Source organism: Lissotriton helveticus, chromosome 6, assembly GCF_964261635.1.
Source record: "Lissotriton helveticus chromosome 6, aLisHel1.1, whole genome shotgun sequence".
Taxonomy (NCBI): Eukaryota; Metazoa; Chordata; class Amphibia; order Caudata; family Salamandridae; genus Lissotriton; species Lissotriton helveticus.
Genome location: NC_136067.1, coordinates 1508757674 through 1508829762, shown reverse-complemented (window position 1 = coordinate 1508829762; position 72089 = coordinate 1508757674).

Below are 72089 nucleotides of genomic sequence, written 5' to 3'. Positions count from 1 at the left end.
CCGAACACACATACACAACACTTGATGCGGTTCACATGAAGAGAGAGCTGGTGTATGCTGATGTGATTCCTTCAAATCTAAGACACTAAAGTATGGGCACGCCCTAAACCAACACAAAGAGACCTTCTTAGCAAATAATATAATATGTGTATTAGGGAGTGTGAGATATAAGCAGCCGCGGGCCGTGGAGGGAGTTACGGTGGGGCAGGGAGGCGGGGAGGGGGAGGGGCAGGGTGGAGCCCTCTCCACCCTGCCCCTCCCCCTCCCCGCCTCCCTGCCCCACCGTAACTCCCTCCACGGCCCGCGGCTGCTTATAAGTGTTGCTAACTCTTATTCATTTACAGCATGTTAACATACTGTCACCATTCGCTTTTTATGTACTAGTAACTATGCTGGTAATTTTGCTACTGATAATATGTGTACTTGTATTATCTAAGATACTACGCCTGAGAAGACGGCATTAGTAAATAAACATTTCAAATACACATGTGTTCTTCTTAACTCCATGTTCTGGTTTCTAAGAAATATATAACGACCGACTGTTCATGAGTTCCATGTATCCTGAGGTACTATAAGTTCATATTCTGGATTGTCTAAACATTGAGAGTTTGTTATATCCAATGTGACACTGTACCTAGCTTGCTAAGGGGTTTTTGATTACTAAGGTGAGTTTTGGGGCACCCTAATTCGCCGAGGTTCCAATCCTCTGTCCACAGTTCTGTGTGAGAACAGAAACCCTGCGACAGGGGCACCCCTGAGCCTTGCTGGAGCTTCATCACACTTGCGATACAACTCCAGCAATGCGCCACCTTTACGGCACAGATACGTCACGCATCTGTGCAGTTTTTGCCCCATGATGCGCCGCATTGTAAATGCAGCACACCATAGGTGACGGAACAGCGGCACAGAATGACTAACACATCCCTGGTGATGCGCCAGTCATCATAAATCTATCCCTATGCTTCTTATCTTGTTAGAGATGAACCGCCATATGTATCATCAAAGTTTTTTGCATTTCCTAAATAGCGAACTTTAAGGAATAAATAGCGATTCTTTACCATTCCTAGTTTGCGATGAGCTATTTGCTAATTACAAATTACCCATTCATTTCCATGCAGCAGGAGGCCCATAGGAATGAAGGTGCAATTTGCGATTAGCAATTACCTCATCGCAAATTACGAATTTTTCCGAGGGTGCAGGGGTGTCTCAAGAACACCCTGCTGCACCCCTGAAAAAGAAATTTGGGGGCATATGGCGCACATAAATTTTGAAAACATTCCTTTACCTCAAAAACGATTTTCAACTCATAATTTGAAAACACTGCACATGGGGAAATGACTTAAAATGTCCTTAAGACACATAAAAGCGTTTTTTGATTGCCTTTGCAGCATGTTTCAGTCACCTTTAACATGCCTATGTAACGCAAACATTCAAAATCTAAATTTGCCATGCACAGGTGGGAGCATATTTACAAGCAATTTGCTCCACAGACAAACTTCTTACATTGAAATGGGAAAAATAACATCAGAGACTCTCAATTACCTTATAAAGAAGCAGACACCATTATGTCCTTGTCATCAATATTAAAACCATTGCTTTTTCTCAAAAACGATTTACAAGTCATAATTTGAAAACACTCCACAGCTCCTATGCACATAAAAACCCTGTCAGTACTAATACTTCACATTTTCTCCAATTACAATTTCTCAAAGAAACAAAATCTATTTGTAAAACACTTGAGACAAAGCAACATTTGAAAAACACAACTTTCTTCATAATTTTCTCCTTAAAGCACACTATTTTCTATCTAAATTAAAGAATTCTTTGCTCACCTTAGCAAATACTTTGAGTTTCAAAACAGTCTCAGAAACACACCAATTTGTCTTCAGCAGAGCAAAAGGTATGCACTCCAGAGTCTGCAGCTATCAAAAGCACAGAAATGCTGTAATTCTTCACACATATCTCTCATGTCACCCAATCAAAACTCTTCCCTCACTTTTTTTCAAATCAAAACCCTTCCCCCCTCTGCCCCCTCTCTGCTTTTTCTGCATAGCAACCACCTCTTGCAAGACCTCTGGTGTTTCCAAGTTCACACAACACTGTTGCAATTGAACTCTGAACTCTCAGTGCACCTGCATATCCAGTGCAATCTTTCATTTAATGATTTTTTCTTCGCCACTCAAAATACATCTTTCAAACAACTCATCCATGCACCCTAACTTTCTGTTTTCAGCAATCAAAATCCACCAATCACTCTTACTGCTTCATTAACACAGAAACTCCTCAGTTTTTTTCATTTTACACTCTAATTTTTTCAACTGCCATTTCATTGCCACACTTCATCTGACTGCAGGAGAACCTTCTCTCGCCATGTTTTCTGTCTGGATTGTTGGACATAGTTACATCTATTGGGCTCAGAGGTACGCTGAAAACAGGAATTTACCTAACCTCAATTTACAAGATGTGGAAATTAAGTGGTTTGGCCACAGAGGATTAAAATGTCACCAATTGATACCATTGGTGAAAACCTTTATGCATTTGCCAAAACCTGACCTGTTAATTGTGCACTGTGGAGGTAATGATTTGGGCACTTTGACTGGGGTAGGTCTGGAAATGCTTTTAATGGACACCTTTGAGCAATTGATGGCACTTTTTCCTCAGACTGCCTTGGTATATTCAAATATATGCCAAAGACAAAAATGGAGGTGGTCGAACCAATTTTGTCCACAAATTGAGAAATCGAGGAAGCATGTAAACAAATCTGTCTCAGCTTACATGAGAGACCATGGAATGGGCTCCCTGTACAACAATAACTTGCGTTACTACATGCAAGATATCTACAGAGGAGATGGAGTTCACTTCTCAGATGAGGGCAACAGAATTTTCATTCTGAATTTAAGAATGTGCATTGGTACCTACTTATAAGTACCTAAATGTACCATAAACCCAAAAGCTCTTCTCAGAGCTACCCTACATCTGATCACTCACAATTAATATTTTACTCTAACTTTTTTCACTAATTTTCAAAAAAGTACGCTCCCCAGAACGCTTCCTGGTTCGCGAACCGGGCGCACTCCACGCAAAAAAACTAAAAAAACGATATATTTTTTTTTTGCCCTGCGAGACCCTTTTAAAGCCTCCACATCAAACCTAGGGGGTCAGGGAGGATCTACTATGCCCCCTTATGGTCATTTGCCCCTTCGCTTTGGCCTCCTCTTGTCTCTCGATCCTACCGAGAGACAAGATGGCGGCCGCTACGGACTGTTTGGAATGTTTACAGACGCCGAAGAACCAATCAGCTTCGCAAAGCTCCGTAACGCGAAAAGTACGCGAAGCGGAGCGCTGTTACAAATATATATCTTTTTTTGAACGTTAATTTCTCAAAATCCACTGGAGCACATATATTAAGACCTAGCAAAGGCACATCGGGCTACCAGTCCCTACAATTTTGCCAAGTTTCGTGCAAATCCATTCAGCCGTTCGATTATTATTATTTATTTTTTTTTTGCCCCGCGGGGCCCTTTTAAAACCTCCACATCAAACCTAGGGGGTCAGCGAGAATCTACTATGCCCCCTTATGGTCATTTGCCCCTTCGCTTTGGCCTCCTCTTGTCTCTCGATCCTACCGAGAGACAAGATGGCGGCCGCTACGGACTGTTTGGAATGTTTACAGACGCCGGAGAACCAATCAGCTTCGCTTCACAAAGCTCCGTTGCGCGAAAAGTACGCGAACCGGAGCGCTGCCCGGTCCGCTGTTACAGATATATATCTTTTTTTAAACGTTAATTTCTCAAAATCCACTGGAGCACATATATTGAGACCTACAAAAGGCACATCGGGCTACCAGTCCCTACAATTTTGCCAAGTTTGATGTGGAGGCTTTAAAAGGGCCCCGCGGGGCAAAATTTTTTTTTTAAAAAAAATCGTTTTTTATCGTGGGGTGTGCCCGGTACGCGTAACGGAAAGCGGACTGGGGAGCGTACTACAAGGAAACAAGAATGATTGACTTTTAACTTATTGTATGTTTATAGACTTTTTTTTTTTTTTTTTGCTGAGTGACGTCTCGGCCTATCTCCACGGGATGCAGTCCCTACCATCTTGGCGTTTAAGCCCAGGGGGACCGGTAGTGTGGGAGAGATAACGTCTGTTAACGTTCAATTCGAAGGAAATCAGGAAGTGTTGAAAAACATTGTCTGCCCCATCTTGCCTTTTTTCAAATGCCACACTTTTGTCGTGCACGGCAGCCATTTTAGATGCCTTGACCAGACCCACTCTCTGCACGCTGTCGATCCTTAGCATGGCTCCCCACCCTCGCAAGCATCTCCCCCAGGCACTGGTCACCCCCGCTCTCTGTCTTATGCATGGGCAATAAACCTCCCCCCATCTGCGCTGCTCTTCCTTGAGAATCACACCCTGTGCCCGCCCGACACCTCCCTTTCGCCCTATTCACTACCGCACCCTCTGACACTCCTCTTCCTCTGTGTCCGATTGTCCAGGCCGGTCCCAGGCTATCACCTAGCCATGCAGATGTAGTTTATGGCCCCAGCTGTAAAGAATCACCCCTCTTCAAAGGAGTTACAGTAGATCAAGGCCCCCACCCGATGAGATCCGTCACACCACACGCATTCCTACTATCTGAAAACCATCCTGTATTGTGATTGGGGAGGGGACCGAGCCTGAAGTGGAAGATTCCAGGGATGCCTCTTTGTACATCAAAGTTTTTACAATTATGTGTCACATTAAAAATATATAGCACTCCAACAAAGTAGTAGGATTATAAAACTTTAATAACTTATAAATATATACAACGCAACAAAAACAGTAAATACATTTAAACATTTTTTTAAAAAAAGAAGCAACAATGGTCAGTAGCTGTGTTTTGTGCGAATAGTCCCAAGGCAGCACAACGTGCTGAGTTATGGACGGCACCCAGGTGATGTTACCTGGGTGCCGCACTGGTTTTTGGTATCCTCCGAAAAACGGCGTGGGGCGTCCCGGGGGGTGCAGGGGGAGGCCTCGTCAGTAGCGGTCTGTTGTGCGAATAGTCCCAAGGCAGCAGAACGCGCTGAGATGTGGATGGCACCCAGGTGATGTCCAGTAAGTTGCCGCACTGGTTTTGGTATCCTACAATGCTGCTCCGAATAACGGCGTGGGGCGCCCTGGGTGGGGGGGTGAGGCGGCGTGAACGGGCCTCCCCAGGTGGAGGCTCGTCTGCTGTAGTGGGGCGCCCCTTTACCGTTTCAGTTGCCATTCCGTGGGGTGTCCCGGGGGGTGCGGTGGGAGGCCTCGTCAGTAACGGTCTGTTGTGCGAATAGTCCCAAGGCAGCAGAACGCGCTGAGATGTGGATGGCACCCAGGTGATGTCCAGTAAGTTGCCGCACTGGTTTTGGTATCCTACAATGCTGCTCCGAATAACGGCGTGGGGCGCCCCGGGGGGGGGCGTGAGGCGGCGTGACGGGCCTCCCCAGGTGGAGGCTCGTCTGCTGTAGTGGGGCGCCCCTTTACCGTTTCAGTTGCCATTCCGCCCGCTTTTGGTACACTGTGCCAAAATCCGCCATTCAGCTGAGTTGCGCCCACTCTTGCGGTGCAGCGATAGGCGGCTGCCACAGGACTCTCAAAATGGCGGCAGGCTCTTTCCTTTTTGGGCCTGGTCCACTGAAATGGCCCTGGGACACTTTGGAACTCGGACGCTTGTCTAGTAGGTCTTGGACCCCATTCTCGAAAGCGTCCCCTCAGCCTTGAAGATTCTACAAAAGTCATGGGGGCCACCGACTCCTGCAGGCTTCCGGTGGGGAGCGGCTGCCATGATTGCTCGCGGAATGACCACGACGGAGCCACGAGATGGTGGTGCTTTCATGCTGACGCCAGCTTCAGTCTGAAACATCCAGAAACAAGGTGGGGCTTTCTTCGTTTGGGAAAAAAAAATGTTTTAATCCAATGAAAAGTGTATTTTTAGGTCATATGATCAAGCCTTCCATCATTAGGAAACCAAAAGTAAAATGAACCAATGAAAAGTTTTATAAACAAGTCACATGACCTGTTATGCGGCATAGGGCTATAAAAAGCGTAGAAAATCCGTTGGCACGTGAGGCGGCGTCAGTAGCGGACCGATGTGCGAATAGGCCGAAGGCAGCACAACGCGCCAAGATCTGGATGGCACCGAGGTGGTGTCCAGCAAGTTGCCGCACTGGTGTGGCCATCCTACAATGCTGCGCCGAAAGTCGGCGTGGGGCGCCCCGTTGGCCTGTGAGTTCGCGTCAGTCAGTGGGGGCTGTTTGAGGATCTGACTGCATTGGAAAGCAATGTGATGCTGTGCGTCGCCCCCAAGATAAAGCGGCGTCAGTAGCGGACCGATGTGCGAATAGGCCGAAGGCAGCACAACACGCCAAGATCCGGATGGCACCGAGGTGGTGTCCAGCAAGTTGCCGCACTGGTGTGGCCATCCTACATGGCTGCGCCGAAAGTCGACGTGGGGCGCCCCGTTGGCCTGTGAGTTCGCGTCAGTCAGTGGGGGCTGTTTGAGGATCTGACTGCATTGGAAAGCAATGTGATGCTGTGCGTCGCCCCCAAGATGAGGCGGCGTCAGTAGCGGACCGATGTGCGAATAGGCGGAAGGCAGCACAACGCGCAAAGATCCGGATGGCACCGAGGTGGTGTCCAGCAAGTTGCCGCACTGGTGTGGCCATCCTACAATGCTGCGCCGAAAGTCGGCGTGGGGCGCCCCGTTGGCCTGTGAGTTTGCGTCAGTCAGTGGGGGCTGTTTGAGGATCTGACTGCATTGGAAAGCAATGTGATGCTGTGCGTCGCCCCCAAGATGAGGCGGCGTCAGTAGCGGACCGATGTGCGAATAGGCCGAAGGCAGCACAGTGCGCCAAGATCCGGATGGCACCGAGGTGGTGTCCAGCAAGTTGCCGCACTGGTGTGGCCATCCTACAATGCTGTGCCGAAAGTCGGCGTGGTGCGCCCCGTTGGCCTGTGAGGTGGCGTCAGTAGCGGACCGATGTGTGAATAGGCCGGAACCAGCACAAGGCGCCAAGATCCGGATGGCACCGAGGTGGTGTCATAGTTCAGAGTTCTGAGAAGCGGGGGGGAGGCGGCGCAAACGAGTCTCTCCCTCCATGTGGAGGCACTTCATCTGCAGTGGGGTGCCGAGATCAGGATGGCACCGAGGTGGTGTCTAGCAAGTTGCCGCACTGGTGTGTGTTGAAAATATGAAAGATCCTCAGCAAGTCTATGTTACTTCAATGGAGTGCCGTCTAGCTGAGTTTAGCCCGCTCTTGCTGCTACAGCGACAGGCGGCTGCAACAGGACTCTCAAAATGGCGGCCTGTTCTTTGGATTTGGGCCTGGTCCACTAAAATGGCCCTGGGACACCTTAGAACTCGGACGCTCGAATTTTTTTTCCTTTCCTCTACATGCAAAAAAGGTAAATGCCTGGTACGTTACCTGCCTCATCTGCCACGATGTACTCTCCAGAGGAACCGAAAAAAAATATAGTTATGGTAATTGTGGCAAATACATTTCATGTGGACAGATGAGTGTTACTCTAATAAATACAGCATATGAACATCATCATAGTCGATGGTTGGTGGAGACATTTTGACTATATCCTGGACCTGCCCGTCCTCGCCCAAAATGGCGCCGGAATAAATGGGACTCGTAACTCCTTGTTGTGTACTGGTTGCACAACCTTGATATCACGAGATACGTATGCAGTTTTGAAGCACATGGCGGGCGGGGACGAGAATTGATTGAATATTTCGACATCCCTATTGATATTAAGTTCTGATGTGTTATTGATTACTGTACTATTGAAAGTTCGAATTAACGTCACCCATGGTACTTGCCCGCAAATGTATATCTAGATAATTTTATTGTAACTGGCCCTGTCGTTTTTTAATTATAAAATGTACGTCCACCGATTCCGCAACTGTTAGACACCTTAGTTCTTGCAACCTAATGGCCCGCCCGTTACGTTCCTCTACAGTGTAAATGTCTCCTCATCATATACGATTACAGTTTGCTCCGTGGCCGGCCCACGTGGTTATAGGCCCGTATTTGTATACTGACATTTTCACAAAAAAGGGTTTTAAAAGAAAACATGGTAGTAGTATTTACATTGGTAAAGTTTTTAATAATAGTCACTGTTTTCGAATCAGTAAAAGGCAAGTGAAATAAAGCAGTCCAATTACATGAAGGGTAAAAGGTATAATACGCAGGTACGCAGTAAAGATAAATGGTCAAGGGCTGTTGTGTTTTCTACTCCTGCAACATAAAGTGATCGATAAGAATCTGATATTCAGGCGCATCGGCGACTAAGACAGCAGGCCGAGCCTCTTTTGCTCAACGGCTCCGTCATGGGACGAAGAAACGCCCTTTTTCTCGAAAAAGGAATATATTTTACTTGCAGGACAGTTGTAAATTTTCCGGGAAAGTACATTAGCCTGGAACATTATAACATATATGTTTAAGAAAAAATAATGTTCGAAAGTAATAAAAAGTGTAATTTTTAGGTCATATGACCAAGCCTTTCATCATTAGAATAAGAAAAGTAAAATGAACCAATGAAAAGTTTTATTAACAAGTCACATGACCTGTTATGCTTACGTTACGCGCTGCGCGCCGCGCCCCGGATCGCTTCCGGGAAGCTGTGCTTCGCGCATCGGAGCACTTCCGGATGCGCTAACGCGGCACGTCATATGATGCATTACGCGACAACGCAGGTCCAGAATATAGTCAAAATGTCTCCACCAACCAGCGGTCGGAACACAACCCCTTTCAGCAGGCTAAATAGTTCTGTTAAATGACAACAGAAGGGACAGGCAACAAGAACCATCAGTCAAAGAGGGGAGGGCAAGTTCTTCTCTACCGGATCACGTTGGGGCGCTACCGGAACTGATCAAATTGGTAGTGTACAGTGTTTCTGGATGTTTCAGACTGAAGCTGGCGTCAGCATGAGAGCACCACCATCTCGTAGCTCCGTCGTGGCCATTCCACGAGCAATCATGGCAGCCGCTCCCCACCAGAAGCCTGCGGGAGTCGGGGGCCCCCAAGACTTTTGTAGAATCTTCAAGGATGAGGGGACGCTTTCGAGAATGGAGCCCAAGCCCTAGCAGACAAGCGTCCGAGTTCCAAGGTGTCGCAGGGCCATTTTAGTGGACCACGACCAAATCTGAAGAGCCGGCCGCCATTTTGAGAGTCCTGTGGCAGCCGCCTATCGCTGCACCGCAAGAGCGGGAGCAACTCAACTACATGGTGAGCGAAACGCTGTAGTCGCAAGAGTGGGCGGTAAACAGCTGAATAGCGGAAGAGGCACAGTGTAGCAAAAGCGGGCGGAATGGCAACTGAAACGGTAAAGGGGCGCCCCACTACAGCGTGTCTTCAGGTCAAACGGATTGTGGGACAAGGTCCAGAATGGAAGAGTCACCAAAAGGCAAAAAGTTCCGCTTAACCCCGGGAGCCGGCCACCTATGTCGGGGGCGATCTCAGGCCACACCAGGGCAACACGACTTGGGGAGGGGGCCGGAGCCAAGCGCCCCCTCCGAGTCCGCGCCATCACACCGTCCCTCGGGGGCCTCCGTCAAGCGTTTCAGGGAGGCACCGCATCACATTGTTTTCAAATGCAGTCACGTCCTCAAACAGCCCCCACTTACATTGAGAATAGTGAAGCTGTAGCAGGTGCAAATAAGCTTCGGACAGTCTAACAAGCACTCCTCAAAACTTTGAACCATCAGAGTGCATGAGTTTCATGCTCGATCGATTGAGCTAGCCGGATCGGGCAACAAAAAGTATAAAATAGTTATGTAAATAGTTATTTAATAAAATGTTTTACCCTGTTACTTTGCTGGTGTGTTGTATATATTTGTAATATTTGCATAGAGTTTATCGTTATTTTGGGCGGGGTGGGTGGCGGAGCCGAGCTGTCTTGCAGCCATCATGGTGTGGAGTTCAGTTCATCTCACTAGTTTCGTATTTCTCATGAGGGGTTGTTCCTAATGTTTCTATTTTAGCGAGGTCAAAAAGAGATCCCATTAGTGGCCTACTGATTTTGCTCGATCCCTTTTGTTTTTTTACACGATTTTTCACTATCTGCAAAGACTAAACAGAGTATTGCGACTCTGTGCTTGTTTGTAAATAGAGAATGAACCAAAGAGAACCAATTCTAAAACAGTAAATGCTTGGATAACAATCAATCAAATGGAGAGAGAAGCAGGCACGACGGATTACAACGGGGGAAAAGGCCTGCGTTAACTACCCTTCACTATCTGCAAAGAGAGAGTACTCCTAATAGAAATGAGGGGGGGGCAGCATTCAAAGCAGATCAGTGTGCATAAACACGAAAATGTTTTTACTTACCACGTACTTGACATTCGACAGCTTATGATATTTGCTGTTAAAAAACCATTGAAATTCACTGAAAAAACCATAGGTTAGAGACCATATATAGTTAGGAATTAGCATTTAAAAAACCTTGAAAATTCACTGAAAAAACCATAGGTTATAGACCATATATAGTTAGGAATTAGCATTTAAAAAACCTTATTTTACTCACACAAAACCATTGAAATTCCATATATAGTTAGTTGCACTAACTATATATCGCGCACCCGCAATCCACTGCTGATGATGTCACATATTACATCATTCATGACATGGTCAGTAACATCACTGATGACATCACTGATGACATCTCAAATGACATCACTGATGACATCACTGATGACATCTCATTTGACATTACTGATCACATCACTGATGACATCATTCATGTGATGATACGATGAACCTCTTCAGACTCTAATATAACCTTAGATACACTCAGTGTAAACAGACATTCACAGACTGTCACTCATCCATGGAGTTACTCACACACCTAGTCAGTCTTGCAAAGAATCAATCACACCTCCATTTCCTCAACTATATAGTTATACACACCTTACTTATTAAAACATATACTAACACATATTTACTCTGTTATACAATCCCTGATACAAGTTCACAATGATCCATACAGCCACTCACACATTCACTGGCTCTTATGCACAGTTATTTATATATGTCAACTCTCACATGTACTGTGTTTTACATATGTACTTACTTTGACATGTAGCACTGAGATATCCATTCACTCACCAATACACTCATGCACACAGTCAACCGCCCATACAGCTGTTTCCACATGCACTTTTGAACCCATACATCTAGTGAATCAACTGCTCACACATCTATGCACAGAGTCATACACCTCCCAGACACCCACACACACACTCAGTCTCCCATACAAATACTTGGGCAAGCAATCAATAACCCATAGAGTTAGTCATATAGCTAATGATCAACACATGCATCAGATTACAGAACAACAGACACAATGATGCACAATTTAAAACAGTTTAGTCACTAACCCATGCACTCAGTGAGACACATTTAATCACTCACTTATACAGTCAGTCATGCACCTACTAAATCCTTCATCCAGACACTTATACATCCACTCATTCTTCAATATGTAAGACATATTTTAACTTTACAGAAACATACAGTCACTGGATGTTGTCATCAGTGATGTCATTTGAGATGTCATCAGTGATGTCACTGACCATGTCATGAATGATGTAATATGTGACATCATCAGCAGTGGATTGCGGGTGCGCGATATATAGTTAGTGCAACTAACTATATATGGAATTTCAATGGTTTTGTGTGAGTAAAATAAGGTTTTTTAAATGCTTATTCCTAACTATATATGGTCTATAACCTATGGTTTTTTCAGTGAATATATATATATATATATCTATGCTTCAACATCATACCTCCATGTGGTATGAGAAAAGGAAGGCACACACGAAGGCTTCAAAGCTTAATGCTTTATTAGTGCAAGAACCCCCCCTGGTTGACAGACGCGTTCCGCCTCACGGCTTCGTCAGTGTCAAAAAAAATAATATCTATATATATATAGATATCTATATATATATATAAATATATCCTACTGTCGGTCGCCAGTAGGTAGTTATAGTTAGAACCTAGTTTCCATAGGAAAAGCATTTTTAGATTTGCTAATAACTTTGGCGCCATTGATGAATCTTCGCAAAATTCGCCAAAAAAAAGTCTATCCAGGTCAGTACCTATCCTGAGGAAGAGACCTTGGCCTATCGAAACATGTTTGGCATCTTGTTTTTGAATGACACTGGTGCTGGAAGCCTGCTGGCAAGCTGTTGAAAAAAAAGGAGTTTTGGATCCATTTCGTGTGTGGCTTCTCTCCAAAGGGGTTCCTGCGCTGATTAATGGATGTTTAACGGCCGTCCCGGTCGTGGGGAAGAAGCCTGCTGCTGTAGCAGAACCAGTGTTGATACCTACCGAGGGCAACAGGGACATGAACGTTCTGGGGCTCTGCAGGGGTAGCCCCAGTGACACTTTATCGACAGCTGAGAAGCGGGGCAGGCTGACAGCACATGCGTGTTTTTCGCATCCACTGTGATTTTATTTGCTTTGATTCAATTGAGAATGCTCCACTGAATATTTTCAGGACTACAGATCCCACAACTCCGCTGTGATCTTACCCGGCCAGGGGGCGGGGACTGATTACATATGGGGCGCTCTCAAGTGACTAGCCATCCATTGCCACTGAGGAAGAGAGCTTGGCCTCTCGAAACATGTTTGGCATCTTATTTTTTAATGACACCGGTGCTGGAAGCCTGCTGGCAAGCTGTTGAAAATAAAGGAGTTTTGGATCTATTTCGTGTGTGGCTTCTCTCCAAAGGGGTTCCTGCGCTGATTGATGGATATATATATAGTGGAAATGTTGCCTATGTGTCACTTTTTGTCTAAATTGAACAATGTAAAGTGGGAAAACGATTATGTTTTGATTGCCTTGGACATTTGCGCCTTATATACTAGCATTAACCATAAAGATGGTATGGTGGCAACTAAATATTTTCTGGATCAACGTAACATCGAATATCGCCAACATAATGCAATGCTGTTGAGAACAACTGTGTTTAGAGCATAACTATTTTTTATTTGACAAATCTTTGTATCAACAGCTGAGGGGAGTGGCCATGGGGGCGTGCTTCTCGCCAACCTATGCATGTTTACATGTAGGGTAGTGGGAGGAGCACGTCCTTATGGGCACCTTTAAGGATGTGTATAAAGCTAATATTGTAAGGATTTGGCGTTTTATAGATGGCATTTGTATGATCTGGAAAGGCACTATAGAGTCATCTGAGGAGTTTGTTAAAATTATCAATGTCAATGAACTCTACCTACAGTTTACTGCTGATATCAGTAAGAGTAGAATCCAATTTTTGGATGTAGAAATCTATATTGAGAAACAAAAAATTGAGACCAGATTGCATCGCAAATCCACGGCCGGTAATTCTATACTGCATGCTGCCAGCGCACATCCTGGGCACTTGATTAAAAGCATTCCCTACGGGGAGTTTTTAAGGATGTGCAGGATATGTAGCTCACCTATAGATTTAGAAATCTGTCAAACAGAAGCTTTTGAGAGGTTTCTGGCTAGGAGCTACAGTAGGGCAACACTTATGGCAGCTAAAGATAAAGCCAATTGCCAATCAAGAGAGGAATTTCTTAACAATGTGAATTTTGGTAGTTTGAAGAGAGCCTACAGGCGTGGAACCCACTAGACTTATAACAACTTACAATACAGAGGAAAGAAAGGTAAGGGGTATAATTAAAAAGCATTGGCCAATCCTAAAGACAGATATTACTTTAGCGGCAATGCTCCCTGCACAACCTTGTATTACGTTTAGACGAGGACCATCCATGAGAGATACACTAGTTAAATCCAGTCAAGAAGTAGCAATTAAAAAGAACTGGTTATTGAACAGAACAGGATTTCACAAGTGCATTTCATGCAGAGCTAGTAAGTTCGTTGTTAATACAACCGAATATCAATCTATTGTGCAGTCAATTCCCACTAAAATTCAGGGCTTATACACATGTCGTACTGACTATGTGGTATATATTTTAGAGTGTACCTGCAAACTAAAATATGTGGGAAGCACAAAGTTACAAGCATATGTTCGCATCTTGCAGCATCTGAGAGCTATAGTTAATTCCGACGACAATTACCCAGTTGCTCGACATTTCTAAAAACTTGAATGATTTGAGCTACTATGTTATAGATTCTGTACCAAAAAACATTAGGGGAGGAAACAGAGAGAAACAACTCAGACAACTCGAATCTAAATATATTTTAATGCTAGATACCAGAATCCCCAATGGACTTAATATGGGGAAGGTTCTAAGGAATTTTCTGTAAACTGTGAATGTTTTAGTAATAACTATGCTGCTAATCTTCTGGTTACCTCATCTTTACCCCAGTAACCTTGTTTTAAATATCATCATTACTTGTTTTATTGACGATTGTTATACTGTAAGGAAACTGTTCCACCTTCTGCACAGGCACTGCATGAATTTAATTTCTTGTATGAAGTCATATTTTAGGCAACAGCGATATCTCTTACTCTGAACTGTAACTTTTAAGGTTTCTTCCTGGAACCAATTTTGATATGAAACTCAATATCATGTTTTTTCTAGATATCTTGCACTATTTTTGCACATTGGTATTTATATATTTTTTTGCACTAGCACTTTATTCAGGAGTTGATTGTATGTACAAGTGACACAACAACAGAAACTATTAACAAGGTTCTTAAAATTACCCAAGGGTTTCATTTGGCCACTAGGCCTTCATTTGTATTAAGGAGTATTAGAATACTGATTGACTCTGAGATTTTTCATAGGGTTTTATCTATATTTATTCCTTGTATTCTATCATTATTTTTATCGTAATACATATTATCTGGTTTTAAAACATATTTATGTTATTATTGCTATTGTTTACGATTTACCTTGCATTGTATATCTGGATCCAGGATATGAATTGAATCATTAATAGTATTTTTTCTGTGTCTATATGCCAAGCAATCTAGCCTGACCAGGAAGTGTTTCTATTTAAGTTGAGCACTATGACCGGGGAGTGATGTAATCAAGGCTGCTGCCCTGCAGCCGAAACGCGTCATGCTGGCTAACTGAAATAAAGATTATGCACTGAATTACTCGATGGTTGGAGCATGTTCTTTGGAGTCTGTACCGTAGAAGGATTTCCTACGTTTCAGGATTCTGCTAAATATATATATATATATATATATATATATATATATAAATATATATATATATATATATATATATATATATATATATATATATATATATATATATATATATATATATATATATATATATATATATATTATTTTTTTATATATATATATATATATCCTACTGTCGGTCGCCAGTAGGTAGTTATAGTTAGAGCCTAGTTTCCATTGGAAAAGCATTTTTAGATTTGCTAATAACTTTGGCGCCATTGATGAATCTTCGCAAAATTCACCCAAAAAAAGTTTATCCAGGTCATTTCCTATCCTGATAGTTTGGGGGTGATTCATCAAGCGGGGGCTGAGGAAAAAGAGGGGTCTCAAAACGCTTTTCCCCCTATGTTAATTTCCATAGGAAATTTTGAGATGGGCTACAGCCCAAACAGCTGAACAGAATTACCCCAAATTTGGCAAAAAGGTAGAGCTTGGTTCAGAAAGTGACCTTTTTTTTTGCAAATGGTGTAAATCGTTCAGTAGTTGCTGAGAAATTAAAAAAAATAAGAGTAAAAAAATCAATTTCCCATAGGAAACTTTGGGCAAGGCTACAGCCACAACTACTCAACGGAATTACCCCAAATTTGGCAAAAAAGAAGTGCTTGGATCAGAAATTAGATTTAAAAAAGTTTCGATATCTGGGGCAGCGGTGGAGTCGCGACCCCTCCCGACCACAAGCTTCATTCTAATTGGCTACCGCTACCACGAGCTTCATTCTAATTGGCTTTCAGCACTCCAAACCAGGAAGTGTTGGCAGCCATCTTGTGACTCGGTGGAACCAAGTCATCAGAAAACAGAGAAACAAAGATATAAAACAAGAGAAGGGGGCAGGGTAGAAACCCCTGACCCCCTAGGCCTGCTCAGGTATTCCCAGAAGGACCCCAGGGCCAAAAAAGCATTTTCTTTTTTTTTTAATTCGGCACAATTTGTGCTGGGGTCCCAAATTCCACCAAAATTGTTAAAAAAACAATGAAGCGCAGGTTCCTGCGTTTTATTTTAATGAGGCCCCTGGGCGGGCTAGGTCCCGGGGGCATGTCGTAAAAAATAATAGCAAGGGCCTGCAGGTGCACCCGCAGCTCCGGCGACCACCACATCCCGAGGCTTCACTCATGTCGGGAGTGGGGCCATGCGGCCCCCCTCCTGGAGCCAGTGATGGCCCTGGGGACCACCACCCCCCAAGGCCGGCTCCTGCAGTGTCCCGGGGTGCCCACCCCCAGGACACTGCTGTTTGCTATGACAGGGCGGGAGCCATGCGGCTTCTGCCCTGTCATAATAATCTTGCCCTGGATTTTGGAAGCAATAGCTGGGGAACCTACTCTCGCTTCCAAAATCCAAAGCTGATTGCTTTTCCACACGGGGAGGTGCATGTCAGCAGCTCCCCATGTGGAAAAGCAATGCCAGCCTCCGCAGGACGCGGGGAGCCGGCAGGACCATGGGGGCATTGGGGCTCCCCCCACGGTCCCCAATGGTGAGGCCCCGTGGATGGGGTCCTTGGGGCCAGATTTGGCCACGGGAGGGGGGCCCAAGGCGACATTTTTTTTTTCTCGCAACTGTAGCACGGATCTCAGCACGGCCCCCGTGTGGAAGCAATGGGTGCGTGGCGCTCAGCACGGCACTCGATTACTTCTTAAGTCTGGTATATTCTCAAGGACACATCGCATAGTTAACGGCACTTTATCGCAACCAAAATGGTGATAAATTTAACGCACCATTCACAAACTGGAGCAAACAGCCCATATCACCAGTTTACCAGTGACAGCAGCCTCGAAAAGTATTGTCACGGGTTACCCCAGTAAATATTGCTAATGAGTTGTAGAGTAGGCGTTCCCATGCAAAGAGCAGCAAGCACATCACTCCGCAAGTTTCTCAGCCACCACCAAGATCATCAAAGAGAGTACAAAACAGGTGATATGGTGTGTTAGAAGCAAGAAGTTTACAACTGCTCTGAGCTGCTGTAAAGTTGGACTATAACCTAAAAGATGAAAGGGAGCCTAGCCCAGAGCCACACCTGAACGACAACAGATGCAATGGAGCCAACGATCATGCAGCTCGGACACCCAAAACTGCTCCGACACCCCCCGCCACCAGCCCCTTCTCCACCATCACCCCTTCACCCCCCACACAAACAAATGTGACAGCAACCTTAGGAAATCTAGAACGTAACAAATTGGCTGATGTCGCACAATTATAATTAAGAAGATGCATGTGAGGCTGGACAAATAAGAATCACATTCATGTATGGATTTACATATAAAACATTTTATTTAAACAAAACAACAACAAATAAAACTAGGTACAGCCATGGGGTGTCATCCCTGGACAATTTATGAATCACAGCCTGCAAGACAAAAAGCAAAATAAGATTGTCTGTCATGCATCCACCAAAGGAGAGTAAGACAGAGAAAGAGAGAACGAGTGAGAGAGAGAGAGGAAGAGAGAGAGAACAAGAGAAAGAGTGAGATACAAGGAAGAGAGATAGAAAGAGAGAAACAATGTGAGAGAGAGGAAGAGAGAGAGAAAGAGTGAGACAGAGAGGAAGAGAGAGAGGAAGAGAAAGAATGAGAGAGAGAGGAAGCGACAGAGAAAGAGAGAAAGAGTGTGAGAGAGAAAGAAAGGAAGAGATAGGGAGTGAGAGAGAGAGAAAGAGTGTGAGTGACAGAAAGGAAGAGATAAAGGTGGCATAAAGTTCACCTTTATGCCACTGGTGTGTCTCCAACCACGTGCCGGGACATAGTACAGCCCTCAAGTTTAGTCATCTGAAATGTAGCATAGAATCAGTAATAGCAGAGTACATACAACTGCACACGCCTAATTCTCTGTTTCGCCCCTGCACACCCAGGCTGCTGCACCCCATCGACTCCCGCCGCCAAGAGGTGTCTGTCCACCTCTGCGCACCCAGGTTGCTGTACCCCATCCACTCCCACTGCCCAGAGGTGTCTGCCCACTGCTGTGCAACCAAGCTGCTGCACCCCCTCCACTCCTACTGCCTGTAGGTGACTGCCCGTTCCTGCACACCCAGACTGCTGCACCCCATCCACTCCCACTGCCTAGAGGTGTCTGCCCTCTCCTGTGCACCGAGGCTGAGAGGAAGAGAGAGCGAAAGAAAGAAAGAGTGAGAGAGAGAGGAAGACAGAGAGAGAAAGAGTGAGATACAAGGAAGAGAGAGAAAGAGAGAAACTGTGAGAGAGAGAAGAGAGAGAGAGAAAGAGTGAGACAGAGAGGAAGAGAGAGAGAAAGAGAAAGAATGAGAAAGAGATGAAGAGACAGAGAAAGAGAGAAAGGGTGTGAGAGAGAGAAAGGAAGATATAGAGAGTGAGAGAGAGAGAAAGCGTGTAAATGTGAGTGACAGAAAGGAAGAGATGGAGAGGGAGAGTGAGTGTTGACACTGTGGAGAAAATCCTCACAGCTCACCTTTCTGCCACCGTTGTGTCTCCAACCACTTGCCGGGATATAGTGCAGCCCTCAAGCTTAGTCATCTGAAACATAGTATTGGTTCAGTAATGGCAGAGTACATAGAACTGCGCACACCTAAATCACTGTCCCGCCTTTGTGTATCCAGGCTACTGCACTCCATCCACTTCCACTGCCGAGACGTGTCTGCCCACCGCTGCCCCCCCAGGCTGCTGCATCCCATCCACTTCCACTGCCCAGAGGTGTCTGCCTGCTGATGTGCACCCAGGCTGCTGCACCCGTCCACTCCCACTGCCATAGGTGTCTGCCTGCCGCTGCACACCCAGGCTGCTGCACCCCATCCACTCCCACTTCCCAGAGGTGTCTGCCCGCCGCTGCGCACCCAGGCTGCTACACTCCATCAACTCCTACCGCCTGGAGGTGACTGCCCGCCGCTGCGCACCCAGGCTGCTGCACCCCATCCACTCTGACTGCCCAGAGGTGACTGCCTGCCTCTGCGCAAACAAGCCTCTCTGCTCACCCTCCACCGAAGACGGTCCACCACGTGCCAAAGCAATCTCCTCACCCGTTGTATACACGCGGTCAAGCAGAGCTCACAATTGAAAATAGATGTTGATTTCCAGGATGGCCACGCATCATCGTAGGCTGCACACGGGCTCTGCTCAGTAGAACTGAAGTCATCGCCTCACCACTCATCCATACAGCCACTCTCATAATCACTGACTCTCATGTATAGTCCTTTATATACCTCAAGTCTCAAATACACTGCATTTTACATACGTAGTCACTTGGACGTGTACCACTGAGACAACCAATCTCTCACCAAAACACCCATACACACACTCACCTGCACATACAGCTGTTTCCACATGCACTCTTGATCCCATACACCCAGGGAATCAACCACTCGCACATCTATGCACAGAGACACACATCTCCCACCCACCCACCCACACACACAATCAATCTCCCAAGCAAATACTCAGGCAATCAATCAATAACCCATTTAGACACTCACGTAGCTACTGACCAACACATGCAGCAGCTTACACAACAACAGACATACTGTTACACACATTCAGACTGTTTAGTCACCAACCCATGCATTCAGTAAGACACATGTAATCACTCACTTATAGAGTCAGTCACGCACCTACTAAATCCTCCATCCAGACACTTATACACCCACTCATTCTTCAATACACCTTGGCATATATATAAAACATATTTAAACTTTAGATAAATACACAGTCACTGGATTATGTCATCATGATATCATCAGTGATGTCATTTGAGATGTCATCAGTGATGTCACTGACCATGTCATGAATGATGTAATATGTGACGTCATCAGCAGTAAATTGCGGGGGCGCGAGTTATAGTTAGCTGAATTAACTACAACGGGGGAATGCCACTGGTTTTGTACGAGTGAAATGTCTAAATAACTATAACGTCCCTGAAACCTGCACCTGCACCATGACAAATTTTGATTATGCCCAAACGAGAATAGATTTATTTCAGTTCATACGGAAATTAAAATTACAGAAACATTTTTTGAATTGTACCACTAAAAAGGCTACTGGGAAAGAGTCCGGACTAGAAATTGAGAATTTGTTATCTATCCCAGATATGGCAACCCTAAGGGATATGAACGCTCTGGAATATGAGGAATCATTAAGTCAATTGACGCCAGGTGAGATAGCTAGTCAAGCAAATTTGAACACATACCAGACAGTAGTTACACACTTTAAACGAAAATCCGTGTTTATGCCTATTTTGTTGAAAGATGGTCTAGATCTCTTTTCGGAAAATGTAATAAAAGAATTGAAGCAATTGTCCCTTCTAAGCACTAGAAATTTTTGTACTAACAATCATAACCAAAGACAAGAATATAATGCTCTTATATCCAAAATTCAAGCCAGATCTGACATTGTAGTGAGATGGTCTGATAAAGGTGGGAACATTGTGTTATGGCCGCTCAAAATGTACAATGAGGAAGCAATGGTACAACTACAGGATCATGAATGTTACTGTAGAGTGAGCTTAGATTGGGGATTAGTGCACAGCTTACTGTAGAGTGAGCCCCACGTTGATTGTTGGAATCCAAGAACGGTATCACGCTGAACTATACAGGTGGAGAAATATGGGCTTAATCAATAAGCAAGAATTCAACTTTTTGAAAAATGATTATCCCACCATGCCCCAATTATACTTGATACCTAAGATACACAAAAACCCAACCCGACCACCAGGCAGAACAATTATCTCTGCCATTGGCGGATTGTTCGAGAATACCAGTACTTATGTGGACCATTTCTTACAGCAGTTTGTAAAAGACTTACCAGCCTACATACAAGACAGTGGGGATTTTCTGAAAAAATTGTATGATCTAGATTGGAATGATGAATATGTATTTATGACCTTAGATGTTCAGTCATTATATACAAGTATTCGACATACAGATGGTTTGAAAGCTTTACAATATTACCTAAACAAAAGACCTATATCATTGTATCAACACTCCCCTATGATATTGCAAATGGTAGAGTGGTGTTTAAATAATAATACATTCTTGTTTGACAAATTGCACTACAAACAACTACAAGGTTCAGCTATGGGTACTTGCTTCTCCCCCAGTTATGCTAATTTGCATATGGGCTGGTGGGAGGAGCAAGTACTAGCAACCACCCAGGCAACGAACATGTCAGAACACGGTATACTCTACAAGCGCTACATAGATGATATCTTCATTCTATGGAAAGGGTCAATAGGTAGTGCTAAAGCGTTTCCACAGAACTAAATGAGAATACTCTCAACTTGAGATTTACATGCTCTACAAGCATAGAGAAGATCCAATTCCTTGACCTGGAACTGTATGTAGAACAGAATAAAATACAAACTAGAACATACAGAAAACCCACGGCGGGCAATGCAGTGCTTCATGCACAAAGCTTTCACCCTGTTAGACTTAAGGAATCCATCCCCTATGCGGAATGTCTATGCATTACCCGCAACTGCAGTACAGAAGCAGGCGCAGAGAAGGCAAAAGCCGATCTTTTTGTAAGACTGGAAAGGAGAGGATATAAACCCCAAACTTTGGCGAAGGCAGAACAGAAATGTAAAACTAAGAACAGAAAGGATCTCTTATTTGCAACTGAAGAAGCAAATAAGGATAAACAATCTAAGTCCACATCTAACATCATTAGGATGATAACGGGGTATAACGCATACCATAACCATGTTAGGAGAATCCTGCAGAAACATTGGCCACTAGTACGGAATGATCCAGTGATAGGACACTTGAATGGCAACAAACCTTCAATTACATTCCGGAAGGCGAAGTCAATGCGAAGCCAACTAGTCTGCAATGCACCAGTATTTTTTAAACCTGTCACATGGCCGCCCAGCCAGAAAGGCTTTCGAAAGTGCACCAAATGCAAAGCGTGTAAACAAGGTGTAAATACTAAAGAGGTAACAGTGCCTTTCAGAAACAAACCTTACACTATAAGGGGCGGTTACTCTTGTAAGACCGAGTACGCCGTCTATGTACTTGTTTGTAGCTGTGGCAAACGGTATGTAGGTAGCACAATTCACCAAGCTCATATCAGGATCCTACAGCATTTGCGTGCTATAACTAACGATGACCAAACGTACCCAGTGGCCCGACATATAAACACAATGCATGAAGGGAATATCAAACACCTCTCCTATTTTGTCATTGACAGTGTCCCCAAGAATCCTAGAGGGGGGAATCGCAGATTGGCCCTAAGACGCCTGGAATCTAGGTACATCATCTTGCTAGATTCCAAGATCCCCAATGGTTTAAACTCGGACGAAGCGCTAACTGTACACTTATAATCCAGGATTAGCCTCTTCCTTATCTGAGACCCGCTCCTGTAAACATATCTGCAACTGTATATATGTAAATACTTTAGTTTTTTTGCTGTTTTATTAGTTAAGCTAAGTTTCTGACTTATTATCCATTATATATACCTATGAGTATGTTTTCACCAAACATGTATATAAAGAGTCAAATCACCTAAAACCAACCAGTGCAGTAGATATTCACAGGTTCATCCAGTAACAATTGAGCCAAAATGTGTCAATGTATAGAACAATCTACCTTACTCCACTTGGAGACGAGGCTCGTGCAAGGTGCTTTTATACCGAAGGATTATAGTCCAGGTCCTGTTTATCTGAAAATTACTATAATTTAACAGATGGCATTTGCAATTCACTACTATAGATTGTCATGGTGTAGTGAATTAAGGTTATAGGCACCAGTAAACCGTATAGTATGTCCTTACAAAGGTACATCTATGAACCTAATTTGAGAATTAAGATATAATTCTTCTATCTGCACCGTTTATTGATTATATTGTAATTTTTAGGTAATGTAACTCTTTAAACAAGTATTATTAATATGACTCAGAATCCAGGGATGAACTAACCACTTATTTTTTCAGAACGATTATTCCGTTTGTGTAAGGATGTAAATTGCACAGATCGGGTGTCTGACTAATTTGCGTTTACTCTCGCCTTGAAAGTTATTATTGTTTTAAGTATCACTGAATCTGTTTATGCAAAGATTAGCTTATATTGTTTAAGTGGTTAAATTAGACATATTGTTAGAAGTACGTTCACATTTCTAAAACTCTTCTATGTCTATCTCTGGAAAAATCATGACTCATGGTTACTATGGCAACAAACAACCAGTCAAGCCATAGCGTTGTTGGGATGTGTCAGTATGCTTATATATGCCAGCATCACTTTTTGCAGAGTGAGTGAGCAAGGCGGAGGCTTCCGCCGAAACGCGTCTTGTGCAGCATGTTGGGATAAATACCTTCCTTGAGTAGAATTCACGGTGTCAGTGCCTTCCTTCAATCGTTTGGGATCTGGACTGGTAAACAATATATATATATATATATATATATATATATATATATATATATTACCTACTGGCGGTCGCCAGTAGGTAGTTATAGTTAGAAATGATTTCCATAGGGAAATCATAACATTCTATTTGGAATAACTTTGGCGCCGGTGGAGGAATCAGCACCTTTGCCTCGCGGCGCTGTGGTCCTTCCCTAAAAGTTTGGGGCGGATTCGTCAAGCGGGGGCCGAGATAAAAGGGGGGTCCCAAAACGTGTTTTCCCCATGTTAATTTCCATAGGGCGGTCGGTCGCACTTTTATCTCGAACGGCTGAATGGATTTTCACCAAACTTGGCAAAATTGTAGGGACTGGTAGCCCGATGTGCCTTTGCTATGTCTCAAGATATGTGCTCCAGAGGATTTTGAGTAATTTAGGTTCAAAAAAATGTATATATCTATAGCCGCGCCCTGGTACGCGCACCGGGGAGCGCTCCGGGCACGCCACGCGACTTGCGCACGGAAAGCTGATTGGCTCTCGAGTGTCTGTAAACATTCGAAACAGTCCGGAGCGGCCCCAATCTTGTGTCTCGGTAGGATCGAGACACAAGAGGTGGTAAAAACAAAGAGAGAAATAATCAAAAGGGGGCAGACCCCCCTGACCCCCTAGGTTTGATGTGGGGGCCATAAAAGGGTCCCTTGGGTAAAAAAAATAAAATAAAAAAATTTCGGTTTTCGCGGGTGGAGCGCCCGGTACGCGCACCGGGGAGCGTACCGGGGAGCGTACTTTGGTGAAAAATAATGAAAATAATATTTTAATATATTAATAAATATATTATTTAATAATATAATATATAAAAAAATAATTGAAATCAATCCCTCTGTGGTCATCCTGTAGCTCTCTTTCTCTTAACATTACTCTCTTTGTGTACTTCCCTCATGGTAACTCCTTCATTAAATTTTTTTTTTCTATTTTTTTGGGGGGCGCTCCCCGGTACGCATACCCTAAGAAAAAAAATTGACAGTGATTCATTAAAAATATAGGTTTATTTTTATAAATGAAAGGTAGTTCTAAAAAGAACTGTTTTTTTCTTCTTTTTGTTTTATATTTTTTTTAATGTTTTTTTGAACATTTTGTAATTTTTTTGGCTTTTCAAAACAGTTTTATATTTTTGTTGTATTTTGTATGGGGAGAAACAAAAAACAGGGAATTGTAAATGGCTCAACAGGAGCAAAAAACAAGAAACGGAAAAAATTACTGTTTTTTGGGGCATTTGTGATTGTCACCAGCAAGGACGACGAGCTTCATGCTCTGTTCACCATAGGCGATGAGCTTGCCACATGCAATACATGTGATTCTAAAATCTGCAAATTGTGGCTGAATACAAGGCATTGTCTCCGTTGTATCTGGTCCCGATGGAGTGGGCTGCTTTCTTTTGGAGCTGGTCCTTGAACACTGGGGGAGGTGACTGGCCAGTTCCCTGATCTCTGCTTGAGAATAGTTATTAGGATGCTTCCGGGTCATATGTCGAATCATGGTATTATTACCAAATGAATATTTTTTGTCTGGATTGCCCCTTGAGAGTTGTTCGCCACAGATTAGGCAAGTTACCTTGGCCGCATTCACTTTTTTCTTGCCCTCTGGGAGTGAAAAAAACTCCCATACAATGTGTTCTTTTGGCTTGTATGGGGTATTTTGTCCAGGCAGCCATCTTCTCCCCTCCTCCTCCTCCTCTTCCTCCTCCTCCTCTTCTTCACCACCAATGTATTGTTGTGGTGGTCCTCTTGGTGATGGTGGTGGTGGTGGTGCAGATGCTCCAGCTGTTGCTGCTACAGTAGCCATTTCAAAGTACAAAAAATTGTCTCTATAAATGAAACAGGTCATCCTCAGTCAAAGGACAAAGTCAGAATAAGGAAGAAAGGTGGGGTTTTTCATCATTTGGGAAAAAAACTGTCCTGAACCAATCAGAAGTGTTATTTTCAGGTCACAAGACCTAGGCTTTACTCATTTGGGAAAAACAACTGTCCTGAACCAATCAGAAGTGTTATTTTCAGATCACAAGACCCAGGCTTTACTCATTTGGAAACCAAAACTGTTCTGCACCAATAGAAAGTGTTATTTTCTGATCACATGACCCGACGCGCTTACGCTACGCGCCCCGGGGCGCGCCCCTGGTCGCGCTTTAGTTTCTATTTTTGAATATGTGTTTCAAGGGTTACATTACAGTGAAAGGAGGTCTCTCACTCTGTCACAAGGATGGTGTCATGAGTGATGTCATGAGTGATGTCACTGACCACGTCATGAGTGATGTAATATGTGACGTCATCAGCAGTGCATTGCACGCGCAAGTTATAGTGAGTCCAACTAACTATAAAGTGGGAATTTCAATGGTTTTATGCGAGTAAAACTTTCAGCTAACTATAACTGGTGTAAAACCTATGGTTTTTTCAGTGAATTTAATAGGTTTTTTAAATGCTAATTCCTAACTATAACTGGTGTGAAACCTATGTTTTTTTCAGTGAATATATATATATATATATTCACTGAAAAAACCATAGGTTTTACACCAGTTATAGTTAGCTGGAAGTTTTACTCGCATAAAACCATTGAAATTCCCACGTTATAGTTAGTTGGACTCACTATATCTTGTGCGTGCAATGCACTGCTGATGACGTCACATATTACATCACTCATGACATGGTCAGTGACATCACTCATGACATCACTGATGACACCATCCAGTGAATGTGTGTCTTTCTGAAAAATAAATATGTGTTATATATGTATATGTAAAAGTTGATGGAAGAATAAATGTTTAAATAAATGTTTACATGGATGTTTTAAAAAAAAAATTGATTGGTTAACTGGTTTATTAAGTGTATCTTAGTGAATACATATATTAGAGAGTAATGTTTAAATATTCAAATATATGTATTAGTGTTTCACTTTGTGTGTAAGTGGCTGCATGGGTTGGTGAGTAGCTACATTTGTGTGTATATGGGTTATTAGATGTTTTTCTTAGTATCAGTATGAGTGTTTGTATGGTTTGGTGGGGGTATTACTTAGCACATACATGCATGAATGACGGACTCTCTCTTTGTATGTGTTTTGAAGACAGCATATGTGCAGGACTGTATGGGTGGATGAGTGTGTATATGTGTGTGTTAGTGAGTGAATGACTGTCTCACTAGTGTCTTTATCAGTAACTACATATGTTTTAATCTAGTATATGTGAGTATAGATGTATATAAGTGAGTATATGTGAGAGTGAGGGATTGTAAGAGTTCCTGTTTAAATTAGTATGTATTTCTATAAGTGATTGTTTAAGAGAGTAAGTATGTGTAAGTTTCCTTAGAAGTAAAGTGGTAGTGTGTGTATAGCTGTATATGCAAATAAATGGATGTTCAAAAGTTTATTTACATGTGTGAGTATGTGTGAGAGTATCTATTGGATGACTGTCGGTGTGTAAGAGGATGTATAGGTGTATCACTACATATGATGAGTGAGTATATGTATGAGTGACTATATAGAACTGTTGGTGAATGAGTGGATGTGTATATAGATGTTGGAATTATTGAATTGGTTGTTGTAACTGGTATGGGTATCTCCATTTTTTTGAAAATTTTAGTTTCTATTTTTGAATATGTGTTTCAAGGGTTACATCACAGTGAAAGGAGGTCTGTCACTCTGTCACAAGGATGGTGTCATCAGTGATGTAATGAGTGATGTCACTGACCATGTCATGAGTGATGTAATATGTGACGTCATCAGCAGTGCATTGCACGCGCAAGTTATAGTGAGTCCAACTAACTATAACGTGGGAATTTCAATGGTTTTATGCGAGTAAAACTTTCAGCTAACTATAACTGGTGTAAAACCTATGGTTTTTTCAGTGAATTTAATAGGTTTTTAAAATGCTAATTCCTAACTATAACTGGGGTGAAATCTATGGTTTTTTCAGTGAATTTCATAGGTTTTTTAATAGCAAATTTCTATAGGTATGAAAGTAATAATTTTTATAACAAATTTTAAATTGTGTAAATATTTTTTTTTTTATTGTTTGCCCCGGTACGCGGCCCGGGGCGCTCCCGGGGCGCGTACCGGTGAACGTACGGGTGAGCGTAATGCTACGGAGCGCCCCAGGGCGCGTACCGGGGAGCGTCCCGAGAGCGCTATTCCCGCGAACGAAAACAACATCATGACATTTCGCGTAGTTGCGTGATGCGTCATATGACGCACTGCGTAAGCGCACCCGGAAGCACGCGATCGCATACGATCGAGCAACGTCTCGACTCGCTTATGCGACGCGCCCCGGGGCGCGCCCCGGGGCGCATAGCGTAAGCGCGTCGGGGCATGTGATCTGAAAAGAACACTTTTCATTGGTGCAGATCAGTTTTGGTTTCCAAATGATGAAAGCTTGGATCATGTGACTTGAAAATAACACTTTTTATTGGTCCAGAACACTTTTGTTTTCCAAATGATTAAAGCCCCCCCTTTTTTCCTTATTCTGACTTTGTCCTTTGACTGAGGAAGACCTGTTTCGAGTTCTATCTCAGAAAATGGCTACAGTAGTATCAGCAGCTGGAGCATCCGGCCCACCACCACCACCACCACCACCATCTAAAAGACCACCAGAAGATTATATTGGTGGTGAACAGGAAGAGGAGGAGGATGAGGAAGAGGAGGCATCCGCAAGAGAGTTCCTGCCAGAAGATAAACAGCCCTACAAACCCAAAGAGCTCTGTGTATGGCAGTACTACAAACTCCCAAGGGGTTTTAAAAAAGTCAACGCAGCAAAGGTGACTTGCTTAATTTGTGGTGCTGAGCTATCCAGGGGGAACCCTAACAAAAAGTATTCCTTCGGGAATCATACGATGATTCACCACATGATGCGTTGGCATCCAAACAACTACTCTAATGCAGAGTTAAGGGACCTCTATATATCAGCAATTATCAAAATTCCCCCATGGTCAAAACATAATTTCTTTTCTGGCTTCGCTCTCAAAATTTAACCATCAATATTTACATTTAGTACAGGAATGACAGTCTCATATTTTTCATTTAAATCTCTTTTATTTCTTTTTTAGGTTTTATCAAAATGATTTAAAACAATCCAATTGTATAAATGATGAAATTCGATTTTGCATTGTCTAATCTATTTGGATTAAAATAAATGTTAATGAACTGATGATTGACACGGAAAAAAGACTCAAAAAAAGAAAAATAATATAATTGTTTTAAATCATTTTGATAAAACCTAAAAAAGAAATAAAAGAGATTTAAATGAAAAATATGAGACTGTCATTCCTGTACTAAATGTAAATATTGATTGTTAAATTTTGAGAGCGAAGCCAGAAAAGAAATTATGTTTTGACCATGGGAGAATTTTGATAATTGCTGATATATAGTGTATTCCTCTCTCTTCCCCGGTCACTAAAGTACATATAGAGGGGGTCCCGTAATCTACATAATTGAGTTAAGGGACCTCTGCAGTAAACTACCCCCATCAACGTCTCGACGCTCAACATCAAAACAACCCACTCCATCGGGTTCGGGGGCAAGAGACACATTGGCTGCTATCCAACCAAAGTTTAATGATTACAAAATTGTATGCAAATATTGTAACAAGTTACTTGCTTATGGTGAGCAAAGCATTGAATTTATCATGGTTTCTGGTGATAACCATAAGTGTCCAAAAAAAAACTAATTTTTCCTGATTTTTTTCATGCTCCAGTTGAGCCATTTACAATTCCCTGTTTTTTGTTTCTCCGATAAAAAATACAAAAAAAATAAGTGTTCAGAAAAGCCAAAAAAAAGTACAAAATGTTCAAAAAAACATAAAAAAAAATAAAACAACAAAAAGAAGAAAAAAAACAGTTCTTTTTAGAACTACCTTTACTTTATAAAAATAAACCTATATTTTTAAAGAATCTGTGTCAATCTTTTTTCTGCAGGGTACGCGTACCGGTACGTGCACCGGGGCGCGCACCGGGGAGCGCACCAAAAAAAAAAAGAAAAAAAAATTAATGAAGGAGTTAGCATGAGGGAAGAACACAAAGAGAGTAATGGTAAGAGAAAGAGATCTAGAGGGAGAAACACAGAGGGATTGTTTACTACATAGTTAAAAACAGACAAAGTGTAATAGGGTGAAAATGAGAAAAGTAAAATCACTAAAGGAGCGAAAGAAGGGAAGAGAGAGGAAGAACACCAAACTAGAGATAGTGGGAGAATGTGAGTGGGTGTTGAAAGAAAAAGATAGGACAGAAAAAAATTGAGAATGAACGGTAGTGGCGTAACTGGGATAAATGAAGAACGGTGAGGGAGGGTAAGAAAAGACCAGTTAGTATAAGTAAAGAGGGGTGAAAGAGAGTGAAAAATTGAATTAGGATAAGAGATGGGGAGTGACAAACACAAAGGACAGAGAAAATAAAGGTAACAGTACCTGAATGGGTTTGAGTGAAATAGCAAACAAAGATAAGTAATGCAGTTTGTGTGAGTTATAGAGAGTCAGTGGGTGTAGGTCGGGGTGTCGGTGTGTAAGGTGTTTCTGTGGTTGTGGCTGTGTGGGGTGTTTCGGTGTGGGTGGAGGTGAGGGTGTGTGAGATATGTGTGAGGGGTGTGTGGGTGTGGGGGGTATATGTGTGAGATGTATATGTGTGTATGGAATGTGTGTGTGTATGTGAAGTGTGTGTGTGGGGGGATTTTTTTCTGTGTATGAGGTGTGTGTGTGGTGTGTGTGTGGGGTATATGTCAGAAGTGTGTGTATGTGTTGGGAGGGGGATGAGGTGTGTGTGTAGGAGTAAGGTAAATAATTAAGAAAAACAGAATGAGTGAAGAAGCAAAGGAAGGGAACAGAGGGTAAGTGAAGTAAAGAATAGGGAATGAAAGAAGTGGAATATGAGAGGGGAAATAGGGAAATTGGAGTAAACATGGAGAATAAGAATAAGTGAGGGAAGCAGAGTAAAGAAACAGGAGTGAGGTTGGTTGAGAAAATATTAGTGAGCTTAAAGCAAAGGGTGATGACAAACTACATTTTTTTAGTCACACTTACCATATAATAAATGTAACTTTAATTACATTTTTTACTACACTTTGTATCTGTGAAAGAGAGAAGAAAAAATAAGTTATAATTAGTAAAATATGTATTTTAAATTAAAAGATACAAATGAAGAGGTTAAAAATCAAAACAGTGTATCTAGAAATAAAGTAAGAGTGAAGGACACAGAAAGGGAAATAAAGTAAGGTAGAAGGATGAAAAGAGAAAAAAAGAAATGGAATGAGAGCAAATTACTAAGAGTAAGGCATATAGATTCACTGACACAGAGGAAGAGAAGAACAGAGAAATGAACTGAAGGTAAGAAAGATACTAAAACAATGTGAGTTAGCAAAACTAAATCAGGAAACAGTAGTAAGTAAAAAGATAATGACTGAGACAGAAAACAGTCTAATTAAGGATGCATTTAGAAGAATGAGGAATAGAAGATAACTGAGAGTAAGTGAAGAACAGTCATAGAATGAAAGAATGAAGGGAGAGATGATAATATACAACGATTGAGGGAAATGGAGTGAGGAAGTTAGTAGAGAGACACATTAAGAGAAAAACTGAGTGAGGTGGAGTACAATGAGTGAGAAAAGGAAATGAGTAAGGGATCAAAAAAAGGAAAGAGAGGAGAAGACGACTAAAACAGTGGTACTGAGAGAAAATAATTTGGAGATGAAAGTAAAGAGAAGGACATTGAAAGAAAGGAAATGAGGGATAGTAATGGAACCAGAGTAAAAGAAATGGGATGAAGAACGATGAGAGAGGAGCAGTGAAGTTGTTGTAAAAGAAATGATAGAAGGTAGATAAACACAAGTGAAAATAACACAAGGAGAGTGAGGCACTGAGGACATAGAAGTAGTGAACGAAAAATAGATAGAAAAGGTCAAAAGTAAGGAGCAAACAAAGATAAGCGAGGGAGAGTGGGTGATTTATAGTGATAGAGTGCGATAATACTGCTGAGTGAGTAAACAGGAATTACTAAAAGAGCAAAGGAGGAAAATACGGAAAAGGGAAGTAAAGCAGAGGGACTGAAAGCTGAAAAGTTATGCAAGGGAGAGAGGGGATGCAGACAGTTGAAATGAGAATGAGGGCTTGTCAAAGAAGTGGAGTAAAAGAACAGGGGTTACAGAGAGTGAGAGAAAGACATTATAAGTGAGTTAAAAGAGCTCAAAGAGGATGGAAAAAGGAAAGTGAGTGTCAGAGAATGGGAATAAATTTTTATTTACACAATCCAAAGTATAGAATAACTTGTACAACATGTTACATAGTTTATTTTTGCTGTTCTCAGAATATATTGAATTTCACTTAAAACAGTGAGTTCAAATTACTCATCATATGACAGCGGGAAAAAAAAACACAATCTAAAAGATTGTGTTTTAAAAAAAACCTTAGATACTGACAAATGACAAATGTACACTAATCTTTGATTGACTTACTTTTCCTTGAGGCCAAATAGTATATCAAGGAGGTCCTTTTCTCATTGCAAAGTACTTTGCTGTTCAGTAAAAAATCCATTTCATCGACTTTCTAGAAGAAAAACTCCAAGAACATCTGAAATATTTTCAATATTTTCATATACTCCTTTTTTTCAGTCATGACTCTTTACTCATTCCTGCACCTTCCCATTTGGCCAAATAGTGTCAGATGTATGAGTATATATCAGTACTCCTCCCGTCTTCATAGGCCAATTACCTTTACCTAAATTTTGGCTGTAAAAACACTAGGTATGAATTTATAAAGCCAAAAGGCAAACGTTGTTTGAAAGTCAAATGAGTGTCGTTACATTGGGTCCAACCTTTAGAAGTTTTTAAATAGCATGTGTAATGCCCTGATGTTGTAGAAGGACCGTCATGAAAAATAATAGCTACAGTTGCAAAGGTTCTTCCTGATATCGATAACTGAGAAGCCACAAAATTTTCAATAGAAGTTGTCAATTTAGTTACATCAGGTCTACATCGTTGGAACATTAAAATGACATAGTGACCATAATTTTGTAGAAATAATGTGGACAGCATTGCAGACTTACATTGGGTACACACCATATTGTGATCCGCTGCTTTAACTAGATTATTAAAAGGCACTGATTTTCAGTCTGGTAAAGTCAAATATATAAATCTTTCAGAGTCTATTCTAGTAGTACTTGATGAAGCACAGTTATCACAGTCATGTTGCCATTGATAAGAAAGGTTAAAAAGATTTTTTATATCTACTCCTTCATCTTGCAATACATCAAACATATACATTAAAAATTCCTGACAATCCTGCTGAATATTCTGTGAAAATTGATTTTGACCTGAACATATGTCTAGAAGATTTCTAATTTCTGAAACACTTTCTATTTTTGCTCTATCACTACTACATTTCTCTAAGACAGAATTCAATAAACAGCACAATGTTTGTTCCCGATTTTCGACAATCTGTTTTTGTAAATTTTGAAGAAAAAAAACAACATTAACTACTACATTAGCATAGCAGTTGACACCAGAACTGTTTTCAAACTGAAATTCAACAACATCCTCAACAGAATCCTTTTTCCTTCTCCTTACAAGTACAGTTTCATCTACTTTTTGTCTTTTTGCTACTACCTCACTGCAATTACTCTCATTTCTTCTTTTTCGGCCTACCACACGTTTTTCAATCAGAGGATATTGAGGCAAATGTGGAGCATACTCTCTTCTTAACCTATTGTATTCTTTAACACAATCTAGATCAGCACAAATCTTTGTTTCATCACACTCAATCAAGTACAATCCTGATAAAGTTCTGACTCGTGATAAAGCCACATATGCCATACCCTCTTTAAACACAGAACTTCCAATGTTCACCAAAGCACTATCTACACTTAAACCTTGAGATTTATGAATTGTCACGCATATGCCAAACAAATAGGAAACTGTTTTCGGCGAACATATAAGTCTTTTACGAGCAAAAATCTAGCTGAACAACGACAAATTTGTTCTATTTCATCAATGCCATCAAATTTAATTTTTTAAATTTCAATTCCATCTCTATTTTTGTAATTCACAAAACCAACAACATGACCCATTGCTCCATTTACCAGACCTCTTTCAACATTTAAATTCCTTCTCAAAATGACACGACAATTCAAACACACATTCAGAGTCTTTTCAAAACCAGCAGTTTTAGATATACTCTTCTCTAATGAATCCAAATTTTGATTTCAAATTTTCAGACAAAACAATTGTTGCTCCCATATGCTCTATTTTATCTGTAGCTTCCAGTTTCACTATCTCTTCATTTTCTAAATTTAACATTTTGTTGTTGAACATGGAACATTCTTTCAGAGTTGGCATCAAACATATGGCATATTTCCTCTCGTTAATTTTCTTAAAAATATTCTCTGGAAGAATGTTTTCATTTGGGTACAAATTTGAAATTAACCGTCCATGTAAAGCTTCTTTCCCTTGCTGACTTACTTTTCCAATCCTTACATCTTGTAAAATATTTTTATAATCTTCATCCTTTGCCTGCCGCATATTTTGAAGCAGCTCTGCATATTTGAAGTTTAACCATATATTAACGTTTCCAATGCTTCCTAAGCACTTCCTGGTATCTTCATGTGTGAGCATTTTGAACACAGGTTGTCCTTTCACTGGAGTCAACTGCAGAAGATCTCCAAAAACAATAATATGTTTTCCTCCAAATAAGACATCATAGTCTGTTCTAAGAATTTCTTGCATTCTCAAATGCACAAAAGCAAGCATTATATTTGACACCATGCTTACTTCATCAATGATAAGAAGTTTCATTTTCATCAGGACTCTCGAAACGTCGGAACACGCATCTCCAGATAGCTTGTGACACTCCAATTTGTTATCATGCTCCACTGGCAGCATCAGTAAACGATGTAAAGTAATCCCTTTAATGTTATGTGCTGCCAGCCCAGTTGGAGCGGTAACAACACAAGACAGCGGTGATTCAGTCCTTTTCTGCAGATAAGTTGCAATTGCTTTAATCAGAAAACTTTTCCCAGTTCCCGCTTCTCCACTCACGTATAGTTGGACAGGCTTAAATGATGTACATGAGCACTCTTTTTTCTCATGACTGAATCCATGTTCAATCTGTTCTGTGACTTCGTCATATATCTGTTTCTGCTCAAAGTTTAGTTGTTTCACCAAATCTTCTAAGTTAACTTCATCATCTTGAGCTTGTTCCATAGCTCTTTCCACCTCATCCATGGCAGTGGCAGCTTCATTTTGGATAATTGGTCCTCCAAGTGGATCCTGACTCAATGAAGCAGAACTCTGACTGTCTTGGGAACTGTCTCTAGCAATCTCTGCAGCAATTGTGGCTTCTTGCTCTATTTCTTCGTTCAACATTTGCAGATAATTTGGAAAAACAGGACATTCTATGGTATCCTTGGTTGCATTAAAAGAATCTTCGTAACAGAGAAAATCTCCAAGTAGTTCCTCTTCTGTACGCCATGGCTTAAAGAGTTGCAAAAGAGCCAAATAGTAAAATTCCCTTTTCTCTGGATTTTCGCAACTCAATTTTCGATGATTAATCAAATGGCATTTTTTCTGTCTCACTAGACATCCTTCACACCCAATGATAGCATATATTCCATTGTTAATATCTTCTCTGATGGTTCTCTTATAAATATAGTTTTGCAGAACTTCATACAAACAAACGTTCTCAAGATGACTACTTCTATTTGGATAGTATGTATCCAACATGTTGATCTTCAAAATATCTGTCTCCGCCAAATACTCTATTTCTTGTACAGATTTCAAAACTCGATTTCGTGTTGCAGCAAGACCTAGACTCACTCAAATGATGGTTCTAGATTTGGCATAGAGACTTGCTGATGACAATCGATCAGAACATTCATATGCTCCAATTTCTCGATGCGACAACATCTTCAGACTGTAACTGTATAATTTCTTGCTTAGACTCTTTTCATGTGAAATGTCCTCCCACATTTCCTTCAGTTCTGTCTTTTCTTTTTTTGTGATGTAAGACGTCACATATCGAGCCACAGCAATAGAGTTGTCAGCAACAAATTGAATATCCATGTTAGCATTCCACATGGACAAAATCACTGGGTTGTAGTCGTTGATGTACTTGGACTCTTCGTTTCTTTTTAAATTGTATGTATTTTTTGGTGATTTCCTCATAACACTATGTCGCAGAGAAGACATCAAAATATTTACTCTTCCTTTAGAAATCACTGGTCGTGGAAAGGCGAAACGACATTTTGTGTAGAACTTGTCCTTGTTTCTGAATTTTCGACGACAGTACTTTCCACAACGATGGGATTGAAAGCTTAAAACTTGTTGCCTTAAACTATTTTCGTCGGTAGTTTTCGGAACAGCACATGTTGAATACTCTTCATTGAAGCTCATCACTGTTTCATCCAAATCTGTTCCAAATTTGGGTGCATCTTTAATCCACAACAACATATGTATATGAGGAGCACCTCTCGCTTGATACTCCTTTCTCCAAAAGAAATACAAAACCTCTCCAAGGGGAGGATTTTTTTTGTTGGTAATAAAAGACATCATAGCTTCAAATCTATGATTGAAATATCTGCATACATTCACTGGATCCAAAGAACACAGTTCTCCAGGTGTTTTGAATTCTATATTTTGTATATTTGCATTTGCCTCTCGTAGAAATTGGAGTAAGTCTTCCCATACATACTCGGCACAGCTAAGAGTGAGGAACCATGTAGGAGTTCCTAAGTTTCTTAGCATACATTTCAATTCCCCATGACGATGGTACCAATACTCGTTTGTACCACGGTTTCAGCTGACCGACGATGATAGGTGCGAGCGCTGTCGCGCTGAACACGCGGACTTCCTGCACCTGGCTTGGGAGTGCCCCCCTATTTGTTTATACTGGCAACAAGTGATGGACGCACTCACAGTGATGACCGCGGAAACCATTGCTGCGGAGCCGATCATTGCCTTACTCGGACATACAGCCTACGTATCGACAGCCAACAGGAAATTTGTAGAGGTGTCCTTGCTCTTAGCGAAATGTCGAGTGGCGTGTCGCTGGGGTAGGGGCAGAGCCCCCAAGTTTAAGGAGTGGCTGACGGACTTAACTTATTGTCAGGAACAGCACCTCACCTTCGCTGAGCTGCTGCCGATCTCTAGCCGACCCAAAGATATCTGGAGCCCGCTAGTCAGTTATCTACTTGCCCAGGCAGAAGACGATGATGGTCCTGCGGAAGGGACTATGGGTGATTAACTAACTCGGAGGCGACAGGGGCTCTTGACTGCTATCCACAGATAAGAGGGGCGTCTCTGATCTCTCCCACTAACATACTGCTCCACATGCTGCCCCACTAACTACATATCTGCACACCACTCTCATGTAGACTACCTACTGTTATTACAGTCCCGAGTATTGTTGTCAAATCCCTGTTCGACATGTACTTCCCCCTGACCTAACGTTTCCATACACCTCTATATTCGGACCTGCCACCGCCCACTGGGGCTCCACATCATATTTAGCCTTCAGATAAACAGATACCGTTGTGACGTTCATGTGTCACCACATTCCATTAGAAGACTCTTGCTCATTGCTGCCATCAATATGTCCTGGGTATATATTCCCGGGTGTGACCGTGCATCCCCCACTGTTTTGTTCTACAGTTGTGAACTGTTTCTCCAACCCACAAGTGCAAGAACCATGCAAAACCCTGTTCTGCTGCAGTACATCCGGAAGTCCTTGTCTGGTACACTAGCTGTAGGCCATACCTTGTCTACTGCAGTCTTGACGCTACCGAGCCCCCGGGATGTCGGTTTCACAGCTGTGTTCTTTCTGTTATATCTTTATTATCCAGACGCATGTCATGCTGCCGGCCTCCGGGTTGTAGGCACAGAAAGCTGTGTACTGTCTGCAATATCCAATAAACGCAGTTTGAACATCAAAAAAAAAAAAAAAGATGTAAAAACCATAAATTTTCCCCAAAATAGCACAGATCCTATGTACAAGCATCTGCCTCACAGCAGGGATAAGACTGAGGCAAACGCTTTCACATGGAGCTTCACAATTTTACAAAATACAATTCCTCTATGCAAACAAACTCAATATGCTTCCTACACTGAGTTAACACAGGTAACATCATTTTAAAGAGTTAAATTGACACCTGTGTCTAAGAATGCAGACGGGGATAGGCTTCATGGAGCCTAGTCCACTGCAATCTTAGATACAAGCCTCACATCCTACGCTCCCGAGGAAAGCCCAAACATGTACCTTTTTGCACCATATTTAAATAGTGACGCATGTAGTTAGATGTGTCACTTTTTAAACCTCTGTGCCACATTATAATCAAAAATGTAAAAACCATTCATTTTCCACAAAATAGCACAGATCCTATGTACAAACATCTGCCTCACAGCAGGGATAAGACTGAGGCAAAAGCTTTCACATGGAGCTTCACAATTTTACAAAATACAATTCCTCTATGCAAACAAACTCAATATGCTTCCTACACTGAGTTAACACAGGTAACATCATTGTAAAGAGTCAAATTGACACCTGTGTCTAAGAGTGCAGTCGGGGATAGGCTTCATGAAGCCTAGTCCACTGCACTCTTAGACACAAGCCTCACCACCTACGCTCCCCAGGAAAGCCCAAACATGTACCTTTTTGCACCATATTTAAAAAGTGACGCATGTAGTTAGATGCGTCATTTTCTAAACCTCTGCGCCACAATATACTCAAGGATGTAAAAACCATTCATTTTCCCCAAAATAGCACAGATCCTATGTACAAGCATCTGCCTCACAGCAGGGATAAGACTGAGGCAAACGCTTTCACATGGAGCTTCACAATTTTACAAAATACAGTTCCTCTATGCAAACAAACTCAATATGCTTCCTACACTGAGTTAACACAGGTAACATCATTGTAAAGAGTCAAATTGACACCTGTGTCTAAGAATGCAGACGGGGATAGGCTTCATGAAGCCTAGTCCACTGCACTCTTAGACACAAGCCTCACCACCTACTCTCCCCAGGAAAGCCCAAACATGTACCTTTTTGCACCATATTTAAAAAGTGAGACATGTAGTTAGATGCGTCACTTTTTAAACCTCTGCGCCACATTATACTCAAAAATGTAAAAACCAGGGATAAGACTGAGGCAAAAGCTTTCACATAGAGCTTCACAATTTTACAAAATACAATTCCTCTATGCAAACAAACTCAAAATACTTCCTACACTGAGTTAACACAGGTAACATCATTGTAAAGATTCAAATTGACACCTGTGTCTAAGAGTGCAGTCGGGGAAAGGCTTCATGAAGCCTAGTCCACTGCACTCTTAGACACAAGCCTCACCACCTACACTCCCCAGGAAAGCCCAAACATGTACCTTTTTGCACCATATTTAAAAAGTGACGCATGTAGGTAGATGCATCACTTTTTAAACCTCTGCGCCACATTATACTCAAAAATGTAAAAACCAGGGATAAGACTGAGGCAAAAGCTTTCACATGGAGCTTCACAATTTTACAAAATACAATTCCTCTATGCAAACAAACTCAATATGCTTCCTACACTGAGTTAACACAGGTAACATCATTGTAAAGAGTCAAATGTATTTCTTTAAACATGCACACATTCTTTATTCCTTTTAAAAAATGTAAAAGCCATTCATTTTTCCCAAAATCGATTTTGACATCACATTTAAAAAACACAGCACAGGTCCTATGTAGAAGCATTCCATGTCACTACTAAAACTCCACAATTTTACAAAATACAATTACTCTATGCAGTAAAAACTTTTTACCAAGCATTATCAAAAAGCATGACACAAAGCAACATTAAAAACCACAATTTGCTTCCAAATCTTCTCCATAGAGTATACAAGTCTCTATGTATATTAAATTAATCATAACTCACCTTTACAAATATTTTAGGAGATTCAGAACAGTGTCAGATACACACACCAATATTTCTTTAGCAGACCAAAAGGTATGTTCTCCAGGCACTGCAAACCATAAAGGCACAGAAACCCTCTAATTCTACACACATATTGCTCATGGTAACCAACCAAATCTCTTCCCTCTGTATTTTCAAACCAACACCCTTCCCCCCCTCAGCCCTTTCTACCTGTTACCATAGCAACTCACTGAGCTCCCAGGGTTAAAAGTTTATTCTACAATGTTGCAAATCACCTCAGCAAGGATGTTTGACCTGCGAATACACCAGCTTTTCTGGTGCAAGGTTTCTTTAAATGACTTTTTTTAACCATTCAAATGACTTCTTACACAGAACACAACCATGCACCCTAACTTTCAGTTTTCAACTATCTCATTCTACCAATCATTGAAGAGCACTGAAACTCCACAGTTTTTTTTTGCAAACTCCTATTGTTCCAACTGCCATTTCTTTTCCATACTTCATCTGACTGCATCAGAATCTCCTCTCACCATGTATTCTGTCTGGATTATTGGACATAGCTATATCCACTGGGCTCAAAGGTATGCAGCTACCAGAAATGTTCACAACCTTGACTTACCAAATGTGACGATTAAATGGATTGGCCAGAGAGGATTGAAATTAAGCATGGGCGGATTTTGCGAATTGGCAATCCGCGAAATTGCGTATTTACGGATTCGCAATCCGCAAAATCCGCGAACTCTCGCGAACTTGCGGATTTTCTTTTTTTTTTTGTGTTCGCAAGGATTTCTGCCAGTTCGCGAGGATTTTGTACCAGTTCGCAAACGCGAACTTACTTTTCGGGTAGCAACGGTCGCGAACATGTTGTTTCTACATCTGGTTCATCACAGCACCCTCTGTTTCACCTCTGCCACCCTCTGTTTCACCACTGCCACCCTCTGGCTCACCCATGCCACCCTCTGGCTCACCCATGCCACCCTCTAGTTCATCACTGGAGATTATGGGTGGAAAAGCACACCTGCCCTGCCTCAACTGACATAAATGAATTAGGGGCTGATTAATGTGTTACTGAATTTGAACTTCCTGGCTGGAACCTGCTTCCTTATCTGTAATTGCTTTCTCTGAGCCTGCTGTGAGGGTCAGATCAGGGTCATAGAATAGTTGCAAGTAGGCAACTGAACTCTGAAGGGGCCCCTCAGGAAGAACTACAGGGAATGGTTACTAATGATAAGATTGAACTTTTGCACCTGCTGAGTGCTTTCAGTTTTGCAAAAATCCAAATATCCAGCAGCATCCACAAAAAGTAATCCTTCCAGGCACTACAGGGAATGGTTACTAATGATAAGATTGAACTTTTGCACCTGCTGAGTGCTTCCAGGTCAAGATCCAAATCAAAGTGACCAGCACATGAAGAAAGCACTGAGAGGAGCCTGCTGGACAGGAACAGGAAGTTGGAGACTGTGGGGCACTTCCTTCCTCCCCCCCCCCCTGAAAATGGACTCCTTGCAAAAAAAAAGTGCAGGCAAATGTCAACCTGAGGAGTTATTCTGATAAAAATCATAATTTTCAAGGTTTATGCTGCCTGCTGGTGGATTTCTTGTGCGAAATTGCAAATTTTGCAATCTCGCAATTGCGAGATTGTCGCTGCCCGCCGCATCTACGTTTTCGCAAGTGTTTACTCCCGCAAAATTGCATAGTATTCTAGTTGGCAAGTGCGACCAAGCAAAAAAATCCGCTTCGCACGGATTTACGAATTTTCGGTAAGTTCGCGAGAGTTCGCGGATTGCGAATTTACCGAAAATCCGCAAAATCCGCGAGCGGAACGGATTTTACGCCCATGCTTAATTGAAATGTCACCAATTGATAGCATTGGTGAAAACCTTTTTGCATTTGCCACACCCTGACCTTTTAATTGTGCACCGTGGAGGAAATGACCTGGGCACTTTGACTGGGGTAGGTCTGGAAATGCTTTTAAAGGACACCTTTGAACAATTGATGGCACTTTTTCCTCAAACTGCCTTGGTATTTTCCAATATTTGCCAAAGACAGAAATGGAACTGGTCCAATCAATTTTGTCCACAATTTGAGAAAGCATGGAAACATGTGAATAAATCTGTTTCTGCTTACATGAGAGACTATGGAATGGGTTCAATATACGATAATAACTTGCGTTACAACATGCAAGATATCTACAGGGGAGATGGTGTGCACTTTTCAGATGAGGGGAATAGAATATTCCTCCTGAATTTAAGACTGTGCATTAGTACCTACTTGTAGGTACCTAAATCAGCCACATAACCCAAAAGCCCTTTTCAGGGCTACCCTATCTCTGATCACTCCAAATGATTATCTTTTTCTAACTTTTTTTCACTATTTTTCACCAAAGTACGCTCCCCGGTACGCTTCCCGGTGCGCGTACCGGGCGCTCCCCCCGCGAAAATTTAAAAATAATGTCTTTTTTAAAATCTATATGGGCCTCCTAACACCCCCTCAGAAAACCTAGGGGGTCAGGGAGTGCCTACCGTGCCCCCTTATACCCATTCCCAACGTTGTTTGTCCTCCATTTTCTGTCTCAAATCTACCGAAACACAAAATGGAGGACTCCCGTTACGCTTACCGGTACGCGTACCGGGGCGCGCACCGGTAAGCGCTCCCAAAATTTTTTTAAAGTTAATTTACATAAAAACCACTGGAGACACTTTCACTAAATATAGAATAGGCCATACTACATACCAGTCCCTACCATTTTCCCAAATTTGGTGGAATTCCATTGAGCCATTTGGCCTGTAGCCCTGTCTAAATATCCTGAGGTAAATTACATGTCAAAAACACATCTGAAGTGTTAGAATTTACAACCAATTAAAATGTTACTTTCATTTTCTCCTTTTTTTCCCTGACATTTGATTGGTTATGTACATGAATATAAATGAAAAATGAGAGGGAAACACGGCCATTTTGACTACAACTACTTGAGGTACATCTTGAAAGGATTTTCGCATTTTGTCTTCTTCACCTCTCTGTAAAGTAAGTTGATAATTTGTAAGGGGCACTTTAAGTTAATTTGTAAAAACGTTTTCTGATAATTATTTACTGTCCCTCTGCTATAGTTGTAGATAGAGATAGGCTCCTCTGTTATATTTATTGATTGACTTAGGCTTCTCTGCTATAAATATGAATTTACTTACGCTTCTTCACAGGCACTTTTTTTTATTTCTACTTCCTGCCTGTTACCATACACTACCCAAAGTTAACTTAACTGTTAAAAAAACCAGAACTACCTGTCTGAACTTAAACACAACACTGCCCTAATTCTACTGATATAGTTATTTTTTATGCAATTTACAGCAAAAAAATGGAAGGGAAGCAAGAAAATATCAATATTTCCTTCGAGATTACATCTGAGGAGATTCTAAATGAAGATTTTTTGGATGAAGATTTTATGGATCAGTCTTTGGATGAACAATTTATTGAATGTTTACAAGACATAGAAACATGCATGTTTGAGGAGATTCCAGATGATGTAATGCTGGAAGTTTTATTGAACTATGAAAATTCTGACCAATAAATTTTTATTTAATAATTACAATTGTTTGAGACATTATTCATGTTTATATCTAATTCATGAAGTACTACCAAAATAATTATGTTTATATTATAGTATAAAGTGAAACTTACAATATACTGTGCAATTTTAAAACATCATAAGGGAGCAGGGTAGACTACCCATGATCCCATAGGCTTTCTCAAGGAGTGCTTAAAGGATCTGTTTCTGCTTTCCTGACAGACTATGGTATGGATTCCATATACCACAATAACTTCTATAACAACATGCAAATTATCTACAGAGGAAACGGTGTACATTGAATTTAAGACTCTGCATTGGTACCTACATGTTGGTACTTAAATCACCCACACAACACAACAACTCTATTCAGAGATACCCTACCCCTAAGCACTTTAAATTATTATTTTAGTGTTTCACTGAGTTTTCCCCATGTGTGGGCGTGGGGGAGGTGTGTGTGGGGGATGTGCGGGGTGTGTCTGTGAGGTGTGTATGTGTGTGTGTGTGTCTGGGGGGGATGAGGTGTATAGGTGTGTGGGGTATGTGGGTGTGGGTGGGGATGTGGGTGTGTAAGGTGTGTGTGTGGGTGTGGGTGTGTGGGGTGTTTGGGTGTAGGTGGGAGTGTGGGTGTGTGAGGTGTCTGTGGGGTGTGTGTGGGTGTGGGGGGTATGTGTGTAGGATGTGTATGTATGTGTGGGATGTGTGGATGTGTCTGTGAGGTGTGTGTGTGTGGGGGGGGAGGTGTGTGTGTGGGGTGTGTCTGAGAGATATCTGTGTGTGCGTGTGTGTGTGTTGGAGGGGGGGTGAGGTGTGTGTTTGAGTGTGGGTGTGTGGGATGTGGGTGTGGGTGTGGATGTGTAAGGTGTCGGTGTGGGGGTGTGGGGTGTTTGGGTGTGGGTGGAGGTGTGCGTGTGTGAGGTGTGTGTGGGGAGTGAGTGGGTGTGGGGGTTTCGGGTTGTGTGCGTGTGGGTGTGTGTGGGACGTATTTGTAGGTACCTAAAACAGCCACAGAACCCAAAAGCTCTTTTCAGAGCTACCCTACCTGTAATCACTCAAAATGATTATTTTACACTATTATTTTCACTATTTTTCACCAAAGTACGCTCCCCGGTACGCTCCCCGGTGCGCGTACCGGGCACTCCTCCCGCGAAAATCGAATTTTTTTTTTTTTTTTTTGTCCCGCGGGACCCTTTTATGGCCCCCACATCAAACCTAGGGGGTCAGGGGGGGGGGGGGGGGTGTACCCTGCCCCCTTTTGCTCATTTCCCCCTTTGATTTTTGCCACCTCTTGTGTCTCAATCCTACCGAGACACAAGATGGCGGCCGCTGCGGACTGTTTCGAATGTTTACAGACACCCGAGAACCAATCAGCTTGCCGTGTGCAAGTCGCGTGGCGCGCCCGGAGCGCTCCCCGGTACGCGTACCGGGGCGCGCCTATAGATATATAATTTTTTTTTTACCTAAATTACTCAAAATCCTCTGGAGCACATATCTTGAGACATAGCAAAGGCACATCGGGCTACCAGTCCCTACAATTTTCTAAGTTTGGTGAAAATCCATTCAGCCGTTCGAGCTAAAAGTGCGACAGCCCGCCCTATGGAAATTAACATGGGGAAAACACGTTTTGAGACCCCCTTTTATCTCGGCCCCCGCTTGACAAATCCCCCCCAAACTTTCAGGGAAGGAGCGGAGAGCCGCGAGGCAAAGTTGCTGAAAAATTGAGGCTGATTCCTCAACCGGCGCCAAAGTTATTCCAAATAGAATGTTGCGATTTCCCTATGGAAATCAATCCTAACTATAACTACCTACTGGCGACCGCCAGTAGGTAATATATATATATATATATATATATCGCGCTCCAGGTACTGCCAGAAAGACGGGACACTCGCGGGTGGGTGCAGTCTGCGGTGGCAGAACCCCCGCATTAACATAAAGCTCAAAATCCTTCGAATTCGTGAGGAAAACAGCACTCGTGGGCAGGTTGGTGTTAAATCTCCCGTTTATTATTAACCAGAGTCTTTCCTCACGAATTCGAAGGATTTTGAGCTTTATATATATATATATATATAGACAGGTCGATAATATTGACCTTAATATTATGACTTAGAATCTCAAGTTTGTGGCCCTGTGATGTCACATGCATGATGCGCCTGACCAACTTCCCATGGGCATATGCGTCCTTGCGGTGCAGGGGCACATCCGCCAGACAGCCCTGCATCCTGTCCAAGGCCTATAAACATTTGTGAAATATGGGTACTTCGGGTTCCCCTCACCATCATTTCGCATTATGCCACTGTTGCCATTTTACAGTTTTGAGAGGCAGGTTAGACTAACAAATTAATCAGACAGATATCCAAATCTTTCCTTGACTTTTTCGGCCATGCTAAACTGTATTCTTACTATAACATGCTGATTTCTTTGACTGAAACCTTGCTTAATAACATGCTCAGGACACTCTCCTGAGTGAACATAATATTTCGAGCTATTCCTTTTTTGATAAAACGGTTACAGTTTCCGATATGCGTTGACCAGCTGAAATTATATTTACCCTGCATGATAAAGAAATTGAATTAACTTTCTCAGAGGTCAAGGAAAAGTCATGAAGCCGGTGGTGCACAAACCGCCAAGCCACTAGGGGATGAAATGTCATATTCACTGATTCAGTGTCTTTTCCTATGGATCCTGAAGTCTTATTATATGGTATTAATAAAGTAAAATCATGCAACATTGTTCTGTACAGTTTAGGCACCACCTAATGAAGTAGCTCATGTTTTGTTTGTGTAGGATGCTTTATTTAATTTAATTTTTGCGGTTTTAGGCACTCTTAATCTCTGAAGTTAGGCATGAGTAGGAATGGCTGATTGTTTCTAATAAAATGAAGGTGCAAATGTGCATTTGATAATGTAAAGGACAAACTTGAGCACTCCTTGCGCCGTTGTTATTCACTTAATTACCAACATAACCATTTTGAAAAATAGGTACAAAATCCTCACAATAAAAACATCCGCACATATTTTTTTCTAACCTAACTGAAGTCAGATTATCTGGTCAATGGAACAGGACACCCCTGCCTCGGGAAATACATTTTGCATGATTTAATGTAAGTTCGTTTTTTTTGTACTGTGCGTCGATTTCGATTTATTTCTAAAGATGCTGCCGGTTCTGGAAACAAGAGATTTAAACCATGGGATGCTTATGTTGCAACATGTCTCATTTATTTCCACTGTCATCACCCTCTCTGAAATATAATACCTGCTACCTGCCGAGTGAAATATTGCAGATGTTTTCAAAATACTATTGGATTGCTCATTCCGAGACACTAAAGGTCTCTTCTGCTTGAAACTTGGATACTTTCAATTTAGATTTACACAGCAAAGTTTTAAAGGGCCTGCCATTCTTCAAGGCTTAATCATGCTCAGACAAGCCTCTGGATTCGGGCAGCTTTAAAAAACAAATCAGTTCTAGGCTACTGTGGAATCCCGAAGAAGGGAGAAAAGAACTGTGGGATGTTGTATATAATATCCTTGTTGCTATTAGAAATGAAGAATGCCTTCGCATGCAACATATTTTCCTTTGAACACAGGTACATATTTTGCAGAACCAATATTATTGATGGAAATTAAAAAAACAATGTTACTTCAGAACATTAAGAGCTAAAAAATTAAAATTTGGGGGCTCATTTATGAGCCCCTACGTCACTTTTGCGCCGCCGGTGTGTCATTTTCTGTGACGCACATGTGATGTAAAACATGCGCCATGTTGCGCCATATTTACGAAGTGACACATCCCTGCGCCAGGTATAATGTATGCGGGGGTGTTCTGGCGCAAGAAGGGTCGTAGAAGTGACGCAGTGAAATCTATAAGATTTCACTACGCCACTTCTAGGATGCAAATGTGTCAATATCTTACGCCTGCCTCACAGCAGGCATAAGACTGACGCAGGCCCATTCACATGGGGCTTGCCCCATGTGAAAGGACGCATTGCTAGAGTTGGGTCACTTTTGTGACACACTCCAGGAATTCGTCACTTTTGCGCCATACAGATATGTCAGAAATACTGATGTATCTGTAGCTCCTTGCGACATGATGCGTCATACACTAAATATGACGCATCAATCATGTTGCAAGGAGGGCGCACTGAGAAGTGACGCATCGCTGCTTTCACGCAGCGATGCTTCACTTCGCATAAATGAGGCCCTTTCTTCTTAGGTCTTGCTTAAAGAGAGCATTTCTTTCTGTCTTGTTGTCCACTTATGTACAATGCCAATACTTAGAGTGGGCTTTTGGTCAGCCCTATTGGCCATGACAGGTTGGCTTTCTTTTCAATCTCATTTACTTGCTTCTAATTCTTTGGTGCTCTCTCTTCTTGTGTTTGTCTCTCTATTGGATCATAGCTTCTTTACCATCCTTTTGATCAGATAACTTCCATCCTTCTACTGTCTAACACTCAAGGAACTTGGATGGCTGATCAAGGAACTTGGATGGCTGAATGGGTAAACTATCCCAGAGTTTGTCCATCCTAGTTCAATGGGTACAATCAGATGGGACCCAGTTGTCCAAAATGGGAAACTTCTAATGCATTAAAAGAAGTTCCAGTGAGAATAGGAAGGACAGAGCTGCTGGGTATTCAAGTCTGATGAGAATGGTGAAGGGCATAGCTGGGTATAGCTACACAGATCTATCCTTCACCATTCTCACATTATTTTTGCTTCCTTTCAACACCACATAGGAGTACATGTGCATTCTTGCACTCTCCATGGTGTGCTGCTTCCCCTTCACATCCCCTCTCTCTGCTGCTATTTCACCCCCCACCCACAGTTCATCTGTTGCTTCCTTTGCCATCTCCTATTCTTTTTGGCTTGTTTATTTCTTTTTTTTCAAAAAACTCTAGCCCTCCCCAGCATCTCCATTGTGTCCCTGCATCTCCCTGCTTGCTGTTGTTGCTCCCCACCAATCAGTGGTGGTCAATTGCTCACTCTGCCTACCCTTATACCTTCTCCGTTGCATTCCTACCCATCCCTGTCCTGTTTCCTAATGGTTTGAAGGGCTGGTTAACTGAAATTGGCTGTCTACTTCTCCCTTCTATATAACACTTTTTAATTAATATTTCCTTTATTTTGTTTTTAATGTACTGCTCCAAGATGGGCATCTGCTATCTTGGAACAGTAAATAAAAAAATACATTTTAGCTTCCACAAGATTATGAACTATAAGTGCAAATGCCCAGTGACACGTATGCCTCATTGGTCTGTGTTCAGCATTGGCACCAACAATGACAAAACCAAAAGATTGGCTAACTTCTTTGAAAGGGATGGCATATTTGCTTTGACAATGCATGCTCTTCTAATCACCAGATTTTAAGCCCCTGAGAAGAGTTTCATATTGCCCAATTATCTTTAGAATGACCAAGGTTCATGCAGGGAACAATGTTATATCACAAAACAGCATAACTAACCTCTACTGAGCATTTAAATAGAAAAGCATGCGTTCACTGTATCATCATGGGAAAAGGTAACACTTAAACCAGAGATTTCACATCCCTGAAATAACTTGAAACTGCCTCTCAGCCAAGAAAACAAACCTGCCAAAATAATGACCAGATGAACGTATTAAAAGCAAAATCATATTGTCATGTTAGTCATCAGATAATCAACATTACTGGTCTAAAGAGAAATAACTTCACCAGGACTGACATATCCACTTTTCAACAGCACAGTGCCCAAAGGGAGGGCCGATGACAATAGAAGTGAGCAAACAACATCAGTGTGCTCCCAGATTAGCCGCAATAACACTAGAATTTCTATGTTATGCATGCAGACATCGCTAATGTAGTATAAATACAGGTGTCTATTCATGGATGAAACAAGGTAATTGAACAGTTTCCCTCATCAAAAAGCGTACAGTCTTTTGGCTTTATCTGCTATAAATATATAAATTAAACTCAGATCTACTCAGATCAGACTACCATATTGCAAGACCCCTGTGGATCCTGAGCTTGTGTGGTAGTATTGTTCCACTTTTCAATCAATAAATTGATGATCAAGAATCAATAAAAAATGATTGCCGGCTAGACTGAAATCTTGACACGTTGCTCCATCCACAACCAAAGCCTCTTAGGCATGAAAGCTGGGTTCCATTCCTGCCTCAAGCAACTCTGTGAGGATCCAGAGATTCAGATTGGACTTGGCCCTCATTTAGGCACCTTGATCCAACTTAGTGGTCAGATCTTTACTCAGTTTCCTCATGGTCCTAAAGTGAAAGTTTCTGTTCATGTGATTCTCACAGTGAATGCACTCTATAACAGTCCTTGTACTCATCTTTGGCTTTGTACTATTCCATTGGTCAGCTGTAATTCAATGGATCTTACTCAGGGCACTCTACGTTGCATACCCGCTGAAACTGAACCAGCTTAAATACAGCAATGAAGCTGTTTATCCAGGTGAAGAACGTGTTTCAAGGCTTAGATAAGAGTGAGATTCTTGAATATTACAAATCGTGCCTCCTCAAAGGTAACCCCTTTGCTTTCTAGCCTAAAAGCACAGGAATCCTTTGAATGCTTGCAGGAGCTATAAACATTTGCCTGATTGCAGCAGCCTGAAACACCAAGGCCCAGATGTACTAAGATTTTGCATCAGGGTTGCATCACTTTGCAAAATCTATTTTGGGATTTACAAAGCCAAGCATACCCTGATTTGTGTAGCTTTGTAAAACAAAAAGTAACGCAATGAAGCGCCTAGCATTGCCCTGCATTACTTTGTATCAGGTAGGCATTACATGGGCAGAGCATAGGTATTACCATAAACCAACCATATATTTTGATGAAATCCCATATTTACAGAGGCTTGTAAATATGGGTTTGCTCCTAGATGGTGCATCTACAGAGGCTGGCACAACAGAAGTGTCTTTATTTCTCCTTCTTACTTCGTTTTTGCCTGTCTGCTGTATTCTGCAGCACACCTCTAAGAGGAATGAGCCCAGAAGGATATTTTTTGTGTAGAAAGGTACCCCTTCATGCACAAAAACTATCCTGATGACAATGAAGGCACCCGTGAGGCATACATAAAGAGTGCCCACTTTGGCATTAGGCAGCCGCAAGTGAGCCAGCACAGGAACCATGAGAACTGTGCCATATCTTTGTAAGTATGGCACAGTTCTACTCACTCCCTGTCACCCAATGCAGTGCAGCAACTTCCCTTTCTGTGGTGTGTTGTCTGGAATTTTAGTAAAACTGGGCCCGATCCCTACTAAATTTGTTTCTGGAAATTCCAGAACTACTTGTCCCTGTGCAGAGCTATAAAAACAAGCCTGCTCTCTCTTTCAGCACTTGAGCTATTCAGTCCTAAAAACTAAATCCACCACAAACAAGAGCCCATTTTGTTGGACAGATGACTATTACACTAGCTATGTGCCACATTCACACCCAGGTTCAATAAATTTACCGCAACACAATTGGAGGACATCCCTGACTCTCGTGCAACACACTCAACTCTTTGCACATAAGGAAACTCTCTGTTCATGCACATTACCTCTCATATGTCCTTGTTGTCCTAGTCCTTACTAAGTGAGGCAATCCTACCTCACAACAGTCCAATTGACACATTAGTGTTTCTTTTATATTTACCATTAAAGCCCCTTCCACCCACCGCCATACCTGTTTTTTTACTGTCTGACACGGCGGTTGGAACATTGGTGTTTGCTGTGTTTTGTTTCTGTTTCTGCTGGTTCATGCAGGAGGGCTAAAGTGCGGTAAGTTTGTTTTTATTTAAATGTCCGTCTTCCCTCGGTTCCGTCTCCACTTCAGTTTCTTCTCCTGTCTTCGCCCCGTCTTCTTAGCTTAAATCTGATGACCTGGCACTTGAATGGCTAACATTGGAATCTTTGGATTGTTCTTCTTTGGTGGCCTGTGACATTCAGCACTCACATAGGCCTTCAACCGTTAAGACCTAAGGTAAGCATTGGGCTCTTTTTTCTCTTGGGGCTCCTCTCATGGTTTGTTTCCTGTGGTTGGGGATCTGTCTTCTATTCTTGATTTTCTTCAAGATAGGTTATGGAAAGACCTTTCCCCTTCTACTTTGTCTGCTCAATGGGCTGCGGTTTGGGCATGTAGGGGTCCTGTGGCCTCCTTGGAGTTTGTTGCTCCTTTGCTGAGTCGGCTTCTGCAAAGTTTTGGCTTTGTCGTCCAGTCGCCACAGTGCCTTCTGTTTTGAGGTGTATGAAGTTTCCCCCTTTTGAGCCTTTGTTGGAAGCATATTTATTGTGGTTATCTGCTATGGTGGCTTGTCTGTTGGGCATCACCTCCACAAGTTGGTTGGGTGAGTTGGGTGTTTTGCTTGTCTCCTTTCCTTATTTGCAGTTTCTGCCGGATAGAGTGGTTTTGCAGCTTGACACGGCCTTTCTCCCTAAAGTCTCCTACAAAATCCATTTGAAGCAGGAGGTAGTCCTTCCTGATTCACCTGAGGATAGGGATTTGCTTGTTACTTCAGCCTTGGATGTTCACAGGGCCCTTCAGGTTTACCTCCAACGTACCCTAGGGTTTTGTCTTTCTCCTGCCCTATTGTCTCCTGTGGGAGTGTGGCCGTGGGTAGAAAGTTTCTTCTTCCCCCATAGGTCGATGGGTGAGTTTGGCAGTGTGCCAATCCTATAAGTCTGTGGGTCTGCCTCCTCAGTCTCTGGTGCAGAGATGTTCGACATGTTCTGTGTCCGCTTTTTGGGCTGAGGCGGCGGGGGTGTCTATCCAGATTTGTAGGGCAGCCACTTGGCAGTCCCATCATACATTTGTCTGCATTATAACCTTGATGTTTTGCGTGCCTCTGTGGACAATTTTGCTGTTGGTGTTGTGAACGCTGCTGTACCTTAATCATTTGTTTGATTAAACATCTGTGCTTTTGCATGGATCCCTGGTGTCCTGCGTTTTTCTTTGTGGTTTTTCAGCTTGTGAGGTCCTCACATAGTAAGGACTGGGACGAGGAGGACATATGAGGGGGTAATGTCTTGTTACTTACCGGTAATCTTCATTACCCCGATTAAGGTCCTCCTCGTCCCAGTCATATTACATCCCTCCCTCCCGCTGTGTTTGTGTCTGGACTTGTTGATAACAGGTAGGTGGGAGGGGCTTAAATGGTAAAAATAAAAGAAACACTAACAATTCAATTAGGCTGTCATGAGGCAGGATTGCTTCACATAGTAAGGACTGGGACGAGGAGGACCTTAATCGGGGTAATGAAGATTACCGGTAGGTACCAAGACATTTTCAAGCACACATTCAATAACTGGTAGGTGGTGGATGTAGAAAAAGGCAACATTTTGTCTATTTTACAGCAGCCACAGCAGAGCATAACATAATGAAGTGCTTTCACAGAAACTGTGCATGAGCATACAAGACATTTTCTAAATAATCAAACGTTGTCCTTTCTGTGAAATACACTGTTTTCTAATATTTTTTTTTAAATATTCAATTAGTGCCTGTTGGCATGAAAGCTAAAAAAAACCAAATAAAAAACAATAGTAAAAATAAACTGTAGAAATGCTTGACATGATCTATGTCCGCTCCTTTGCTAGTGCCTGCAATCAGGCAACCATTTGACAGTGTTCAAATGTCAGACTATAACATTAACGAAACATCAGCAATGTCACAATCTAAATATACCAAGATTGTTGGTCTCCCAAGGGCCATGCAGTGGCTGCCATGTTTGTTTTTATGCAGCATTAGCTAATAAATTGGCATCTGCCGAAATTTCAGCAACACCTGTAAAATATGAGTCTGCTTTTATGAGGTACTTTCTTTGTCATTAAATGGAACATCACCTTAGCCCTCTGGCTAATAAGGCAGTTTTGCAACAGCCATTATGAGACGTGAACCCATCTTCTCATTAGAGAAGAAGCTGCTTGCTAGGTCAACGAGGATTTTACCAAGTTCGCGTGAAGGATGTAAGACATTCATCCCAGTGGCAACAGGCCAACATCTGAGCTCACTGATTGGTTTCTTGAATGAGGAGGGAGAGATGCATCGCTTCCAAAAGGTCCCTCTAATGTGCTCCTCGCACCAAGCACGCACTTTAACTCATAAAGCTGCACAACATTCACTTGTCCTTCCTGTTTCACCTCCTTTTAAAGTTTCGTGAAGGGCCGATTATGCCTGTTTAAAATGTGTATACTTGGGAAAGTTTCCCCCAAGCACTAAAAGTGTTCAGGTGCATACTACAAGTTGAAATTCCCTTTTTTGAAAGATACAGTTATAATTATATCAGACTGTGATCTATTTCTATTCCTATGTTAACACAGTAATTAAATAATTTTTTTCTTGGGAGTTTTAATTAAGCTACGTACTTTATGTTAAAATGCTACATTGCACGAAATTAACTACGAAAAATTACACATTTCATCAGCAAAAAATAAAAAGATTAACATTCATAAATGTAATATTTAAATGCGCGTGGATTGGAAAAATGTACATTTTGTGGACACCCGAATTCACAACTCACCATTGCACTTACACACGGTACAAAGAATGTGTGCAAATTAGCTTGTGTAAATTCACAACAGCAATGTGCATTATTTGCACTAGGAGACGTGGTCAAGGCTGTCGTGGACACAAAAACAGGCACCCCCCTTTGCTACAATGGATGGTCCTGCAGCTGCATTTCACCTGGTTACCCATGTCAAGCAGCGTTTGAATTACAAGCAGCAAAAAAATGGTATAGGGAACACAGTTGAGAACCCAGTATGCCATTAAGCATGTAGGAATAAACGTCATGTACGTGTGTGTTGTGTTTCCATTTTACCCCTACATTTGCAGTATAGAGAAGAGAAATAAATCACATCTCATTCTACTATCGAGAGTGAGGACTTGCCTGGGCGAAGCTGTGTTCAATGCTCGCCAGGAGAGAATTACTTCTGCCTCAAGTGCGGTTCTTAACTTTAAAAAAAAACGCTTTTAATACCTGTTGCTGCTTGAATCTGCTATTTGCACAAGGGAAGGGAGGGAGGTGTAAGGATCCCATGGGCCGTCATTTTCACTGGGAGCGGTCTAGTGGTTGCACGCTGGGTTATTTAAACAGCGCGCTGACGCGGGCGTGCAGCGGGAGAGGCGCTGGTGCGCCTAAGGCAAGGCCGTGTGCGCCCGTCAGCACTCGGACAGGGTTCAGGGCCAGTCCTCCGGGTCATTTATTTTCAGACTCTTTGAGATACTCTAAAGGAGTGTTACTTAGGCTTGTGCCCTCCAATTCCTTTAACGGCCACAGATAACATGGAAAGCACGTGCACTTCCTGCCGGCTACACCTCCACCATGTCCTTGTTGTTACAGCCACTTGACCAATTGTTAGGTCAACTAGGAAATTAAACACAGCGGATATAGGTCCTTTAACATGCCTTTTATTAAATGCCAGATCGTTGATTCAACACAGTAATAAATACATGTGCATTATTATGGGTTGGAACATGAAATCAAGCTTGCTTTCATTACTCAGTCATGGGCAGATAGTGCCGCTGGGCCTGATTTAGTGAAGGCAATCCCCCAAGTTGTCACTGCTACACACTGGATAGACCACTAAAGATAGGAGGGGGGTTAGCAGTTATATACCATGAATCGGTGGAACCTGCTTTTAATACTGCCTCCAATACTTCCTGTGAGACCTTAGCTTTCAGTATTCATATGGCACATAACAGCACCTTCAAAGGTATACTGCTTTACTGTCCGCCTGGCCCAAAAAAAGGATTTTTTGATAATCTAGGCACCCTGCTCGAGGAAGGGCTTTGCCGAGACTCCTACACGGTGCTAGGAGATTTCAATTTCCATCTGGAGGTTCCCCTGGATCCAGACACTTCTCAACTGGAGCAAATTATGGGGGTTGGAGATCTTAAGCAGTTGGAGAAGGTTCCTACTCATGAAAAAGGACACACCCTGGATGGGATATACTCCAATAACCAAGACCTAGTATGCACCTCAGAACTCCCTCTTCAATGGACGGATCACTGTGCCATTCAATTTGACTTGAAGAGTTGCAGGGGCCATACTGCAAGTGTAAAATCAGTCCATTTGAGTGCCACAAGAACCTGGGGAAGAGTGAACACGAAGGTATCAGAAGAAACCTTAAGGCGATCTATGCGCCCTCTACCTTCTGAAGTAGAGAAGGCTGCTTCAGCCTATACGAAATGGCTGGATGCAACCTGTAACTATTTAGCCCCTGAAAAAAGTGGACCCCCAAACGGGTTCATCCCTCAACGCCCTGGTATTCTGAGGAACTTAGGGCCAAATAATTGGCCTGCAAGCAATTAGAACGGGCCTGGAGGAGAGGGTATGCCAGTGCTGACAAGAAAACTTATAGACACAGCATTACCTCCTACAAACCATTTTTACAAGAAGCCAAAAGAAAATTCTTTAAAAGGCAAATAGCATTAGCCAAATCCAATTCAAAAGAACTAGTTAAAACTATTTAAAAACTTGTCACCCCTAATGTTCCCAAGAATCAGAGCAACCCTGAACTCTGTGATAAGCTGGCCAATTGTTTAACTTCTTCTGTGCTCATGACGAGCCCAGCTCATCATGAGTCACAGTGGAGCTGCGCTCATGACGAGCTGGGCTTGTCATAATGGCTGTGCTCCGCCCACGTGCAATTGATTCCCCACCTGTGCGGGCAAATTAATCAGTGGGCAGAGTTGTGACGAGCCCAGCTGGTCATGAGCACAGCTCCACTGTGACTCATGACGAGCTGGGCTCGCCACGAGCACCGCGATGCCGTGCTCACACCTCCTCCCCCCGCACCATCGGGGAATTACCCCTGTAGCGAAAGGGTTAAACAAAAAGTTGAAACTATTTTTTCTTCCTTCACTAAAGCAGACAAAAGGGCACTAGTGCACCTGAACATGGACGGAATTGACAGTCTCAGCCCTTTATCAGTCTTATAGCAATTTAAACCCTTGGAAATACCAGAAACAATTAAACTTGGAATTCAATTTGCTCTGGAGCTCCCACTGATCCCTGCCCAGCGCAGGTTATTAAGCTAATTCCAGAAGTTATCAGAACAGCACTTACACCTCTGCTGAATGCTATACTAAGCTCAGGCATATTTCCTAAAAAGTGGAAACTGGCCTCTGTTCTTCCTTTGTTGAAGAAACAGACTCTGGACCCCACAGACCCAAACAATTACAGGCCAATTTCACGGATTCCATTTCCTGCCAAAATTCTGGAAAAAGCCATGAATACCTAACTCAGTGCATTTCTTCAATCTAATAATTCCCTTGATCCCTCCCAATATGGATTTAGGGCTGACCACAGCACTGAGTTGGCTCTAATTAAATCCACAGAGGAAATTTGAGAGGCCTTGGATAGGGGAGGAAATGCCATACTGATCCTATTGGATCTGTCGGCAACCTTCGACACGGTCCAGTACGAAGTGCTGATAGACCGGTTGCCTGACAAAACCGTTCTCCCTACCCTGCGGGGTGCCACAGGGTTTGCCACTTAGCCCCACGCTTTTAAATATCTATGTGGCACCCCTGACAGGAGTTATCCAATCAGTTGGGTTCCAACTTACTTCCTATGCTAACAACACTCAAATAGTTTTGACATTGACTGAGGGGGCGGAAAATGAAACAGGGGCTTGTTTCCACGACTGTATGTTGGCCATCTCTGGTTCGATGTCTCTCAACTGTTTGAAACTAACTCCAACAAGACCGAGGTCATAAAGTTTGGAAATAATCCACTTGTTTGGACTCCAGAATGCTAACCTAAAGACCTTGGACTCTGCCCCCTACCTACCAAGAAAGCAAACATTGTTGGGGTATGGGTGGACAATAAACTCACCATGAGTGACCAAATAAGTATGGTGACATCGGCTATCTTTCTGGACCTAAAATCATGAGAACAATCAAGTTTCTTTCTCATGGAAACCATTCTCAAAACAGTGGTAATGGCCCTTATAATGGCACGTCTTGACTATTGTAATAGTTTATATCTCAATACCCAAAAGCAACATATCTAACGGCTACAACTCACCCAAAACGGAGTGGCCAGATTGCTGTCAGGGACCCCAAAATTTGTCTCAGTAAAGGAATGTCTCAGTAAAGGAGGAACTCAGGCAACTTTATTTGCTCCTGGTCAAACAAAGAGAACGCTTCAAGGCACTCTGCACGGTCTTTAAGGCCATCAATGGTGTAGGCCCCGATTTCCTGAGGCGTAAATTTCAATGGTATGTCCCGGGAAGAATGCTAAGATCAACATGAGCTAAGAAAGTCCCAGTCCCCACATTTAAAAAAGTCAACTGGGGAGGCAGAGCTTCATCACTTGTGCTTCTAGGGCATGGAATGAACTTCCACTCCATCTCTGGAATGCCTCGGATCTCTTCTCCTTTAGAAAAGGGCTGAAGACATGGCTCTTTTCTCAGTAGCATTTACCTTCATGGCTCCCAGCAGACAGTGCTTGGCGCCAGGACAGCCTAGGGTAACCATGCGCTCTACAAGTTCGACTAACATAACATAACATGGAGCAGGATTTCGCTAAAGAAACCTGCTCAATTGAACACCCCTATAATACGTACAAAGAGTAAGTAGTTTTAGAACAAACTAACATGCACATTTACACTACACATGGGAAGCTTGCTTTGCAAATTGCATGAACTAACCAGAATCAATGCGTAAATAACCGGAAATGTAATAATCTTGTGTTTTGAGCAAATTAAAAGGATTTCCATGGTAAGGCTGCATGCGTATTTTGCAAAAGGCATGGTGTGTGTTGATTTATTCTAATAAATAATGCAGTTTTCCAGCTTATGCTATGCTAGGCTAACCATAAATAATGAAGTAGAGCTAAATGGGTGGTAAACAGTGAGAATATCATTGTCACATAATTATTAAATAAGTAACATGAAAGGGAGGTTCCCAACAATCAATCGGACCAATAGGTTCCAATGTTAACAATTGCCCACAGAGAAGCTGATCATCTTTTAAATTATTTTATTGACATATTTTCATTTTTTTTTTTAAATATTTTTTTCATATTAACATTATTTCAGAGAATCACATAGCATACATAATTTTTGTGGTGTTGGCCCATAACTCAAAAAGACATTAAAAACATTTCTGTAGATTCATTCATCCAAGCAGGAAATCACAGTCATACTCAGCCAACAAAACACGCATCTAATTACAAACCACTAAGCAAAAAAACACACACAGACTCTCATCAGTCGGGCAGAAAGAAGCGCTTATTAAATGTCTGTTTTAAGTTATTTTGGTAGTAGACAAGTCCTCCATGTCTTAAAGTTACCCTAATTGAGGGCGGGTGAAATTGTACGCGAGCAGGAATCATGTGACCATGTGACTGAACTGCTGAGCAAGTTGAGAAAGCCTTGCCTGGTGAAGGACAAAACGTTGACTGCCAGCCAAAGCCAGTGTCATCATGAGAACGGAACCTGTAGTCGTTGAATTTAATACATTGTACCACAATTTGTTACATGTGTCCTAAAGAGAACGAAGCTATATTGATGACTGTATAAAAAATTCTTTAGAACAATGGGGTAGTCAAAAGTAGATGATTTCATGGTGGGATGACATCTCACCCCTGGAACCCAACCAATCCCTTAGCTAGAAAATATGAATTTTGCAACTATTGTGAGACGGACATGTGCTTTAAGTTGTAAGAATAGGTGCTTTATGGGTGTGGTTTAGGTCACTTAGGCTGAAGGTGTCTGAGAGAGGGGTGCGTCGCTGTTCAACAGTTTGCTGAGAGGCCTAGCTGTTCCTGTCCTGTCCCTGTCCTGGCTCTTGAGTCTTTGATCCCTGACTCTTGATTTATGGGTCTCCCACTGCCACCTAGGCCTGGGTAGTGGCTTTCCCTTACAGAGCCTTTGGGTTTGTATTTGATCTAATTTAGCATTGCAGAAATATTTTGTAGTTATATTAATGTCTTGTACCTTTTGTCTCTCCCTCTGATTTGTTGGTATAAAGATCGATGTATTTTATTTGCATCTAATGTCCCATCATCTATCCACTCTTTGTAACTTATATTTGATATTATAGTCTCGTTATTTGCTATGATTAGATTGTCATTCTCTCTCATGAGGCTGCCAGTTTTTGAATTATGAATGATTTTGCTATGAGCATTTATTATTACTAGATAAAATTATCAAATCTTACCAAGAGTCTGTGGTTATTTAGTCAGTTTTATATAATGATCAATGTTTGATAATTACCATTGCCATCAACACTTCAACTAATTGGTTCATTGACCAAATAGATGAAAAGTCGATTATCTTTTGTTAAATGTGTTAAATCCGTGAGAAGTACAGGATGTTCATACTTTGTGCTTGAGTGAAAAGAGCAAGTAAAGTTAATAAACTAAGCTCATCAGGGATTTGGGTGAATGTGTATGGGCCAAAGTATGTGATGATTATTGAGTATTTAGACCTGATCAAATTATTGGGTTTGCGCTGGATAAAGAGTATGGTCTGGTCATATTTATTGTGTCCATTGGTCTACCTAGAGACTATTTAAATCACAACTAGACTTGTCATTTAATTCGACTTTTTCTTTTTCAAGAACTTTCATCACTTTTGTCATTTTTATCACTGAAATGTATTTTTCTTTCATTAAATAAGATGTTTCATATTTGTCCAGTAAGCACAGATTATGATGACTGTGCACTGTGGTAGACTGACCGTTACAACCAAAAGATGTCGCCTCATAAAGTGAGTGTTATTGCTGAAAATGGTTTCAGGCTTAAATCATGGGCATTTTTATAAGTTGCCTTTCAAATCCCTGTAAAATAATTACACTTGAAGCCAGTGGGAAACAATGAACACAGTAGAAAAATCAAAACATGTAATTAGAAAATATACAATTCAATAAAATATTTTGAACATGAGAAAATATATAATTTGTGGGAAATATTAATCTTGTTCTTAAATAAATATGGTGTTAAAATATGCATGCAATAAAAACCGACTTATTTATGACTACAAGTGAATAGTTATGCAGTGTTATAGTCGGATCTTGCCAGGCAGTGTGATGGTCCTCCTCCTCAAGCATTAGCAAGCTTGCCTGTAGGAGTGAAGAACCTGTCTAACTGTGTAAGAGGCATATCTGGAGAGGGACAGTCTTCGGCAGCACCACACCATTCACCCACCACACCATTCACCACACCATTCACGCCACACAGCCTTTCACCATTAGGAGCCCCTGAAGAAGGAAAGACTGCAAATGGCAGCTCAGATCATGTTTAAGGACTTTTATTGCACAAAATGCAGAGTTATATATATTTCACAGAGAACCATAAAATATGAAACATTTTTCAAGGTTTATTATGAAATATGGTTTTTATCATAATAATGTTAGCCACTAAGTCATTCTGCAGAGTTTTAAAATTGTCAAGCTACTAGGATTACAGACTGTGCTGACCAGAATTAAGTGGCAAAATTACCAACAATTATGTGGCAAAAAATGCTAATTATGCATCACATTTTCTGACAGTATTATTTTCATCTGTTAGACCCGGCTTCCTGGGCACCAGGGCACTCAGGGGTAACTGCGCTCCAATCGCATCAACTGGAGTGTTCCCTCACTGGTGTCCTGGGGCCTCAGTACTAAGGGACCCAAAACTGGATAACCAAGTACTCCTCTCCAGCACTTGACTCTCTCAGGGTAGCGAGACAGAGCAGTCCAAGGCTTACTCAAGGAGGTGAGGTGGGGTTAGACATTCAGAATACAGTGTAAACCGTACCACCAGCTGATAAACTCAATGTCCAGTCAGTGCTTTACTTTTTATAAAAGAAAAGTACTTTAATACACATAAGATAATTATTCTACACATAAAACTAGGATAAACAGTGAAAACCAGAAGTCTCTACAACCCTCTGGGGCAGAGTTCTGACCCCAAACAGTATTATAGCGCCTAGACGCCAAGCACTATAAAAACACAGTTAACATGAAAACACACAGTAAGCATTGCATATTACAGATCATGTTACACAGGGCTGTTCTCATTCACTAGAGCCTTGATACCAAACTTTGTATTGAAAGGATATAGTTTCAGCATATGATGTGAAGTCAAATGTTCGTGATCAGCCCCATAACCTCCCACCCAAAGCAACAGAAGTGCCCTCCCATTGTGAGTGAGGACACCGCTCTGGTGGTGTCAGGGATCTGATCAAAGGTGTCGGATGCCTTGGCACAGTTTACTGGAGTCCCACTAGTCCAGTAGCCACTGGCTAGCTGAAGAAGGGTAGTGGCTGGGCAGAGTGCCAGTTCACCCTGATACCCTCAGAGTTCACAAAAAGAAAGATGGGGGTCTGCTTCACTGGCCTCTCTTCCCAGTTACTGCTTGTACAGGCTCCCACAGCGCAAGGGAGGAGCCTAGAGGGGATTTGATCTCACCTTCAAGGACTAGAATCAAGCATCCTCCTCTCTCTGGCTCTCGTCATGTGCTGCAAGCTTCTTTCCACCAGCCTCTGTGATGTGCTGTAAGCTTCCTCTCCACACTGGGTGATGGGCCGCAAGCTTCCTTTCCACACTGGGAAGCTGTCTGTAATTTCCTTGGTCCAAAGCGAACGCTCCTCCAAGCCTCACAAACAGCTGGTCCTTAATGATGCCTTCCTTCCAGACCGCAGTGAACAGAGTCTTACCTTCTGTCTTCACACCGCGGGGTCGCGGCTGGTTACTGTCAGAGGGCTCTGGTGTGGCCACTCGTCAGTCATAGACCAGTCTTGAACAACAGCTGACCACTCAGGCCAGACTTTTATCACCTCTGATTGATAGGCTCATCCAATCAGAGGGTCTGCTACTTTTTACACCTCCAATCACAGACTATTCACCGCGTGTTCAATGCATGGGTAAAGCATGTAGCAGGTCGTGTTCTGGTATCAGGCTGCGCAACCCTCTAGAGAGGAATTTTAATTAACTCCAGCCAAGGAGGCCCTGACCAGTGGGGGAGGATTCTCTCCACAAAGTTAGTGCAGCTAAACCCAGATAAGAGCTGAGTGTCTCCCCCAGCCCACCAGGCCTTGCCACTAGGCATGCCCCCTCGACCTCAGAGCCAAGCTCTAGGGTCTCAATCCATGTAAACAGGGAGACCCTCAGTGTACATGTATGATTGTCATGCTCATTGAGGTAGGGATCTAGAAACTATACAGTAGCTTTTGAGTGACTTGCCTGGAGATTAGCATAAGGCAGGGGAAGCACTCTCTCCAGAGACATGCAGGAGACTTCCCGTCCCAACATCATCCATTTAAAAACGTTTTCTTAAATGTACAAGTCAGAGTTTCTATTGAAAATACCATTGCTGCTGTAGTGTAGTTCCTATCATCCCAATAGGCTCTGCGCATTGGAATAATACCTACAGCAGTAAAGGCCTAGACCAGACGTTAACTAGGTCTACTACTGTCGATACTAGACTTAAAGTTTTGGGTTTGCCAGCTTAGCTCAGAGTTCACTAGAAACTTTCTCGAATGTTCAAGGAGGACTTAACTTCCCTGATTAGACAAGAAGGGATTTAGTTTCTGACAACCATAGAACATGACAACTTTGCTCTCCCCTAATCAAGAGTATATCTGGAGAGTCGTGTGAACAAAAGGCAATTTATTTTACTCAGTCAGTACGTGCATTCTTAGTCTCATCAGAATGTAGAGAAAAGGAAGAGACGGGCGTGTTCAATAAAAAGGTGTTATTTATTGATCAGTCTCTTTTCTCATACAAGAGAAATGGATCGATATTATTGCAATACTTATAGTTAAGTAAAGTGCATACATTAAAAGCAATAGTATAAAGTAATACTGTAAAAACATTGATATGGTTTCTAAGCCATAAGATGTTTTAAAATGAATAAAATATATTACATACACATATACATTTGACTAAACGTACTCAACTGGTGTTTCTAAATACGCCTACCCCGTGTACCTGACCTAAGTCTAATACGTGGGCGGGAATAGAAAGTTACAGTTTAAGTTAAGTTTGTTTTTGCCAAGTGAATAACTAAAGAATTCTCTGTGAGGGGTTATTCAGTTCTGTACCTGGAAGTTAGGATGAATGAGGGATGGTATCTCTCATCTCTGGTCTCGATATTCCAGGCTGCCTGCGAGGGCTACCCAGAAACGCCGGTGCTGGATTTCTCGGCAGGAGAAAGCAGCTTCTCTCAGCGCGTCAGAAAGGCGGGGCTGCTGCCAGCGGGGTCTGCTCTGCTCTGGGCTTCGGCAAGTATGGCTGCTCCGTCTCGTCACCACGCGTGTGTTTGCATAGGGCAAGATCGGTAATATTTATACCTTTAAGGTGCCGAGATTGACGTAAGGATGGACATAGATACGTCAATAAGGATGTCATACGACTTGCTCGTTAGCACATTCTTTTACTGAAGTTCTCGGTGAAATCAAAACAATGGCCGCAGGGTTTTGCCCAGGTTGTCATAGGTTTGATTTGTTATGAGAACTCCGTATGCCTTATCAGGGGCTGGAGGAATATCGCTTGTCTAATTAGATCGCAAGCGTTATGACCTAATCAGATAACACGTTCCTGTGCCGTAGTGTGACTGCGTCAGATAACGGTATCTGCATCATGGGGATTTTCTGCCTCATGGGCTGATTACTAGTTAACTTGTTAGTTTGCTAACCAGAATAGGGTCAGGAATAGGGGGATCGATTCAGAACCTATAAGAATACATCACACCCACTCCACGCTAACTATGGACATATTTACTAATCTATGCATAGTATAACATAGTACAACATACTATAGAGTATAGTGTATACCTTACCACCCCAAAATACATAAATGCATTTTGAATTTTTTTTTTTTTTTTCAAATATACGGAAAAATTGCAGACATATGTATTGTATGCACTCAAGCTGTAGAATAATGCCAAAGTAATCGCATTAGTATACATTATTGCTTATTTGGTATATGAGAATTACACATGAAATGGCTCTTAATGCAGAAAAAAGTTCGAGACCATTCCATCACAGAATAAAATATTTATGAACATACCAGCGGGCAGCTAATGTCTATAAGCTATTTAATTTTTAGAAACCTTAGTTCTCTAAGAATAGTTCTTACTTTAAGCAGAAGATAGTGTCCCGAAAAATATGCAAAAATATTTGGGGCTGCTGGAAAAACTGCTGTCCGTGAACTGGAGGTAAAACTGTTCATGTGACATTATTTTTAAAGTTGAAGGCCGAATTCAGGGAACGCCGTGTGCGAGCTTGCTCAAAAGTCTCTATTTCTGCTCTGGAGAGAACATCATATCATTCAGGCTTTCGAAAAAACTGTCAACAGCTTCCTGGGAAAGTTCCACTAACTCGGAAATAGGTGTAATCATGCATTCTTGCGCATGATTGTCTCCATTGACATTCTGATTTGCATTACTGACAGAAGGTCGTACCTGTTCGATGCTGCTTTCATCTTGAACTTCACTACCCATCAATCGTAGTGGTGAAGCTTCCACGAATGCCGTCATCAGGATTGGTAGCCTTTGAGGGCAGCACAAAGCATGAACCTTGATCGGGCTCAACAATGTTTCTGCATCCATTGGCGCATCCGATTGTAGCGTCAGACAGGTGTCTAACACGCATTCTTCTCCGCATAGCAGACACCTTAATACAGGTAAAACACATCTTTGCCACATTGGTCGAAATGATAGAAACCAAGTCATGTTCAGGTCTCTAAGCCGGGAGAGTCCCAGGATTTTTGATATCCGGTCCCGGTATCCAATGGCTAGGATTGTTTCTTCCCTTGTCGCAAGAGTTTTGTCTGTGACATGGGTTGCCATAACGAAAAATAAGGACTAAGAATAGGATTCCTGCAATTAGTTCCAGGATCAGGGGAAGTCTGCCAAAAATCGAATGGACGAAATCTGGAAAAATACCCAGTATGGCTTTGAATGGTGTTAATGCCATCGAAAATACTTTCTTAAATACCTTTGAGACCCCATTGGTATCAGAAATATTTAAGATTTCATTCAGGATTTCCGCGAAATGTACGGGGGAATTAGTTGAGAATAATGTATGTATCTCTGCAGTCGTCCTTGCGACTTGTAGATCATAAGTTTCTTTTGATGACGAGAGCCTGGTAGGCGTCTGAAGAAGCACTGTTTTCATTCTGCTTAAAGTATCTATTCGAATAGAAGTAATTTTCAAATCGGGCCATGCCCTTGCCTCCCTGTCTGGGAAGGAGCTGGGGAACAATGAGCGTCCACAGCACTTGACCTTCGCAGTCGTAGTTACTAGATAAGGAGTCCCGGGCATAAGACTACAACATCTACGGTCTACAATAAGAATGTAACTCCCATTATAAAGTCTTTGAAAGAATGGTTCTATTTCTGTTGCAGGTGCGCCTTGCTGGTGACATGAAAGGTTGTATAAATTCCCTTCACAGGCTCCATGCAAACTAATTCCGTTACACAGAAGTGTGCCACTTAGTGACATCGCACAATTGTTGCCACTAAGAAACACTTTCTGTCCTTTATTACTGACACATGCATGTGAATAGGGCAGGTTCCAAGTTGTTTTAAGGTACCCCTTTCCCAATTTCTCGTACATGCCAGCCTGTATATATTTTTGGCAGTATTGAAACCTGAAGGTTGAGATTGGAATATTTATTATCCCATGTATTATCCATTCACTGACAGGTCGTTCTGACATTGTCACTGGTAATCTTTCGAGTTTCTCAATGCTCAGGATTGTATAATCAGCACCCTTTTGTGCCATACTGATCTGTCTATCAGTAAGGTTAAAGATTTGGAATAGTGACGTTGTGTTGATTAAACGCCAAGGCACATAGCCTGAACACAGATTTTGTAACGTCCAGCCAAGCTGTACAATAGAACGCAATTGAGACTGACCGTGTTGTAATAACAGTAAGTCTTGCGATAATATGTCGATTGCTGAAGACACAATGCTGTCCAAAGAAAAAATTCTGGAGGACAGAGTCATTAACCCATTGTCCACTACAGAAAGTGATTTTTCCAAATTAATACGGTCAATTTCCCGTATTCTCTCTGCTGTTTCAATTTGAGTAACCTTCCAGGCCTCATTGTATGCTGCATATACAGAGGCTGCTATGAAACGCTTTTGACGCTGTTTGCGTGGTCCCAAAGTGAAATCACGCAAGTCAGCACCATCAGTAAGTAAAGTTAGGTGTTGCTTAATTTCTGCCAGTGTGGAAGTTTGTAGCCACTGAAGGCATAATTTGCCCACACTGTAGGTGGTTATTATCCCTGGGTGATGTCTTTGAGGGTATCTAGGGTCTGGCCTGGTCATTTTGAACCCCTGTGTTTTATTCAGGAATCTGTCTTGACAGTTATTTGTATCTGTGGGCCAGATAAACCACTGTTTCCAATCAGGATGTGTTCTGTTTTGGTTTAATATATGGTTTACGTCTATCTCTTCATCTGTATCAGAGTTATTGCTAAACATTGTTGGCTTTGGAATAGACGGTTTATTTAAATCTTTGATTTTCGCTAAGCCAAGACAGGTGGTTTGTTGAACAGTGTCATTTAAAAATATCATTTGTTCTGGGATCATGCAGGCTCTAAACAAAGCTTCTATACCCTGTACTTGCCATTCTTTTGTACCCCAAACACTTTTCAATTCAACATTTTTGTCCCAATAATCAAAACCAAAAGAATTCATTTTTTCAAAGAATGAGTCTGAATATAACAATTTTGTGTTGGTTATCATGGTCTTAGTTCCTGTCTTGTTCGATAATTTAAAATAAAATGCTTCAGCATTACTTATGTTAAAACCTGAAAAGTATGAATATTTGTCATAGAAAGTTCTTGAGCTTCCTTTTGGAGGAGTTGCACAATGTTTCCATTGATTATAATTTAAAACATTTCTAGGTTGTGCAGATCTATGTAAAAAATGGTTACCATAGTGGTTATAGCAATACATACTATCATAATTTGTAGAACCCTGCAAATAATCATGTTTGGTAAATTTAGCAGACATTACTAAGTCAGACATCATATTAATAATGCTTTCGAAGTCCCAATCATCAGCAAATGAGCTTGGTTTTGCAAAGTCACTCAATGATATCTTAATTTGGTGTGGATATTTCAGGATTTCGACCGGACCATAAATTTCATAGTCAGTGTTGTCCCAGGCTACCCCACCAGGTATCGGATTGGCTGTGAAGTTGGCTGAAGAAAGTTCTCTTTTCTCGATGTGTGAAGATGTGTGTGGTTTGAGGATTAAGTTGATTTTCTGACTTGCTGTGTCCATTTTAGCATATTTTCCCTCAATGAAGCGTCCCAAAGTAAGTACCATGATGAGCCAAAGTATGAGGATAAATGCACCAAAACCCACCCAAAATTCAATCCATGGAGAAATCAGATATGTTTCTTTCAGTTGTTTCAAAAGTTCCTTAGCTTTATCTTTAAAGGTTTTTGATGATGGCTGTGTCTTTGATTCACTGAAGCCTTCAGAGGAATCATCGAAGTTTATGAAGTAGCCGGATGCCGTTCTGTCAATTGTTCCAATTGCTTCAGGATTTCTGTTTCTTGCATTTTCGTTTGGTACTTCATTATAGATTGGTGTGTCTCTGCTAAATGTTTTTATTTGGGTTTTCAGAGGTCTGAGTTCTATTGCATTGTTGCATAGTCCTTGCTGTTCTTCTGTAGGCGTTTCGAATGTGATGAGCCTCTTCGTTAGGACCTCTGTACTGGTAGCAAACCTTGGTGTTCTGCTACTTATTGGGAGTCCACTTGGCCTACTGTTTGTTATCGGCCACATGATTGTGGTTTTACCAGGTCGATGGATACAACTCGGTTCTCCTTTTTACCAGCAAGTGGCGGTAGTACAACTGATCTTGTCCCGTTGACAGACAAGACAGGAACTGCTTTTCTGTAAGAAGGCCCAAATTCCTTCTTTACCGCGATCTTTTCCCTGACTAGATCCCTGACTTTTGGAATCCAGACAGGTCTTGCTGGGACAGGTGGTGGTTCTTCAGTGGTCGTTGGCTGTTGTTTCAACTTTATGTTGCTCAGGTCTTTTCTTGTTTTGTTTAAGTCCTGCAAAATAGCCAAACGGTCTTTGATATCAAAGCTTTTTTCTTTCACCACTGAAGTCTGACTATCAATGTCAGAGATCATCATCCTAGTTCCAAATAATAATTCGTACGCACTGAATCCCTTCAGAGAATTTCTTGGCAAGTTATTTAGACTACGTTGGACACTTATTAGATGTTTGACCCACCCAGCTCCCGAACCTAATATCCTTTCCGCTATAGATTGCTTTATGCCTTGGTTTTTTCTTTACACCATCCCGTACCCTCAGGAAGGAAGTGAGAAGATTCCCGCTGGGCTATGCTCATTTGGTCATGTTTCCCCTCAGGCTGTTGGGCTAGAGTGAAAACAATGGTCAAACGTAGCATGCTCTTAGCGTATATGCCATTTAGACTCGCAAATCTTTGTATAACAGTCCGGACGTCAGCCGAGTGCTGATGATCTACATTATAAGTGGAACTAGCCTGTATATGTTAATCGCAACCCTTCCTTTTTACTCCTGATTTTTTCTGGAGTAGAACGACGAGGTATTAAACTGTTTCTCTCCCCACTGCGATCTCTATTGCAGTTTGGGCAGTTTTTTACAAACATGGTATGACGCAGGCTCATGCCTGGCCACCAGTACCTTGATTGTAATTCTTCCAGAGAATCTTTTAGTTTGAGGTGTCTGAGACCCTCGCCCATATGTGCGTCTGCAATTAACAAGTTTCTCCTGTCCATGTTTGGAATCACTCTATCCCCCACTCCAGGGATTCGAGCAAAAGGGACGGAGTTTGCATCGATTATGTATGTATAATTGAGTGGATAGTTGATCGGTAACGCTGAGCAGTCGCCTTTTGATGACGTTTTCACCGCCAGCACTGTTTCACCGTCAATGTATTTTAATGTACGCTTTTTTCGAACTACGGGAGCCGATTTAGTGGCTGCCGCTGCGGCTGTTTCAGCCAATGAATTCCCTGCAACGTGAACGCCATCACGCTGGTGACTCAGTGAATGTGTCACGTGAGTCTTTGGTAGTTCTTTTTGTAAAAGAGCTATTTGTTCCCAGAGCAGTTTCTGCTTTATTGGTGCATCTGTGTTATCTTTGTAACCGTTCTGAATCCATGTCTGCAAATCCTTGTTATATGATTTGACGCAGTAATATGAATCTGACACTATAAGTGTCGGGAATTCGCGATCCGCATTATCTAGCGCCATTTTCAAAGCTAATATTTCAGATTGTTGTTCTGTATTAGTTTCTACTGAGTGTGTTTTTGTTAATAGAGGTTTTAGTTTACCTCCGCGCCACACTTCTTTTGTAATCCCACATGTGGGGTTGTATGCCTGTTCTCCCCAAACGGGGGGTTGAGCATGTCCGTCTGTATAAATTACACAGGCGTAATGTCGTAAAGGCAGAATATCGATTGGCAGAGGGTATGTTTTTTCATATTCTAAATTTTCCATTTCTTCTAGTTCCGGATCAAAGTAATAGTATACTTTGTCCGTTGTGATTGAATTCACCCATTGTATCCATTCCGGATTCAATGTTGTTGTTGGTAAATTACACGGTGTTGTTAGTGCCTCAAAGGCTGATTCAGCTGTTCTGACTGTGATATGTCTACCGTCAGCTTGATCTTTTTCTCTAGCTATTGCGGTTTGAACTGCATGAACAATTTTTTCTTTGTTGCTGAATTTATGTTCAGCTTCCGTGTACAAGTGTGATTTGAATGCAATTGGTACCTTTTCTCCCTCATTAGAGGTCAGGTATGTGAATCCGCATCTCCCTGGGATGACTCGAATCACAAGATTGCGTGTGTTATCACGTGTTTCTAATTTTGTTTTAATTAGCATGTCTGTTTGTAAGGATCTCAAAATTTCTGTGTGTATTTGAGTCCAATTGGATCTTTTAAAATCTGGTTTTATCAGATCATAAAGGGGTTTGACCCTTTCTGCGTAATTTGCAATGTATGTTCTTCCGAAATTTAGGAAGCCTAGAATCGACTGTAAGTTTTTTAGTGTTCTAGGTGCTTGGAGTACGGCACATTTCTCTAGGAAATTGTCAGCCAGGCTTTTGCCTTCACTTGATAATTCATATCCTAAGAACAGGACTGTCAGATGGGCAATTCTGGATTTTTTAAAGTTGAATTTGTAACCCTCTGCTGCGAACCCAAGTATTATGGTGTTCACTCTCTTCAAGTGAGTCTCCAAGTCATCATCTGTTAAGTAAATGTCATCGACATAAGATAATGCTTCATCATCATATAGTTGTAGTAATTCTGTTACTCTCGCTGAGAATACCCCCGGGCTGTTCTTGTACCCCTGGGCTAACCGACAGAATTGTTTTTGAGTGCCATTTATTGAGAACGCAGTTAAATATCTGTTCTCTTGTGCTATGTTTTGACAAAAGAATCCATTAGAGATGTCTAATGTTGTTTTGTATTTTTGCGCACTATGTTATTCATTAGTGCAGCACTGTGTGAGTTTTGCACTGCAAAAGCTTTGCAACATGTGTTAAGATGTCGGTAATCCAAAACTAGACGATATGAATTGTCTGGTTTGGAGACCGGAAACAAAGTGTTGTTCATTTGTGAGGTGCAAGTTTCAATCACCCCCTGGTATTCTAGCTGATCTAGTATTTCATTTACCTGTTTTTTAGCTTCTTGCTTAATTGGGTACTGCCTTTGTGCAGTAGGTTGTGATTTTAACTGGATTTTGTGAGGAGGAGAGTCCTCATCCCATCCCACGTGATTTTTATATAAAGCAGGAGCTAGAGCCACTGCCCACTTTCTAGCAAGTGTGTATTTTTTATGAATTGGAATTTGATTTGAGAAGGCAGGCATAATTATTTCTTCGCCATGAGGGCACTCCCTGACAAACTCTGGTGGCCAGTCTTTTTCAGCTAGAAGGATATCATAGCCCTTGGAGAGATTATCCCAAAATAGTCCCCTTATTTTCCTAGTCTTATCTCCCTCTATACGCAATGTTATTTCGTATATTTTGTGAGGTTTGCTAACTCTGGTGTCCGCAGTTTCCACTTGAAGATATTCATTCGTGTCCACTGTCTCCAGATGATTCATAAGGACTTTGCGAGCTATGCTCACTTCTGCTGCGCTGTCTAGCATTGTCTGAGCCCATTCCCCGTTTTTCAGTTGTGTCCTCAGTATTCTCGGCATTGCTAACTACCTTGATACTGGCTACCTTCTTTTTTGGAAATTGTAATTTCTTTTTTAGCTGAGCAGGTTCCTTGTCTTTGGACTTGGCGTGCTCTTCTCTTTGTTCTGATCGTCCTCTTCTTTCCGATTTCTGCGAGGAAGTCTGAAAAGATTGAGAGGGACGTGTATCAATGTCTTGATATCTATCAGGCTTTTTTATATTATCCCTATTTCTAAGGTTATATCTATTCCCGGAGGGGTCACTCTGGGGTGACCTGTGTCTTTGGTTCGGAGATTTTTCTCTTCGCCTAGGAGACCTTCCTCGGGACTGGAATTTCTTTTCTTTAGGATTGGATTGTTTGTTTCCATCCCAGTTCTTTTTTGGTGATGTAGATTTATTATTAAAAAATATTTTTTCTGGACTTTCAATCAGTTGCGGTTTTACTGGTATTCCACCTAAACTATCTCTACCTAGTTCCTCATAGGATTTTTCTATGATTCTGGCAATTTCAGCTGGTTGGTCTGCTATATCTGTCTCTTTTAACCTCTGGCGGATCGCCACGTTTGCTGCTTCACCTTTTATGTTGGCTAATAATATAGCCGAGACCTGCTTGAAGTCTTTTAGTAATTTCATACCAAGAGTTAAAGCGGGTTCAGGACCATATTCATCTTGAATTTGTTTTAGCACATCTGGTATTACCGAAATGGATGGAACACCGTGCGTTTTTGTGTAGATGGAAGCAAAGACTGTACCCCAAGTGTTTCTAGCGGGGTGGTGTCAGGAAACACCGCCTCTATTTGGGTGATTTTCTGGGCCAACCAGAATGGTATTTGTTCCCGTTTAGCCGGTACTTTACCTAGGCAGGACTGGATGTTCTGTGGTGTAATTTTATTTGTGTTCCCCTGGTGAGGGGTCAGCTGTGGGAGTTTAATCGCTGGCTGAATTGTTGAAGTCCGCATCACATATTGGACTAATTGTCTATGTATTTTTATTAATTGTTTTAGCTGTGTTAACAGCTCTGCTGCAGACATCCCT